The 72,089-nt window shown below is 36.0% G+C and overlaps 3 protein-coding genes, 1 long non-coding RNA gene and 2 pseudogenes across 5 annotated transcripts; 3 read left to right on the plus strand and 3 right to left on the minus strand.

Moving 5' to 3' along the window:
- Positions 1-19,511: 19,511 nt before the first annotated feature.
- On the plus strand, positions 19,512-32,408 carry LOC120208241. Its single transcript, XR_005524294.1, has 3 exons — positions 19,512-19,522; positions 25,720-25,724; positions 32,322-32,408. It is a non-coding gene; the product is annotated as an uncharacterized LOC120208241 (long non-coding RNA).
- LOC120208240 lies at positions 29,218-31,842 on the plus strand. The gene is made up of 3 exons (XM_039207558.1): positions 29,218-29,572; positions 30,273-30,937; positions 31,038-31,842. Exons 2-3 carry the CDS (start codon positions 30,330-30,332, stop codon positions 31,717-31,719), a joined length of 1,290 nt encoding a protein of 429 aa, XP_039063489.1. The 5' UTR covers positions 29,218-29,572; positions 30,273-30,329; the 3' UTR covers positions 31,720-31,842.
- Positions 32,409-32,837: 429 nt separating the features above from the next.
- Positions 32,838-33,978, minus strand: LOC120208230 (annotated as a pseudogene).
- An 8,804-nt stretch (positions 33,979-42,782) lies between these two features.
- Positions 42,783-47,502, minus strand: LOC120208243. The gene is made up of 10 exons (XM_039207561.1): positions 46,116-47,502; positions 45,940-46,016; positions 45,653-45,733; positions 45,402-45,473; positions 45,223-45,325; positions 45,047-45,101; positions 44,735-44,863; positions 44,518-44,635; positions 44,110-44,189; positions 42,783-43,435 (listed from the first exon to the last, which is right to left on the minus strand). Exons 1-10 carry the CDS (start codon positions 47,356-47,358, stop codon positions 43,024-43,026), a joined length of 2,370 nt encoding a protein of 789 aa, XP_039063492.1. The 5' UTR covers positions 47,359-47,502; the 3' UTR covers positions 42,783-43,023.
- On the minus strand, positions 47,501-60,027 carry LOC120208242. Of its 2 annotated transcripts, XM_039207559.1 has the most exons (17): positions 59,633-60,027; positions 58,904-58,984; positions 58,016-58,153; positions 57,299-57,409; positions 57,150-57,200; positions 56,932-57,032; positions 56,712-56,805; positions 54,189-54,320; positions 53,846-54,103; positions 53,657-53,735; positions 53,317-53,408; positions 53,123-53,206; positions 52,577-52,651; positions 52,403-52,450; positions 50,441-50,554; positions 49,955-50,181; positions 47,501-49,596 (listed from the first exon to the last, which is right to left on the minus strand). In XM_039207559.1, exons 1-17 carry the CDS (start codon positions 59,795-59,797, stop codon positions 47,505-47,507), a joined length of 3,942 nt encoding a protein of 1,313 aa, XP_039063490.1. In that variant the 5' UTR covers positions 59,798-60,027; the 3' UTR covers positions 47,501-47,504. The 2 variants fall into 2 exon arrangements, with proteins under 2 accessions (XP_039063490.1, XP_039063491.1); XM_039207560.1 differs by lacking the exons at positions 58,904-58,984; positions 59,633-60,027 and having other exon boundaries at positions 57,150-57,207; positions 58,016-58,033.
- A 10,123-nt stretch (positions 60,028-70,150) lies between these two features.
- The window catches only part of LOC120208231, a 19,196-nt pseudogene continuing 17,257 nt past the window's right edge, over positions 70,151-72,089 (plus strand).

The raw sequence follows: 72,089 nt of genomic DNA on the forward strand, positions 1-72,089 counted from the left end.
CGTGTAGACGTAGCACGTCCTTGTTGTGTGGTGGTGGAACTCCATTGTAGGCTTTTAGACGCTGGCCATTGACCTTGAAGATCGTCCCATTATTTATTCTCTTGATGTCAACAGCTCCATGGGGGTAAACATAATGCACCTCAAATGGCCCTGACCATCGAGATTTGAGCTTCCCATGAAAGAGTTTGAGTCTGGAGTTGTAAAGCAAGACTTGTTGCCCCAGATGAAAATGTCATGGCATCAGGTTCTGGTCATGCCACTTCTTGGTTTTCTCCTTGTAGATCCGAGCATTCTCATATGCTTATGCTCTAAACTCTTCCATTTCATTAAGCTCCAGTAATCTTTGTTCCCCAGCTAGTTGAGTATCAAAATTCAATCACTTGATTGCCCAATATGCCTTATGCTCGAGTTCAACCGAGAGATGACAAGCTTTACCATACACTAGCTTGAATGGTGACATTCCCAAGGGAGTTTTGAACGTTGTTCTGTATGCCCAAAGTGCTTCATCCAACTTTGGCGACCAATCCTTACGCCTTGGGTTCACCACTTTCTCTAAAATCTGCTTGATCTCTCGATTGGATATCTCTGCTTGGCCATTTATCTGTGGATGATATGCCGTGGCAATCTTGTGTTGAACTCCATATCTCTTCAATGCCTTGGAAATCAACTTGTTGTCAAAATGGGTTCCTTCATCACTAATAATAGCATAAGGTACTCCAAAAAGTGTGAAAATATACTTATGCAAAAACTTGAGTACGGTCTTGGAGTCATTCCTTGATGTCGCTATTACTTCCACCCACTTTGACACGTAATCCAGAGCAAGCAGGATATATAATTTTCCTTCAGAAGATGGGAATGGTCCCATGAAATCGATGCCCCACACATCAAACATATCTATCTCCAAGATATTTTCCGAATGATCAGTGTGAACAATGACTTTAGTTCCTATTAGGTAAGATCTAAATTTATCAAAAGCAAATACCACAACAAGTAATTCTTTCTCAGTGGTGGTGTAGTTCAATTGTGCTTCATTTAAACTGCGAATAGAGTAATTAATAATATGAAATATTTTACCTCGGCGTTGCCCCAAAACAGCTCCTACGGCATAATCGCTTGCATTACACATCAGCTTAAATTGTGATGTCTAATCGAGAGGAACTACAATGGGTGCCGAGATCAGTCATTTTTTCAGCTCAATAAATGCACCGAGGCATACCTCGTCAAACACAAAGGGTTGGTTTTGTTGAAGCAATGTGCACAAGGGCTTAGAAATCTTGGAGAAGTCTTTGATAAACCTTCTATAGAATCTAGCATGTCCAAGAAAACTTCTTATCCCCTTGACCGAAGTTGGTGGTGGCAACTTTTCAATCACCTCAATCTTTGCCTTGTCCACCTCAATACCCTTGTGTGAAATTTTGTGGCCTAATACAATGCCTTCAGTCACCATGAAGTGACATTTTGCCCAATTTAAGACCAACTCAGCCTCTTCGCATCTTTTAAGAACTTTTGCTAGATTGTCGAGGCATCATTCAAAATTGTCCCCACAAATAGAAAAGTCATCTATGAAGATCTCCAGAAAATCCTCAACCATGTCTGAAAATATAGCTTGCATACAATGCTGAAATATTGTCGGGGCATTACAGAGTCCAAAAGGCATCCTCCTAAAGTCAAAAATGCCATAAGGAAAAGTGAATGTAGTCTTTTCTTGGTCCTCTGGTACGATGGCAATTTGATTGTACCCCGAGTACCCATCCAAAAAGCAATAAAATGCTTTGTCGGCCAATCGATCCAACATTTGGTCCATGAAAGGTATAGGAAAATGGTCATTCTTCGTAGCTTTGTTGAGCTTTCTATAGTCCATACATATCCTCCATCCGGTAATGGTGCGAGTGGATAATAGCTCATTATCCTCATTAGTAACCACAGTTGTGCCTCCTTTCTTCGAAACACACTGGACAGGGCTCACCCATGAGCTATTGGAGATAGGGTAAATCACTCCAGCATCAAGCCATTTCATAATTTCTTTCATCACCACTTGCTTCATAATAGGGTTGAGTCTTCTTTGTGGTTCGATTGAATTGTCATGGCAATCTTCAAGAAGAATCTTGTGCATACAGATTCGTGGGACTAATTCCTTTCAAGTCGGCCATAGTCCAACCAATGGCTTTCTTATGCTGCATCAAAACACTTAACAAACTTTGCTCTTGATTAGCAGTAAGGTTAGAGGAAATAATCACCGGTAAAGTCTCATTGCTACCTAAGTAAACATATTTAAGATGCCCTGGCAAAGTCTTAAGCTCTAAAGTTGGTGCATGCAATAATAAAGGCTTATGAGGAATAAATTCATCAAAATTCAGAGGTTCAAAATTCAAACCTGATCTAGCTTGTAGTAAGCTAGATTGCTCCTCCAAAATTGGAAAGTCGTTGGACTCCATTAAGCTTTCCTCATCCACCAAATATTCCTCTTCTACTAGCTGAATGAAATTGTTCTGGCAAAGATGTTCAGTTTCATCTTCAATCACTGAGTTTAATTAAGAAATGCCTTGGCATTCTTCATTGTCATCAACATATTTGATCGTTTGAAACACATTGACAGTCACACACTGATCAGCCACTCTCATGGTGAGTTCACCTTTTTCACAGTCTATCAATATACGTCCAGTGGCTAGGAAAGGTCTTCCCAGAATAATCGGTGCATTGGCATCAACTTCGCAATTCAGAATTAAGAAGTCGACTGGAAACACAAACTTATACACCCTCACTATGACATCCTTGACTCTCCTTTCAGGTTTCACATGAGATCTGTCGGCAAGTTGTAAATAACCGATGTGGGTCTTGCATCTCCTATACCAAGCTTCAAGAATATATATTTTGGCATTATGTTGACACTTGAGCCAAGATCACACAGTGTCTTTCCAACGAAATTAGCTCCAATCGAACAAGGAATAATAAAGCTGCCCGGATCATTTTTCTTTGGTGGTAACTTACTCAATGAAGAACAAAATTATGTTGCCGTGGAAACAGTCTCTACTTCCCTCTTCTTGCTACAAATTTCCTTCAGAAATTTGGCATACATCGGCATCTGTTCAATAGCTTCCAACAAAGGTATATTGATATGGAGCTGATCAAGAATGTCCATGAACTTCTTGAACTGAACTTCATCATTATACTTCTTCAATCTTTGCGGGAAGGGTGGGAGAGGTCTATCTTCCTTAACTGCAGTAGTAGGAATTGATTTTGCCGTGGCATCATAATCTGGTGTCTTAACAGAATCCTCCTCCTTGTCCTTCTCAGTACTGCTATCATCATGCAATTCAGCTTCACCTTTTTCATTAATGGGAATAGAGTCATCATGTTGTGCCCCACTAGCTTTGACATGTTGATCGATTTATGTTCCACTCCTAAGAGTTAACACATTGCAATGCTCCTTTCCATGCCCTTTAGTGACTTCAGTATCACTTGGCAATCGTCCTTGCTGACGCTCTTGCAATACCAAAGCAATCTAACCAACTTGACCTTCCAAAGCTCTCAAGGACGAGCTATGGCTTTGAAGTAAGGCGCCTTGACTATGAAGTAAAGCTCCTTGATTCTTAATTGAAGTAGAATGGTCTTGCAGCATTGCCTTCGTAGTAGATATGAACTCTTGAATCGTAGCTTCCAAGGAACTCATGCTTGATGATTGAAGCTCATTTGTTAGTATTATGTCATGGGATAGCATTCTGGTAACCTTGAGGCTCATTGTGATTCTGATGCTGAGTATGTTGATTAGCATTATGGGATCCTTGATTTCCCCATGAGAAATTGGGGTGCTAATGTCATCCAGCATTATAAGTGTTAGAGTAAGGATTGTTGTTGCCTCGATTGTAATTACTCACAAAGTTGATGGACTCATGGTTGATCGGGCATTCGCTCTCATGATGATTACCTTGGCATAACAGACATGCCAAGCTAGTTTTTTTCACTTCCTTCACCTCAGTAGAGCGTTGTAAGTTTTTCAGCATATTGGTGATAGTTGAGAGTTGAGCGGACACTGAATCCTTGGTATCTAAATCAAATTCTCTAGGTGCTCTCCTCCCACTCCTAAGTCTTGAGGAAGGAAACTGATTATCATTGTTAGCAATTCTATCCAAGATAGCAAACGCCTCAGTAGGTGATTTATCCAGCAATGTCCCATTTGCCAAGGCATCAAGTAACATCCTAGTGGGTGCATTGACTCCATTATAGAACATGACTACTTGAGTCCAATCGTGAAAACCATGATTTGAACACTTTCGAAGAAAACTCTTATAATGATCCCAACACTCATACATGGATTCGTCGTTGCCCTGGCGAAAAGATGATATATCATTCCTTAGCTGAGTATTCATGTTTGGTGGGTTGTACCTCAATAATAAACTCTTACAAAGATCAGTCCATGATTCCATCGAACCGACTGAAAACCACTCAACCAAGCTCTTGCTCGGTCATGCAATGAATACGGGAACAACTTTAACTTCAGAAAATCCTCGTGCACTCCCTCTCTTGGATAAAAGAATCACAAACTTCTAGAAAATTACGAATGTGATGCCTGGCATCTTCATTTGGAATACCCCCAAACTGCCCAATAGAATTCAACATGTTGAACATGACTAGTTTCAGCTCGAAATGTGCAGCTTGAATTTCGGGTGCCATAATTCCAGGATTCAGATCATCCAGCATCGGATTTAAGTGATCACGAATAACGCGCGGCCTAACAGCAGGATCAACATTGTCTAATACCGCGGCATTCTGATTTTCGTCATCCTGACCAATGCCTTGGTTTCCAATCTGATACATGTTTCCTCTAACGCGTTGAGCACATCTCCTTTGTATAAAGAGTCTTTCAATCTCAGGTTCTATCGGTTCTAAGGGCTCTTCAGAATTTCTTCTAGGCATACACTAAATAAACCTGGAAAAAAATAAAACAAAAATATAAAGTAAACTATACAAAAATAAAAATACAAAACAAAACAAAATAAAATAAAATGCTCTGGCAAAACTAAATAACTTCAGGTAATGTACGCATATAATGTGCAAGTATACATAATCGCTCAAGTAATACAATGTTGATTGAGTATCGTCTCCACAGGGATTGGGTGAAATTACAAAAGTCTAACCAAAGCTAAGCACTAATCTATCTATGTATAGTTAGTCTTTATATATATACAAATGTCACGGTAAATGAAAATGTGTATGCTAATGGATGTAGATTGATGGTCTGATGGTGTAGCAGATGGAAATCCAGTGGCAAGATAAGATGGTGTAATGTCGAGCAATGGAAGATGGTAAATAAACAGTAAATAAAATTAAAAGAAGATAATCCTCACGTGACAAGCTTCCAAGGGAATGAATGGTAGGGATTGATCTAAGGATGCTAAACTTACCTCTCAGGCATATTTAAGCTATCTACTACTTACTTTCTCGACAGGGCTTTCCTAAAATGTTCTCAAAGGAACCTAACAGAATAGGATGCCAAGGCATCTGCTCTCACTCAACGATGTTGGACAGCCTACCCTATTGATGAAGACACCCTTTTTAATCGTTAAAATCATATCCTAGTCTCTCCTGAGATCTAAGGGATTAGGTTATAATATCCATAGGCTGGTTCAATGCCCCTTGAAAATACTATAAGCCATTGCTTATGAGGATCTTGTCTTGCGGTTCTCTCGAATACTTACAAGCATTTTTAGCTTAGATTTCTCCTGAATACCTAAACTTCATCTAAGAAATGGACATTTCCATGCCTCTTACAAGCCTATATGGTGAAGTATTCATAAGCAAAGCAAATAAAGAACCAAAATAAACTTAAATATACCATTAAAATAAAGTCTAAACATCCATTAAACCAACCACCACCAAATACGTTAGTTCGTGGTGGGTTTCAAAATTTCCAAACACAAAGTCATGCAAATATTTGTTCCAACAACCCACAAATAAATAGAAATATAATAGCAAAAAGGGAAGTGAGAAGTAGCCTTCGACGCGCCACCGGAGGTCTCTTCGGCCACCACGAATCACCTTAGCTCGCTAGCTCCTCTCGGCACCTAGCTCGCCACTCCTTAGAGCTTAACCAATGAAGGAAAATCCAAGGAATAATATGGGAAAAGGAAAATAAAAATGGAATTTTTCTTCTCTATGCTTGTGCCTCTTCTTCCTCCCTTCCTATTGTCTCCCTTGAGGTGTAATATATAATAAAAATATCTAAGGGTAATGATGAGGTTGTTGGGTAAAAAATACCCCTCATACCCCTAGAATCACATTTAGTGCGTGAATCTTATCCTCCAGGTGGCAGTGGTCCCATAGCAGCTCTGGCAGGCGGTTACAGCAATCATTTCACGTGTAGAGCCAGCTGTCCTCATACAGCTGTATCTTTTTGTCGTTTTCTGCACCAGAAATGCCAAGGTATTTCAATCTACTTCAGCAACGTGTGATGCCGCGGCATTACTTTCCATCTAGTCCTTTTTGCTTACTATTCCCTGCACACCACAGATAAACTGCACCTTTCCTTCAAACAGCATCATTAAGAAATAAAATAGCACTACCACCACAAATGCAACTATATGCAACTACATGATCCTAAAATGCCTAAAATGAGCTTTTAAACAAATAATAACTTAAGTTAAAAAGGTCTTAAAAGTAGCCTTTTTAGGAAGTTAACATGAGTCGTTGACGATAGGTGAGCCAGGGGAAGAACAAAATTTTTAGGAACCTATAATGACAAGATTGTATTCCAAACACATTAGGGAGGATTCCAACAAGCTTTAGCAAGCTTAGCGCAGGTGGAGGAGACACTGAAATTATTCTTTACGACCTATTTCCAAGCGCACGTGTCCCTGACATGGAGGTACTTTGGGGGTAAGATGCTGGTAATGGAGGAATAACATCAGGACGAAGAAACGATCACAAATAGGGGAGATCCCAATTTTCATCAGCGATGAGAAGGTCGTTAAAGTTAGTAGAGTCACAAATGCTTTGAGGAGTAGTGGTGACATGATAGAGGGGGTTGATCATGGGGACCTAGGTATCATTGCAAATGAGAGTATGGGATCCATCTCCGGGTAACTAGAGGAGGTTACCGTGAAGAATATTTTAATTATAGGTAAAGGAGTGCCAGAGAGAATAACAAGAAGGATAATCGATGCTGAGGGGAACATATCAAACATTTTGTATTTTTGACACAGGGCTAAGACCCAAAAAAACATTGGGACGAGTAACCAGGCTATAACCAAGTTTGAGGATGAAGGTAGTTTTATAGAGGTGAGTGTGGTGGAGGTCAAGACCCTCTCTCGATAGGGGTTAAAAAAGGGAGTCCTAATTAGCAATAGCAATCTTATTATAAGAAGCAAAACAGTTCCAGATAAATTATCAAATAATTTTATCAATATCAGAGTAGGTATGGTCGAAAGCCGAGAAGTCTACATGAGGTATACAAAAATGGTCAAAATGATAGACTTATAAAGGGTGATACGCCCAACCATGGATAAGAATTGAGCACACCAGCTATTAAACTTGGCTCTAATTTTGTCAAGGATGAAATTATAGTTAGAGCAACGAAACTAAAGATGAATGATTGGGACGTCAAGGTACTTACCTAAGGTTTTGACTTAATAGAACATCATGAGATCGCAAATGGAGTCTTTCAAAGACAGACTATTGTTAGGTGAGAAGTAGATTTGGGTCTTGCAGGCGTTACATTTGTGGCTAGAGAAACGACCATACTCGTCAAGGATAGATAATATAAGATGGGCTTCGTTAAGGTCGATTTTCCCATAGAGGATACGGTCGTCTGCAAAGAATAAGTAAAAAAGTGGTGTACCATTACGAGTAATGAAAAATTGTTATCAAGAGTCTAAGACTACAAAGTTATGAATGTGTTGACTAAGGCACTCTATGGTGAGGACGAAGAGGTAAAGGGAGAGGGCCACTTTGATGGATGCCTCTTCTGGGAGAGGAAGTGTGGGAAAGACTTTCATTCCACTAAACATGCATGGAATAAGTGGAAATGCAGTTCATGATGACTTGGGTTATACTATGAGGGAAACCCACATCATAAATAGTATTGAGAATAACGTCCCAACAGAGCCTATCAAATGCCTTCAAGGTCAACCTTGATAGCCATCTGTCCACGAATTATGACTACTAAATATGGTCATAAAATATGTGCAAGTATACACAATCAAACAAGTAATACAATGATGAGTGAGTATTCATATCCACAAGGATTGGAGCAAATTTATAAGCTTAATTAAAGAAATTGTCTATTTTACCTAAGTATAGCTAGTGATGGTATGTACAAATGAGAATGTATTGGCAAAATGAAATGGATATTGGTGGGAATGGAATGATGGTGTAATGTAATGTGGTAGAAATTAGAGATGTTCTGGCAAAATGGATATAAATGTCTCGGCAAAAGTAAATTAAGTGTAGTGAAATCAATTGAAAATGTAAAGACAAAACGAAATGTAAACACAAGATTTTATTAAAATGACTATAGACTCCTCACATAACAAGCTACTATGGGAATGAATGATAAGGGTCACTTAGGAAACTTAATTCTAATTTCTCATGTTGTTCTTACCTCTATGCCTTACTTACCCAACAGAGTTTAGTAAAGGTGCCCTATGTTATCTCTAGTTAAGGGACTCAACAGGTAGAAGATGCCTTGGCAATACCTCTCAGTGTTAGCAGGTGCAGAATCCTATTGGTTCATATCAACAAATTATGCCATGGCAATACCATTCGATGTTAACATTAGAATTTAACCTCCCTAGTTTATCTTGAACACTAAAGATATGTTACTTAGTCATTCTCTCGAACACTAACCATTCTCCCAAGGAATGGCTACTCTCATAGCTCCTATAACCTTAAGGCATTAAGTATTATAAGCAAAATAAATAACATCAAACAAAAACAACAATCCATTAAAATAAAACTTAAGTATCCATAATGAACTTCCACCAAATAAGACTAGTTCATGGTGGGGTTCGAATATTCCAAGCAACAAGGCATGAAATTAATCTGTTCCATACAACCCAACTAAGATAAATGAAAGCAAACAGCAAAGGTATGGAGGAAAAGTTGTCAACATGAACTGCTTAAGCTCCCCTCGACTACCTCGAACTGTCCTAGCTCGCTAGCTCCTCTCTAACACCTAACTCGCCAATCCCTCTAGCTTGTTAAAGGAGGAATGCCACGGCAAAAATGATTGACGAGAAAAAGAATATACCTTTTCTCTTTTTAAACTAAGCTTAAAACAGTGTGAAAAATAGTCTAATTCTAGTGGCCTCATCTCCTATTTATAGTGGGCAATAAACCTAGGAATTTTTGTTAAAATTCCTAGGATACCCCGAGCTGGTTTCCTTCAAGTGAGAGGGTGCAGTAGAACTGGCAGTGGTCCTCTCCATGGTAGCTGGGTGTGGTCCATTCTGGGAGGCTTGCAGCTATACGTATATGCTGACAGGTTTAGCCGACCCAGGTGGCAGATGTTACCTCCTAGGTGTCTAACAGCTGAAGGCACGAGAAGACAAGGACAACTGGCTCTTGAAAATATCTTCTTTCTTCTTTTTCACTTTCGAAATGACGTTCGAGTTGGCACTTGCATTCTGGTCGTCATTCCCAGCATGTCACGGTAGTTGTCCTTGCTTACCCTTTCTCCCAAATCTTGCACATTATCATACAAAACACCTTCCCCATAACGCAACACCCTTCACAAAATAAAATGCCACAGAAAAATATATTTCCACCACATGTAACTATATGCTTCTAAATGCATATATATGATCATATATGAGCCCTTAAACAGTAAAAAACTTAAGTGAAAAGGTCATAAATATGTTTTTTTTATGGAGTTATCACACCTCCAAACTTAAGCTACTGATTATCCTCAAGCAATGGATAGTAGTAAGCAAAATAAAAATACCATGGAAAGTTTAGGTTCAAGCTAGCCATATGGGATAGAATTTCAGCCCTCAGAATAGTTAGCTTCAACATCATGCTAGACTAGTTTGAGAAATCAAATATTGTTCTCAAGGGCAATATCCTTTGTGTGAGTGTGTATGTACTTGTATCAAGTGCATGCTTAACAAATCTAGAACATTTCTAAGAAAGCTCTCTTGTTTTGACACGACATTTCCAAGTTTACTCGTACACTATTTTCTTCTTCCTCTTTGACACTGTTACGAGGGGAGTCAGCTCATCACACCTACCATTCTAGACTTGACAATGAGGTGGAGCAAACACTCTATTCCCTAGCCTATTGGGCAGAGTCATCTCGTGACTACTTCCATTCACTGATATGTTATCGCTGCCATTTATTTAAGTGCAGTGTCCAGGATATCCCATTGCATAGCAGAGTGTCCCTCTATAGTTATACTGAAGCATTTATTCGCATATGTTTTTTTATTTTCATAATTTTTAAACATGTGGGGTTTTCATCATTCAAGGACATTATCAAAGTTTTATGCCAAGGCATACCAGAGTTCTCTTATAAAAAAAATTCCAAGTTCTTTAAGCATGGAAAACATACAATCGTGTATCAAAAGTTACAAAGAAGCAAGTCCAAGAGTTGGTTCTATCATCCTTAACAGTCATGTACATTCAATTCTAGCCATAAAGAGTTCATCATCATTGGGCATCATTAATTAATTCTAGAAAACTAATATGAACACTTACTAATGTCATGGTATATTCATTATACTAATTCTATCATTCAATGATTTGAGATACCCTACCTCCCCCAAACTTAAGAGAAGAATTGTCCTCAATGTTAAATAAAAACTAAGTGAAAACTAGACTACAAGCTATGCAATGCAATGCAAGGTACCTAGACTATCTAAGGTTGTGGTGATGTCGTGCGACAAGGGCTCTTGCGCAATTATGTTGGACTAGAGTGTTCAAAATCTGATGGTGGTGTAGTAGGGGGTCCCAAGGCCTTTAGAGATCAGGGTGAATTGAGGCTCTTACACTAAGACGCATTTTTCAAACGGTGTCGACTCCTTCACAAAGGGATTTGATGCGGCATTTCTGATTGTGCTAGATCAAGTGGCTTTCTGGATTACAAGTATGCTGGTAAGGTTAATGTTGGAGCTCAGTCTCTTGTCTTTCAGTTGTTAGCACTGAGTGGAGTGGATCAGGATCTGTTGGCTTCTTATCATCACTAGGCTAAAGAGCATCTTCTGATGCCATGGCATCCGTAGAGGGACTCAAGGGTGTATCGGGGAAGACTGGGATATCAAGATTAATGTGTGGGATGATCTTCATGAAAAACATTGACCACATACTTATCCCGGTACTTGACATAGGCAAAGAAAGTCGTCAGATTGATGGTCAGCTAGTCTACGTGATCTTGGGTTCTCTTAGCAACCTCCTCTAGAGCATCTAGTTTTGGTATGGCATCGTGGTTTGCATCAGCACAGAAAGTGATCTCCTCTTCTTCCTTGCCCATGGTTTCCTTGAATCCAAGCAATGTAGGCAGCTTGGCCTTTGTAATACCAGACAACCCAAGCAATATTTTATCAAATTGTTCCTTTGGCACCTTCTTGTTATAACAGAGTGCGGTAATGAGTTTGGGAAATACAAGGGCACTGTGAGTCCCTATGTCAATGGAGTGCCCCACCAAAATAGAGTGCAGCAGAAGCACCCTCTACAGTGAGAATGTGGTGTTATGGCCAGTGAGGAGAAGCTTGTGCTTCATAAAATGATTTGACAACTTAGCCCTCAGTTGTAACCTCTCACGATCCACCAATCGTCGACTGGTTTGTTGCCCATTCCACTTTGTGTTTGAAAAATAGATGTTCTCCAATATGCCATGGTATGTCCCGTTATTAGTCTCCCTTGTAAATGTGGTGTGGCTATCAACAATATCCTATAATTTAAAATAATGATTAATAGCCGAAGGGGTAAAATGAATAGAAATACAACAAACCACCACGACATATTGATTTGGGTCGGATAAGTTGGCATAAAACTCCTTCACAAGAGAGGCATTCACGTTCTCCAGATGCCTAGCAATTTTTTTCCAAGTGTGTTCGTGAACAACGTCCATGATATCGCCTCCAAGGTCGACATATTCACCTTCGGAGAAGATGAAGCCTAACTCAAAGAAACACGACTGTTTTTTAGCCCTTGAAACTGTTATTACGCTGCTTCATCGATTAAATATGTTGTAGATGATGAAGCCATGCTTGAAAGATGTGACCACACCATGGTTTGGTTGAAAAAGAAAAGAAAAGATGGAAAAGCTTGAATTTTTTTCTCTATGTCATGTGGTCTGAAGAAGGGAAGAAGAAGATAATATGAAGATGAAGTAAGAGAGTAAAAAGATAAAAATAAGATAAAAAAGTAAAAGGGGATTATGTAACAGGTGGATGGGGTGTGGGTTAGGGAAAAAGAGGAAAGAATTAAATGAAAAAGTAAACCCTAAAAAATTCTAAAATTCAAAAGTAAAATGTTTCCCATCTCTTTTAGTTTTGGTTTCGCCCACTCCTATATCGTACGGTCATCACATGCTTGTTGTGTGGGTCCCTAAAAAATTTCAAAATATATTAATTTATCAAAAATAACTGAATATAATGTAAAATAAAATAAACATTTATTTATGCACAATAGTAAATCTAAAATTTCATCGCATCTTCAAAATGCTCTGCAGATTCCTGCATCTTGCAAGAAGAGTGTAGATTTGTCACGCGAGGCGGAGCTCCTTGATAAGCCTTCATATGCTGACCGCTAACTTTGAAAATGGTCACATCATCTATATTCTTGATATCAACAGCGCCATAAGGGTAGACATGGTGTACTTCAAAGGATAAGGACCATCGTGACTTTAGTTTGCCGAGAAAGAGCTTCAACCTTTAGTTGAAGAGGAGCACTTGCTGGCTAATGTGAAAATGCATTGGAAAAAGAATTCGATCATGCAACTTCTTGGTTTTTTCCTTGTAAAGCTTGGCATTTTCATATGCTTGTGCTCTAAATTCTTCTATTTTGTTCAGATCGAGTAATTATTGCTCCCCAGCTAGTTACGTATCAAAGTTAAGCTTCTTGATAGCACAATATGCCTTAAACTCTAACCCCACAGGTAGGTGTAATGCTTTCCCAAATACCATCTGGAACGGTGACATTCCCAAAGGTGTTTTGAATGTTGTTCGATAAGCTAGAGCACTTCGTCAAGCTTCGAGGAACATTTCTTCCTTCTAGGATTCACCACTATCTCCAGAATTTGCTTAATCTCTCGGTTAGACACTTCAGCTTGCCCATTGGTTTGAAGGTGATATGTCGTGGCAATTTTGTATCGCATTCCATATCTTTGTAATGCCTTGGCAATTAGCTTGTTATCAAAATAAGATCCTTCGTCACTAATGATGGCTCTAAGTGCTCCAAATCGGGTAAAGATATTCTTGTGAATGAACTTGAGCACGGTCTTAAAGTTAGTCTTCGGTGTTACAATTGCTTAAACCCACTTAGATACATAGTCTATAGTAATAAAGATGTACAAGTCTCCAAAATAATATGGGAATAATCCCATAGAGTCAATGCTCCAAACATCAAAGAGCTCGATCTCCAGAATGTTTTGCAATGGCATTTCATATCGCATGAAAATGTTCCTAGTGTGCTGGCATCTATCACACGCTTTCCAAAACTCATGGGTATCTTTGAACAGTGAAGGCTAATAGAAACCTGATTGGAAGACCTTAGCAGTAGTCCTCGCAACTCCAAAATGGCCTCCATATGGGGCTGTGTGGAAATGGTGTAGAATGTCGCTTTGCTCCTCCTCAGGGACATAACGTAGAATCATTTGATCAGCGCATTATTTGGATAAGTATGGCTCATCCCAGAAGTAGAACTTGGCAGTATGTTTGAACTTCTTCCTTCCCTCACTATTTAATTCATAAGGCAAAATACCACTAAAAATAAAATTGACTAGGTCAGCGTACCACAGAATTACATTGGCATATAAATTTTTCTCATCAGGGAATTCTTCTTGAATATCTAAAATGTAATGGCATTCAAAATTTTCTCTAGCTTAGATAAATGATCTACAACCTGGTTCTCTTTACCTTTTCTAACAATCACCTATAAGTCAAATTCTTGCAATAGTAATATACACCTAATAAGTCTAGGCTTGGCTTCTTTCTTGTTCACTAAGTATTTTATAGTTGAGTGATCAGTGTGAACAATATCTTTGGTTCCTCTCAAGTATGACCTAAACTTGTCAAATACATATACCACGACAAGTAATTCCTTCTCAGTGGTTGTGTAATTCATATGTGCTTCATTCAAGATGAAATAATAACAAGTAAAGTTTCATTACTACCCACGTAAGAATATTTAAGATGATGTGGCAAATTATTCTACTCTAAGTGATCCCTTGTAAATGTATATATACACAATCGATTCAAGTAATATAGGGTAAGTGAGTATCGTCTCCACAGGGATTGATCGAGAAATATATTTTCACCACAACTAGACAAACTAAGTCCTACTAATTTGTCAACTTAAGAACTCATATTAATAAAACAAGGAAGTGATTTAATGAATTCAAGAAAGTTTAGTCGAGGCAAAATAAATATGCAAAATAATAACACAAAACAAGACAAGTGCTACTTTAAATATAATGCAAACAACCTCACATATTCAGACATATCACAGAGCACTGATGCTAAACTTTTTCTTCGACAACAATTATTTCTAAGTTCAGAATGAATTATTATGACTTACTAAGCTGCCCGACAGGATTACTAGGTATTCTTAGACGGTTTCTATGGCAATACTACTCAGCGTTAACTACAACCCTTGGTTTGTCAAATTGTTGTTATAGCAATACTTCTCAGCATAAACTATAGGTGTTGTCTATCCTACACTAGCGTCTATCCCTTTTAGTCGATTGAAACTCACTCATTATCTTTAAGGTAACAAGTTAGAACTTCACCATCCCGGATTCATTCCATTGCTCATGTGGATCTATCTTAATTCTCTCGAATCTAAGAATCACTATCTAGACAAAAGGCTATCTCTCGATGCTCTTACAATGCCAAGACATATTTTAACAATACCCCAGGCGATCATTCGATGCTCTTACAGCGTAAGGTAAAATATTTAAACGATGAGCAAAACATAATTCATCATTTATAAACTTAAAAATTTTGTTCAGGCAAAACAAAGTTTAACATCAATTAAGACAGCCATGATGCTATCAAAGATCATCCAAGATTCAACGTTTAATACAACCCCAAATAGATAAAAATCTAAAAACAAAGGAAGAAGGACTCCCAAAATTGGGGGGCTCTGTCGTGACGATTCTGATCAGCACTACGCCTGCCTTGGTGATCACCCTCTCTCGAGGCCTAATCACCGCTCTGCTAACGTCTGGTTATGGAGGACACCTAGGAAGGTCGGTGGGTAGACGGTAAAGAAGCACTGCAATTTCTTTCACATGCCTTGGGTAAAGCTCTTCTATCTTCTTCTTTTCCTCTTCTATTTGGCAGCTACGGCTTGTTATTTATAAGAAAAAATCTCCTAGGGCTTTGCATGATTTTTTTAGTTACCTTAAATAGTCATTATCAAATTAATGTCCATACTTAAAAAGGAAAGGCGGCTGTCAGAATAATTAAGGCTTGCTTGTACGTGAAGTAGGTCATCATGTTGGCTTGTGAAATAGGCGGTTTCGTCATACCTACTTTAGACTTCTTTAGATAAACCTTGCCTCGACGAGATAAATCTGATCCTCACGTTATCATCTGTTTCATTGGCTTTTGCAAATTTACGTTGTCACGACTGAAATGTTCTTCCTCTGTAGGTTTCCTGCACAAACACAATCCAAACAACCCTTTCTCCTCAGCATCATCAGTCAAATCAAATAAATATTGCCTAAGAAAAATTTATCCACCACAAGCTAATAACCTATATGCAACTAAATGTAACTAAAATGATATGCATACTTTGTTTGACACCTAGGAAGGTCGGTGGGTAGACGGTAAAGAAGCACTGCAATTTCTTTCACATGCCTTGGGTAAAGCTCTTCTATCTTCTTCTTTTCCTCTTCTATTTGGCAGCTACGGCTTGTTATTTATAAGAAAAAATCTCCTAGGGCTTTGCATGATTTTTTTAGTTACCTTAAATAGTCATTATCAAATTAATGGTCATCATGTTGGCTGTGAAATAGGCGGTTTCGTCATACCTACTTTAGACTTCTTTAGATAAACCTTGCCTCGACGAGAAAATCTGATCCTCACGTTATCATCTGTTTCATTGGCTTTTGCAAATTTACGTTGTCACGACTGAAATGTTCTTCCTCTGTAGGTTTCCTGCACAAACACAATCCAAACAACCCTTTCTCCTCAGCATCATCAGTCAAATCAAATAAATATTGCCTAAGAAAAATTTATCCACCACAAGCTAATATAACCTATATGCAACTAAATGTAACTAAAATGATATGCATACTTTGTTTAGACCAGCAATGTACAATAGCTAGAAGAAAATCAAAAATTATCATGGCAAAGCAGTGTTAAGAAAATCATATGGTTTTAGATTTCAGCACTCAGCAAAAAAGGTTTGGCCTCAATATGTTCGACAGTCATATTAGTTAAGTTCCTTCCCTAGTCAAGATTTTTTGCTATAGTGTGTGCATGATTGTAACCAGTCTTTGCATAAAGGTAAATTGAAAACTTAAGTAAGCACTTCTGGTTTGTCAAGGCAACAAATTATTTCTCAGGCTTAGATTATACTCCTAGTTATTTATTAACTTTTTTTCATAGGGGAGTCAGCTCACCACACCCATCGTTCCACACTCTAGGTGAAAAGGAGCATACCTACCACCCCCAAGCTAGTCGGGCAGAGTCATCCTGTGACTACTTTTATTCACTCATATGCCTTGGCTACTCTTAATTTCTTATGGAGTTTTTCTTTTTATGCCTTTGCATAGAGGAATGTCTCTTCTTTTTTTCCTTTATTTTTCAAGTTTCTAAACACTAAAGAGTTTTCACTTTACCCTTAAAATATTTTTGAAGTCTCAGCGAGCAGAAAGTTCTTTTCCAGAAATTTTACATATTACCTGAAACAAAGAAAGCCTACAATCGTGTTTATGAACTTTAAAGAATCAGGCCTAAGGTTGGTTCTCTTCTTTAGACAGTCTTAACAATAATTCTGGCCTAGGCAATCAAATTATGCATTCATCATTGGGCATCCCTAATTCATTCCTAACAATAATCTTAACCTACTTATGTCATGACAATCAAAATTTTCAACCAATTATCATCAACTTCTTTCTAACAAAGTATGGCTGAATATGGTACAATACCTCCCCCAAACTTGAGGGATACATTTTCCTCAATGCATGAAATTAAAACTACATGAATCTATATGCATATGAAAAAAAGAAAACTAAAAATAAAATAGAAACTCACTGTGGTGGGGTGGCTTGGCTGGACACACTTGTTCGGCGTTATTTGGGAGGAGAGGGACTCTCAGATCTCGAGTACACTGTTACTGGCAAGGGAGAGGATTGGAGGATATGGTCTGTCGTTTTCCTATAGCGCTTCTTGCTAGACAAGACGCGTGTTGGAGTTGACTGCTCAGCAGTTGGAGTTGGTTGTACTGGAACTGGTGCTAGACTAGGATCTGCTGCTGGGACTGGTATTCCTTGACTGATAGGGGACAGAATGGAATCTTGCTCGGGTTGCTTTGATGCTGGAGTAAAATCTTTGTCGGTGAAGAAGTGGGGTGGCATATCATCACTTCTCTCGGAGGTGGAAAAGGATGAGGAGTTGATGAACTCTTCAGTGTCGCCTTGGCCTTTCTCTGGTACGGGTGGGACATGGGTTGTTAGAGGTGGTACATCAGTGGGCACTTTTGGGGGAACTTCTGGAGGGGCATGTGATGTCGAGGCATCAAATGTGCTCCCGCCCGTATTGTATTTGAGGATGACATTGGGCAAAGTTGGCAATCTGGTATTAGTGTTAGGGAGCAACTCCTTGAAGAAGGCGTTGAGTTGTATGTCTCTCGCCTTGACATATTCGAAGTAAATTTCCATATGGTCTTCCAGTCGTCTGATCTTTTCACACATTTCTCGAGTGTACGTGACCACAATAGTCATTCTAGTCGCGGCAACCGATTTTGCTCCCTGCTCCAAACCTTCCTACGGGGCGTTATCATTGAAACTCATCAACTCGGGTACATTCTTCTTGGTGATGCCCTCCTTGGATTTAATAAAATCCTCAAAGGGCTCCTCAATAACTTTCTTCTTCTTGCACAGTGCGGTTATCAAGTTTGGAAACATAAGGTTACCCCGGTTCCTCTTGGTGCATTAATGGATCTGCTCAAAGATGAGTTATCCAACGTTGATCTTCCTTCCATATATGATCGAGTGCAAGAGCATCAGTCTTTTCAATATGACAATGGTGTTGTCGAACGTTGGCATCAGCTTGCCTTTGAGAAAGTGATTCCACAACTTCACATGCGGTTTTAGTGGTCGGTGATCTACTTTTTTCCTCGTTGGGGCATTCCCTTCGAATTTAGCCCATATGAAGCATAAATATTGCAATACTCCACTTTACATTTCTTGATCCGCTTCAACCATGAATCACTTGTGTTACTCCTCCACTTCCCCCAACTTAAAGTGTTTGCTGAGTGCTGAGTGGGAAAATCGAAGGAGCTTCCCTCGGACGTACACTGTGTGGTTGGATGGGTCTTCGAGATGTGTGTAGAACTCCCTCACCATCGCTGGTGCTACGGCTTTGGGATGGCGAGCGAACTTCTCCTAGTTGTTTTTCTTTATCATATCCATCACCTCTGGTCCAAACGGTTTCTCATCCACGGTTGGGAAAACGAATCAATCTTCCAAATATACTTGACGTTTCTGAAAGATTTTGAAACGTGCTTCTGCTTCGGTAGTTTGGAATCGTTCAAAAATGTGTGTTGGGACTGGGGCTTTCCTTGTTCTTACCATCATTCTTGGTTGAAATCAGTGGTGGAAATGGGGAGGAATTTTGTTGAGAAATATTTTTCTTGTTCATTAAAGAGAGAACGAGGCACGATGAAGAAGAAGAGGTTGGGTACTTATTTCTTTGGAAAATAATGAGTGGTTTCGGGGTAGTTTTCTAAGTTCAGAATGAATTATTATGACTTACTAAGCTGTCCGACATGATTACTAGGTATTCTTAGACGGTTGCTATGTCAGAACTACTCAGCATTAACTATAACCCTTGGTTTGTCAAACTGTTATTGTAGCAATACCTCTCAACGTTTAATACAACCCCAAATAGATAAAGAGTTAAAAAAAGAAGAATGACTCCCAAAACTGGGGGCTCTATCACGACGATTCTGATCAGCACTATGCCTGCCTTGGTGATCACCCTCTCTCGAGGCTTGATCACTTCTCTGCTAACGTCTGGTTATGGAGGACACCTAGGAAGGTCGGTGGGTAGACGGTGAAGAAGCACTGCAGTTACTTGCTCACGCCTTGAGTAAAGCTCTTCTCTATTATTCCTTGCCTCTTCTCTTTAGCGGCTACGTCTGGTTATTTATAAGGAAAAATTTCCTAGGGTTTGCATGTTTTTTGGAGTTTTCTTAAATATCCGTAAATGTTCAGACTTAAAAAAGAAAGGCAGTTGTCAGAATAATTAAGGCTTGCTTGCACGTGAAGTAGGTCATCCAGCTGGATTGTGACATAGGCGGTTTCATCGCACCTGCTTTAGACTTCTTTAGATAAACCTTGCCTCGGTGAGATAAATATGCTCCTCGCGTTCTCATATGTTCCGTTGACATTTGCAAATTTATGTTGTCACGACTGAAACGTTCTTCCTCTGTAGGTTTCCTGCACAAACACAATCCGAACAACCCTTTCTCCTCAGCAGCATCAGTTAAATCAAATAAATCTTGCCTAAACAAAATTTACCCACCACAAGCTAATATAACCTATATACAACTAAAATGTATGCATACTTTGTTTAGACGAGCAATAACTTAAGTGAAAAGACTATAAATTAAGTCTTTTTACGGAGTTAACACTAAGGTAGGTGTACATTGTAATGAAGGCTTAGGAGGAACAAACTCATCGAAATCAAGAGGTTCAATGCGTGTATATGGGCTAGCTATGAGAAAGATAGTCTGATGCACCTCTAAATAAAAGTCATTGGGTTGCTCGGTACTTTCTTCTTCATTAAGCCTCTCATAATTTTCCAGCTGAATGAAATTGTTATGGCAAAATTGATCAACTTCTTCTTATATCAATGAATCCACTTCGAAAATACTCTGACATTCTTTAGATTCATCCATGTACTTGAGAGTTCGAAAAACATTAACGGTGATACATTGGTTAGCCACTCTCATGGTGAGTTTACCCTTTTCACAATCGATAAGAATATGCCATTAGCTAGGAAGAGTCTCCCCAAGATTATGGGTGTTGTGGCATCAACCTCACAATCCAGTATAAGGAAGTTTACTGAAAACACAAATTTGTCCACCTTACAATGACATCCTCGACTAACCCCTCGGTATGAATATGGGAGTTGTCGACTAATTGCAAGATAACAGAGGTGGGTCTTGCATTTCCTATTCCAAGTTTCATGAAGACTAACTTAGGCATTATGTTCACGATTGAGACAAGGTCACATAGTGCTTTTCCAAGATAATTTTCTCCTATCGAACATGGAATGATAAAGTTGCCTGGATCTTGTCTTTTTGGCGGCAGCTTGCTTAAGGCATAGCAGTATGCTTTTGCTGTAGCAACAATCTCGTATTTCTCAACTTTTCTTTTCTTGGTAACAATCTCTTTGAGGAATTTAGCATATGTCGGCATTTGTTCTATAGCTTCAAAAAACGAACATTGATATGGAGTTGGTTCAGAATGTCGGCAAACTTCTTGGATTGAATGTCATCATTATGCTTCTTCAGTTTTTGTAAGAAATGAGGTGGGGGTTTGACTTCATCTAATGAAGGGATGGGAACATCATTTGTCGTGGCATTTTTGTTTTCTCCCTCAGTTGCTTTACTAGATGAACCCTCATCCTTATCCTCTTCCACTTGTGTCTCTTCTAATACTTCATTCTCAGTCGCCACAGTGATAGGGGTAAATCTTTCATCTTTCTTCTCTCAAACTTGTCTTGCACACTGATTCGGGTGCCACTCCACAGAGTGACTACACTGTATTGCTCTTTGCCATGAGGTGTAATTACTTCAGTGCCACTCGACAGACGACCTGGTTGATGTTCTTGTAATGATGCGGTAATTTGACCAACCTGACTCTCCAACACCCTCAAAGATAAGTTATGGCTTTGAAGCAAAGCTCCTTGGTTTTTTATGAAGGTCGCATGGTCTTGCAGCATGGTCTTCGTGGTTGCTATAAAATCTTGCATTGTGGCATCCGAATAACTCTTGTTGGATGAAGATGGTACTCCCTTGTTTGAATTAAGCCATGGAATATTCGTTTGAAAACCTTAGGAGTCATTGAAATTATGTTGCCTCGCGGGTTGATTAATATTGTTGGTTCCTTGATTTCCCCATAAAAAGGTTTGGATGTTGACACCATCCAAGATTATAGATGTTAGAATAGGGGTTCTTATTGCCTCGATTATAGTTTCCTACATAGTTGATGGATTCCTGATTGGTCAGATACTAGCTCTAATGGTGATTGTCATGGCATAATAAACATGCTGAATTGGCTGCCTTTACTTCCTTCACCTCACTTGGTCTTTGCAAATTCTTCAACATATTGGTGATGGCAACAATTTGGGCGGATATAAAATCATTAGTATCTAACTCTAATACCCCATGTGATTTTCACTCAATTCCAAGCCATGTAGATGGGAATTGATAATCATTGTTGGAAATCCTATCCATAATGTTGAATGCCTCTGCAGGTGATTTACCGAGTAATGTCTCATTTGTCGAGGCATCTAGCATCATCATCCTGGGCGCATTTACTCCATTATAGAACATTACTACTTGAGTCCAATCTTGAAAACCATGATTTGAACATTTACGAAGCAATCCTTTATACTGATCTCAGTATTCATATATTGATTTATCATTAGCTTGATGAAAAGAAATAGTGTAGTTCCTCAGTTGGGTGTTCATGTTGGCGGATTATACTGCATCAAAAAACTTTTGCACATATCAGTCCAAGACTCCATCAAACCCGCTGGAACACCACTCAACCAAGCCCTTGCTCAATCACACAGAGAATATGGAAATAGCTTTAACTATAATACATCTCAGTACACTCCTTGTTGTCACAAAGAATCGCACACCTCTAAGAAGTTACGAATATGTTGCACGGCATCTTCATTTGGCATGCCCCCAAATTTCCCTATAGAATTTAGCATATTGAACATGACAAGTTTTAGCTCAAAATAGGTTGTCTAAATCTCTGGTGCCATAATTCCAAGATTTAAGTCGTTCAAGATAAGATTTAAGTGATCATGAATGGCACGAGGTCTGGTTGCATTCCCAACATTCGGAATTGCCTTGGTATTCTGATCTTCCTCATGATCAATTGCTTGATTTCTAATTGATACATGTTTGAACATTGAGCACGCCTTCTTTGCCTATACAACCTCTCAATCTCAGGTTTAATTGGTTCTAATGGCTCGTCAGAGTGTTGTCTGGTCATACACCAAGAAAAACCTGAAAAAGACAAGGAAAATAACAAGTAAAACTAAAAAAATGAAAAAGTAAAAAAAAATGCTATGACAAAACTAATTAACTTCCAGTTGGCAATCTATGGAAACGGCGCCAAAAACTTGTTCGTGAATTGTGACTACTAAATATGGTCATGAAATATGTACAAGTATACATAATCAAACAAGTAATATAGCAATGAGTGAGTATTGTATCCACATGGATTGGAGGAAACTTATAAGTTCAACCAAAGCAGTTATCTATTTTACCTAAGTATAATTAGTGATGGTATGTACAAATGATAATGTTATGGAAAAATGAAATGGATGTTGGTGGAAATGGACTGATGGTGTAATGTAATGTGGTAGCAAATGGAGATGTTGTGAAAAAATGGATAGAAATGTCTTGGCAAAAGTAAATTGAGTGTAGTGAAATCAATTCAAAATGTAAAAGAAAAACGAAATGTAACACATGATTTGATTAAAATGACTCTAGACTCCTTACACAACAAGCTATTATGGGAATGATTGATAGGAGTCACTTAAGAAGCTTAAGTTTAATTTCTCAGGTTAGTCTTACTTCTATTCCTTACTTTCCCGACAGAGTTTACTAAAAGTTCCCTATACTATCTCTAGTTAAGGGACTCGACAGGTTGAAGATACCTTGGCAATAACTCTCTGCATTAGCAGGTACAAAATCATATTGGTTCAGATCATCAGATTATGTCACGGCAATACCATTCAGCGTTATAACTAGCATCTAACCTCTCGACCAAGCACTACTCCTTTTAGTCGATCAAAATCTTAGCTTTATTTCTAAGGTTGGATTGGCCTATTTACTATCTAGAACCCCTTGCTTATATGAATCCTCCCTGGTTTCTCTCAAACACTAAAGATATGTTACTTAGTCATTATCTCGAACACTAAGCATTCTCCTAAGGAATGGCTACTCTCATAGCTCCTTCAACCTTAAGGAATTAAGCATAATAAGAAAAACAAATAATAGCATACAAAAATAACCATCCATTAAAATAGAACTTAAGAATCCATAATGAAGTCCCACCAAATAAGACAAGTTCATGGTGGGCTTCGAATATTCCAAGCAACAAGGCATGAAATTAATTTGTTCCATACAACCCAACTAAAATAATTGAAAGCAAACAACAAAGGGATGAAGGAAAAGCCTTCGACGTGCACTACCTGAGCTCCCCTCAGCCACCACAAATTTTCCTAGCTCGCTAGCTCCTCTCGGACGCCTAGCTCTCCACTCCCTCTAGCTTGTTAATTGAGGAATACCATGGTAAAAACGATTGATGAGAAAAATGATAGACCTTTTCTCTTTTAAAACTAAGCTCAAAACGGAGTGAAAAGGAGTCTCTAAGTCTGGTGGCTTCCTCTCGTATTTATAGTGGGGAATAAACCTAGGAAATTATGTTAAAATTCCTAGGATACCATGAGTTGGTTTCCTTCACATGAGGGGGTGTAGCAGAGCTGGCAGTGGTCCCCTCCTGGTCAGCTGAGGGTGGTCTATTCTAGTAGATGCTCCCTCCTAAGTGTCTGGAAGCTGAAGGCACGTGAAGACAAGGACAGCTGGCTCTTGAAAATATCTTATTTCATTTTTTTCGCTTCCAAAATGTTGTTCGAGTTGGCATTTGCATTCTGCTCAGTATTCCGAGCATGTCACAACAATTCTCCTTGCTTATCCTTACTCCCAAATCCTGCACATCATCAGACAAAACACCTTCCCCATAACGCAACACCATTCACAAAATAAAATACCACGGCAAAATATATTTCCACCAATGCAACTATATGATCCTAAATGCATCTATATGATCCTATAAAAGCTCTTAGACAATCAATAACTTAAGTGAAAATACCCTAAATATGGCCTTTCTATAGAGTTATCACCATCTATCCTTGTTTCATCCTTTTGTTACGCGTAGAATGCATGATTTCTTGGTTAAGAATGATATTCTCATCGATGGACATGTCAACGAAGAAATTGGTTAGGGCATGGTAGATGAGGAGGGGGCATAATGTTCTTGAGAGGGCACACAATAATTTTGGTGACAAGCTTATACAAGATCAAACAAAATTTGATGTGGTGAAAATTGAGAGATGGGTCAATAAGATTATATTGAAGATTGAATGAAGCATGTCACAAACATCGACACCAACAATGTCCCACTTTTTTTGGAAGAACTCTACGTGATGATCATCAGTCCTAGGAGATTTGAGTATAGCTATGTAAAATGAGTGTCTTTGATTTTGATTTCAGAGGAGGTTTCATCAAGAGAAGCCAGAGAGAGATCAGGAATCTTAGGGAAGTGGCCAAAAAGAGGATAAGTTCTAGTGGAACGGTCAGGGGAGGAATAGGGGCTTTTCAAAAAGTGAATAACCTCATTCTTAAGGGTGTCATTGTCATTGCGCCAATCACCGTTGTGAAGATTGAGGGGAGAGATATTGTTACGATGTGTGTGAGACTTGGCTTTCTGGTGAAATTATTTAGTGTTTCGATCACCAAAAGTAATCCAGTCAGAACGAGGTTTCTACTGCCATAAGATCTATTCCTTATCGAGTACATTCTCAAGTTCAGTTTGGAGCTCAATCTCAAGATTGACAAGGAAACTAGAAGACTGATATTAGAGGGCTATTTGCTCACCTATAAGATGAACCATGATGCCCTTTTTTTGGTGTTAATGTAACCAAAGGTGGAGATATTCCAGGATTTAGTGGCGGCTGTAAAGTTAGAGATGGTCTCAAACATGGAATGAGAGGACTTCCAATAGTCATTCCCCATTATGTTGAAGTCGTCATGGGAGAGCCAACCTGGGAAATAGCAAAATTGTCTCACAAATGAGGATTTGGTTTGGTGGCAAACGCACAGGAGGAGGGGCCTATAATCGGAACTAACAATGAGGAGGTGAGAAACAATAGACTCAGGGAAGAGTTTATCCCAAAGGGAGTTACAAAGAAAATGATAAAGACGGGCATAATTACTGCCACAATTCCAAGTGTAGTCAGAACCATGGTAGCCACTGATCCTAGGCTCGACAAAACCGATAATATTAGGATTATTATTCCTAAGAAATTGTTTAGCGACGATGACAAATTTCATATCACTATCGCCTTGAATATTCCAAGATAGGATTTTAATCATCATTAAAAAAAAGGAAGGGCGGGAGAGCAAAATCACTCAATCATCGAAGAAATTGTGTTATAATCATAGTTATTCTCAGGGTCAACAACAACATATGGTTCATTCTTAACGTCCATAGGAGAGAGATCCTTATAGGGTATACGAGAATTTTGGGGAAGAGTGCCTTCAGCATTTGGGGGCAATATCAGACAACTTGGTAGGGGTCGAGTATTTACCAAATTGGAGGCCGGGTGGGCCATTGGCGTCGTCATTTTCTTGAACAATATTGGCTGCTTGTTTAACAGTATTGAGGATGATGACATGACCAGCAGGGTTTAGGAGTGCAGAGAAGTCAGCATGGGTGGGTGTTTCGGGATGGTCCAGAGGTGGTTTTCGGAGTAGGGGTTTTCATGAGGATCATGAGGAGCTTACGATTTGGGATAGATCCTTGGGAATCGGGAGCACGGTGGGTTTCAAATGTAGCTTTACCTTTGTTGTTATCATGGGATTTGGGGCGAGTAACAGGACATAAAGAGGCAGAGGATTCGAGGGACCTAAGATATAGAGGGCGGTAGTAGAGGTGTGGGGTTCGTCTTTAGGAGTGTCGTATATAGGATTAAATCTATAACCAGATAGCGGAATAGATTTAGGATCAGTGTCGCTACCGAGGGAATTAAGAGTTTGTTTTTGTTGCCTACGTTCTACAAACATCAAGGGACCAAAGGAGTCTGAGCTGGTCCTGGGATAAGGTTTGGGGAAAATCCAGGGAAGAATTTTTCATGATCGTGGGACAAAGATCCTTTGTGGTTGTATTTGCCACATTCAAAACAGATAATGGGAAGGGTTCGTATTCAACAATTTGTATTCTACCATTTATCAAGAGTTTGGAAACGAATGGCTTACCAAGATCGAGATTAACGACCATACGAGTGAAGCGACCACGATAACTACTCTCCGTTTGGTAGTCTATCTTGATCACCTACCCGATGAATTCACCAATTTCAACGATTTTGTTTGTAGAAAGTAAAAAAAAAAAAAAGCCTGGGGAGACGGATCCAGGAAATAACATGGTTGGGAAAAGGTTGTGAAGCAGTGACTTCAGGCAAACAAGATTCGACGATTAAGTAATGGCCAAATATCATCCATGGGCCATCAGAGAGAACCTTCAAGTTATCCAATTTGGTGCAGAAAGGGAATAGGTAATAGTCATTTTCTATGTCCATTATTCGAAGGGGTAGAGAGGGTTTCCTTAGATCGTGAAGTTTGTTCCAAAACACAGTGTAACCAATCCGTCTACCTAAGAGTTTGATGATGATCGTTTGGGTGAGATATTTTTTTGTGAACGATTAAATCTTATCTGAGAAATTGATGTAGCCACGTGATATGATCTCGATTATATGTTTCGATTCATATATGTGAATGCCCGATCGTGATTCTAGTAAGAACTCCACAGTACTTTGAATGTAATCTGAAATTTGCAAACAACGTTGTAAAATAGAAATAGATAAATAAAATATGGAAATGGAAAGAAGAAAAATATGTTGAAATGGATTAGCAGCGTAGGAAGAGTGATGTTGTGATTAAGGAAAATAAAGGATGAAAAGGTTGATGAATATAGTAGGGAGTCGGTGCATAGTATGAAGAATCTCAAGGAAATGGATTGTTACCCTCTAACTATATAAGAGTTAGAAACCAGCAATATATTAAAGGTGGAAACGAAGTGGTAGGATATGAAACGCGACCCACTAGCTATAGATGAGCTAAGAACCAACACTATAACAAAAGGAAATGGATGAAGACTACAAGACTATCTTGAAGCCGATAAAGTTCTACAAGAGAACAAGAATGAAAGCAACCTCTCAAAGATGTTTTATATATTCAAATGTGTCTACAAATGATCCCAAATGTACCTATTTATAGTATTTCTAAGCAGTATATGAAAAGACTCAAAAGATGAAAAACATTCTCATCAATTTAGCAATAAAATGAAGGCAACTTCTTTAAATTTATCATTTCATTTTGTTATACTCGTATTTTATAAATTGTTATTTTGGTCTCTTTATTTTTAATTTCTAATTTGATCTTAAAAATATCAAGAATTTGAAGTTAAGTCACCAGCTATCGAAGGTAATTTTTCAAAGTTGAATTTAACGGCTGATGATTTTCATCCGTAGTGTATAAAAGTCTCTATTTTCTTAATTAAATTGATATAATCTCTAAGGGGATGTTTGTTTACTTCAGAATGATTAAGCGTTGAATGATTCAAATACTGAATGATTCAGAGGCTCTGAATCGTTTAGCTCTGAATGTGACATGTTATTTGATAATTGACTCTGAATGATTCAGAATGTACTTCTGTGCTGAATCATTCAACACTGTTTCGTTGAATCAGTCAGCACTGAATCATTCAGATGTGCGAAACAAATGCGCTGAATGCTGAACGGTTCAACATTCAGCGCTGAATGATTCCATTAAGAGGCAAACAAGCAACTCCTAAATCTCTATTTTTCTTTCCAATATCCATTCTTCCTTAATTGAGTTCAAATGAGCATGGCACTTAATGGTATCAGATAAATATTATAAATATCAAATTAAATATTAATTTTTTGAATACTATAAGATAGTTTTAAGGTAAAGTATATAATGGTACCCAATTATAGTGTATTATTTTATTGATTCTCTTAAATATTAAAAGTTATAAAATTATCCTATAATTACAGGATGTTATTTTTTTAGTCTCTCGACTATTAAAAGTTACAAAATAGTCATCTGACTATTCATATGTTTCAAAATTGTCATTTTCTGTTAAAAGTTAATGATCATCTGAGCTTGACGTTAACCTGCTGACTGAGATATAATAAAATCATAATTCAATGATGTCTACTAGCACCATCGTTGCTTTCAAGCATTGGCTCGACATCATAATGTTTCAAGCAGTAACTCGATGGCATAATGAAAATAGAGACTTGATTCATAAAATACAGCTTAAACGATTCTAAGATCATATTTTATAATATTGCATTCAACATATAAACATTAAACTCAGATGATCATTTAATAACTTTTTATAGTTAGAGAATTTAATAAAATAATAATCTATAATTAAAAGATCATTTTTAACTTTTAATAATTAAATAACTTAACGAACTAACGGTTTATAATTCACATTCTATAATGGAGATACTATGTATATAAAAATATAAGCCTTAAATGAATAAATAAAAGGAGATGTTGAAGTCCGGCACATGTGTCCGAAAACGATTGCAAATCTACCAAGCCCATGCGTTGATTACAGCTGTATTCACGTCCTCTCTCCCTCTCTCTCTTCTATTTTTATTTGATTTTTTTTCCATAAATTAATTTCTCTTGCATTCCGCCATTGGTTGGAAAAAGACAAATTCTTTACTTTATGCCTTTATTTCTTGACGATTATACAGGGGAAAAAATAGGCTTCTTTTAATTATTTAATTCCCATAATTTTTAGAGTAAACAAAGAAGTTCATAAATGGAATAAAAATAAAACAGAAAAAAGAGAAGAGAGCTTCCTCGTGATCTGTGAAAGAGTCTTACGTGAAAACCCAGATTGTCTTCGACCTCTTTAAAAGCCTCTTTGGTTCCATCTCCTTCCTTTTTAACTTTGAACTCTGGTCACTGATTACATTCCAAGAAAATCATTTTTTTGGAGTAAAAAGAACACCCAGAGAGAGGTTTTTATTTTTTGGGAATGATGTTTTGATAAGTTTTTCTTTCTAGGAATTTTGTTTCCTTCGGCTTTTGTAAGAAGAAAAAGCTTCATTCAAAGGTGGGTTCCTTTTTTTTTAAAATTTTAATTGAACTTCTCTTTTTTTTCCTTCTTGTTTTTCTACTTAGCTTTATGTGTATGTGTTATTTAAATGAATTTGAATTTCGTTCAGTTGGTTGGCTGCAGATTTTTAGTTGGGCATTAATGTGTTTTTGTTTGGTTTGCAAGTAACCAACAAATATTAGGTGAAATTCAATATGGATATTCCACTTTTAAGTGAGAATTCTTGGTTGGTTTTCCATTAGAGTTCAAGTTACAAGGCTTTTTCTTGGGTTGGTTGATGGAAAAAGCATGTTAAATGATAAGAAGTTTGAATCCTAAGCTGTATGGTTCTTGTTTGAAAGTTGGGGTTTTATTGAACTATATAGTCTTTCTCATGGAACCTTAATTATGTCAACTTTTGATTTAGGTAAAGGTCAATTGGCTTATAACTTAAGCCAGATTGAATAGCTAAGTATATAGTGAATATTTAGAGAAGAATCTGCTGGGTTTTTCAATTTATGTTATCGGTTTCGTGATGATAGAATGATCAATGGAAATTCAGTTACGAAATTCGATCATAGATGGCTGGCTTCTTTCATTCACTGTTTCTACGCATTTGCTTTTACTTATTGCTGTGTATAACATCAACAAGTTTGCCACAACATGTGACTCAATTTGTTTTTGTGATCTAATCTTCACTTTCCTGCTGAAATGACAGGTTTGAGTTGCCATAACTTAAAGCTTTTTGTACAATGGGGAAATATTTGTGACAATAATGGATCCTCAGGCTTTCATCAGGTTGTCTATTGGCTCTCTGGGTCTGAGGATTCCTGGATCAGCCCTGAATTCTTCAAAGGCTGGAATTCATGCATTCTCTTCCCCGTGTTCATGTGAGATACGACTCCGAGGTTTCCCTGTGCAAACTACATCAATCCCCTTAGTGTCCTCACCTGAGGCCACACTTGATATTCACAACATTGCCTCTAGCTTTTATCTAGAGGACTCTGATGTGAAGGCTTTACTGACCCCTGGCTGTTTCTATAACCCCCATGCTTGTCTGGAGATCACCGTCTTCACAGGGAGGAAGGGGTCACATTGTGGTGTTGGAGTCAAGAGACAGCAGATCGGAACATTTAAGTTGGAGGTGGGTCCAGAATGGAGTCAAGGGAAGCAAGTGATTCTTTTCAATGGATGGATTGGCATTGGCAAAAACAAGCATGAGAGTGGAAAACCAGGGGCTGAACTTCATTTGAGAGTACAACTAGATCCTGATCCGAGATACGTTTTTCAGTTTGAAGATGTAACTATGCTTAGTCCTCAGATAGTACAGCTTCAAGGTTCCATCAAACAACCGATTTTTAGTTGCGAATTTAGTAGAGACAGGTGCTGCAAAACTATTAAGTTGCTTTATATGATTCTTTGTTACTTTCTATTCATTTGTTTACGGTTAATGAAACTCTTAATGGTTTCTTTGAAATGGTAGGGTGTCAAAGGTGGACCCTCTAGGCACTTATTGGACAGGTTCTGCTGAGAGTTCCGACATAGAGACGGAGAGAAGAGAGAGGAAAGGATGGAAGGTGAAGATACACGATCTCTCTGGCTCAGCTGTTGCGGCAGCCTTCATAACCACTCCTTTTGTGCCATCAACAGGTTGTGATTGGGTTGCCAAGTCCAACCCAGGAGCTTGGTTGATTGTTCGTCCCAACGTTTGCAGGCCAGAGAGCTGGATGCCTTGGGGAAAGCTCGAGGCATGGCGCGAGCGTGGCATCAGGGACACTATCTGCTGCCGGTTTCACTTGCTGTCTGAAGCCCAAGATGGAGCAGAGGTTCTCATGTCCGAGATATACATCAGTGCTGAAAAGGGTGGGGAGTTTTTCATCGACACTGACCGACAACTGCGACAGGGACCTACACCGGTACCGAGTCCACAAAGCAGTGGAGACTTTTCTGCATTAAGTCCGATAGCCGGTGGTTTCGTGATGAGCTGCAGAGTCCAAGGGGAAGGGAAGAGTAGCAAGCCACTAGTGCAACTGGCAATGCGGCATGTAACATGTGTGGAAGATGCGGCCATATTCATGGCGCTTGCAGCAGCAGTTGACCTCAGCATCGAGGCGTGCAAGCCTTTCAGGAGAAAGATAAGGATAGGGTCCCGCCATTCTTTTTGAAAAAGGAAGAAAGATTTAAGTCCATGAAAGCAATGAATGGTTCTATATTTGTGTTTTTTTCTGTAACATTTGGAACTGTGTAAACATCTTGTGGTTAATAAATTAGCTTTTAGACGCCTATCCAAACGCCTTCGCTGTCACCGGTGCCATGTGTTTTTTCTCATTTGGCTAAATTATATCACTTAATTATAGGGATTTAAATTTAATCATTCATCTTTTAATCACTTAAGAGACAAAATACGTAACCATTGAGGGCAGGGAAGAGACGGTAGTTCCATTGATTGTTCATGCAAAGTACTATCACACAACATATAGTTTTTGTTCTGATACCATTTCGTATCGTTATCGGAGCCATTCCGTGCATTATTTCAATATCTACCAATACTTTTAATATATTATAATATGGTCACCATAAACCTAACAAATATTTAAGAATTCCAAATTTTGTCCAAATATTTCTTTTCCTACATGTGAAAAACAAAGTAACTGGTGGGGATTATATATGCATAATTCCTTTCAGTACACACAACAGGCAAGATACGGACCACGGAAATCATCTTAGCTGCATTTCATTCGCCCCACTTGAGTAGCAATAGAATCAGTACAACGACCATATCTCAAACATTTCGATTAAGAGCCGTTTACAGAAGCTGCCACTAAGCCTCTGTTGTCTGAAACAACTTCTCAACTTCCGTTTCCTTCTTCCAGTTCAGCCTGGAATTAAATATGTAACTCATCAAACTTATTTGTTTACTTGATCATCCAGTTGATAAATATGGGTATCTATATAGGAAACTAGGAAATCCCAAAGCAACTGAGTACGACAACGATTATAACCCCAAAAAATCCCATAATAAAGTAACGCTTCAATCTCTTTTTCAATTTAGTGCAAAAGTATCTGGGAGTCGGTCATGAATCAACAAGAAGACTTGAGCTCTGATTACCTTACTAGTACGAAAAATATATCAAAGTTAAGCTATACAAATAGGGGTTAACTTCCTCAACTAAAATCACGATCAATTTGTTATCACTTAGAATGCATCTTTCTATGGGAGCAGAAGGTTTAGGGAAAACCGTAACGAACAGCAATGGGGACATATCTTAGTAAGAACCGAAAGCTATTTCAACAATGGAGTAGAAAAGCATGTTTCATTCCCCAGACCATCCAGCCTTTGGTGCAAAAACAAGCTCCAATACTGAAACATAACAAATGAAACTGGGAATTGAATACCATTCTCCAACCTCAATTTTATCCCAAAATCAGTCAGGACAAAATTGATATTGAATTAAGCAAGCACAATAACTTCAAAAATTGTTATTGAATTAAGCAAGAGAGATAATCAAAATAATAGTACTTAATTAATAATTAATGAACGATACCAAAATCCCTTTAAGGTCAGCCAGTGAAGCCTCTAGCCGCTAACGGCAATCGGGGATCATCATCCTAGATTCAGCCAGAACATTTTCCTGTCCAAGCAGGTAAGAATTTATATAATAGAAATGGACTTATTTTCTAAAAGAAGAAAGCTTTCCTGTTGTTTGTATAAATTCATCATAGAACATTCCCCATTGTTGGACTGTTTTCACAAAATCTGCATTGGTATAAAAAAATGACTGATCCAAACTTACACTTGGGGATCAATCTTTTTAGCTAAGCTATTTTTTTAAAAAAGAAGAAGTCTAAATCTTTCTTCATTAACCAAACAAATTTTATACCAAACAAACATTTTGCCACTAAACAAATAGACACAAGGTGAAATAACCCAACTAATGAAAAATAAAATGAGTTATAAAAAAATGGTGTAATAATACCTGTTGCTTGAGGTCGTAAGGATCAGCTCCTTTCTCTTTCATGTCATCTGTTTTTGCAGCTTCTCGATCAACCTCTTTCTCATAAGAGTGAAGCTCTTTGACAATTCGTTTGCAACTTGATGTCTTGATTTTCAGATTTCTAACTGTTGCCATGGCCAGACCTGTAAAAAAAAGATCATATTCCTCAGGTTCAATAAATAGTATACTAATTAACCAGCAGCCCACATTTGTATTATCATTTTCCTTGCGGAATTCAAACAGATTTTTTGTGATTTTCCGGGGAAAATCATTTGAGGAAGCGGGAAATTGTAATTAATTAGTTTAAAGTTTGTAGAGCTGGGTTTGAGATAAATGAAGAGAAACATACCTTTGGAAGTGAGACGGATCTGAATGCGAGGGGACTGAGGATTTAGGAGGTGAAATGAAGCTTCAAAATTTAAAACAAGCCTCCCACCCACCCCAACCCAACAACCCCAAAAAGGGGAAAAAAAGGAAAAAGAAATAATACTTTGGAAAAACTGCACTGTTAGTCACCAATCTATTGTGCTTTCCTATTTTGATCACTAAACAATTGTTTTGGCAAAATCATCACTTTTGTTTCGGGTGACCAAAATGAAATTAAAACATAACATTAGGTATGATTTTGAAATAAAAATTAATTAAGTGAACAAAAATGAAAAAAATTTGATAATTTAGATACTAAACATGTGATTTATCCTTAATTTTATTCGGATAATATAGCCTCAAAATCATTTTCATTTATGCTATCTGATTTTTAAGTATTGAAGTTATAAGGGCTCTAACATGTGTTATATTTGCATTACCATCACTCTACGTAGCGCAAACAACATGAATCATACTAATGGAACTGTCCAATCAATTCATATCATTATAAATTTCATAAATTCTCTATGGTGGCGTTTGATTCGCTGGATTGTTTCTTAGAGAATTGGAATGAAGGAATTGAAATCTGTAGGAATTAGAATCTGAAAGCTGTTTGGTTGGCAGGAAATTGAATTGGAATCCAATTTCATATTCTGTTTGGTTCGCAGACATATCAGATGAATTTGATTTCAGTAATGTAAAATGACAGAATTGTCCTTATTGTTTTTTTGCTTAATTTTAATTTGTTTTATAACTTACATGTAGCAATATATTATAAAAATTTTAAAAATATATTAAATTTTCATTTTATTGATTGATTATTCATTTCAATAAATTATAAAAATCATACTAATAAACATCATAAGTTAAAATCATCCCAATTAGGGATGGTCATGGGTCGGGTTTTTGGTCCACCCGACCCGACCCGAGAACAAGGGAACCTCCACCTGAGACCCAACCCAACTAAAATAAAGTTTCTCCAGACCCGACCCGAATATATGAATTAGAAACCCGACCCGAAATAATAAAAAAATATTTTTATTCAATAAAAATAGTGACTTAATTGAAAAAAAATTATATATAGAGGGGTATTATTGTAATTATTCCTAAATATATAAGGTAAAATTATTTTTTTTTCAGGTTGGGTCGGGTATTTTTCACCCTAAACCCGAACCCGACCCGAATATCACACTTAAAAAACCCGACTCGACCCGAATATCAAACTTAGAAAACCCGACCCGACCCAAACCCGAAATTTAAAAAAAATCTGACTCGATCCTGAATTTTTTTAAAAAAATCTGACCTGAATATCAAAAGATTGATGAGGGTAGTATGGTCAAATTTCACATTCCCTCCTCCAAAGGATTTTAATTCTATCATTTTATAGATGTTATTTACTTTCTCTCCCTTGATGGAATTAGATTTCAATTCTCCCTTTGAAAACTTGAACCAAACATGAGAAAGTGGTGGAATTAGATTCCAATTCCCCCTAATTCCAAGGGAATCCAGCGAACCAAACGCCACCTAGGGATTTTGTTATGAACCTTAGGTGGCGTTTGGTTCGCTAGAATGTTTATGAGGGAATTGGAATCTGTGAATGAATTGGAATCTGTGAATGAATTGGAATCTGTCAGGAATTGGAATCTAATTTCATATTCTGTTTGGTTGGCAGGAAATGGAATTGGAATCCAATTCCATATTTTGTTTGGTTCGCAGACATGTCAGATGAATTTGATTTCAATAATGTAAAATGACATAATTGCCCTTCTTGTTTTTTTGCTTTATTTTAGTTTGTTTTAACACTTACATGTAGTAATATATTATAAAAATTAAAAAAATATTACATTTTCATTTTATTGATTGATTATTCATTTCAATAAATTATAAAAATCATGCTAATAAACATCATAAGTTACGCAATCAAAATATGTTAATAAGTTACCAAAAGATATAGCAATATTTCGATACATTCCAATCGGAGTATGTTAATTAGTTACCAAAAACTATTTTTATTCAATATATAAATTAGAAACCCGACCCGACATGACATGAAATAATAAAAAAAATTATTCAATAAAAACATTGACTTAATTGAAAAAATTATATATAGAGGGGTATTATTGTAATATTCTTAAATATATAAGGTAAAATTATATATTTTTTTCAGGTCGGGTCCGATTTTTTCACCCTAAACCCAACCCGACCCGAATATCACACTTAAAAAAACCTGACCCGACTCGACCTGAATATCACACTTAAAAAACCCGACCCGACCCGAACAAAATAAAGTTTCACCCGACCCGAATATATGAATTAGAAATCCGACCCGAAATAATAAAAAAATTATTTTTATTCAATAAAAACAGTGACTTAATTGAAAAAAAATTATATATAGAGGGGTATTATTGTAATTATTCCTAAATATATAAGGTAAAATTATATATATTTTCGGGTCGGGTATTTTTCACCCTAAACCCGAACTCGACCCAACCCGAATATCACACTTAAAAAAACCGACCCGACCCGACCAAAATAAAATTAGAAACCCGTCCCGACCCGAAATAATAAAAAATATTTTTATTCAATATATGAATAAGTTACCAAAAGATTGATGAGGGTAGTATGTTCAAATTTCAATTCCCCCCAACTAGGGAATTGAATTCCATCCATTCTTGGATGGAATTCACTTTCCCTCGTTTGATGGAAAGTTGAAGCCATGAGGAATTCCAATTCCCTTGGAAAACTTGAACCAAACATGGGAAAGTGGTAGAATTAGATTCCAATTCCCACTAATTCCAAGGGATTCATGCCAACCAAACGCCACCTTAGAGAATTCAAGAAAGAAATTAGGGATTTAGAGAAATTTAGAAGAATAGATTTAAGAGAAAATATGATATTTCATTAAAATTGCCAGAATAGAATGTTTCTATTACATATTATCCTTATATTCTTCAGTACAATTCTAATAAACTTATTCTGTATAGCTGGCATTCATAACTAATTGTGGCTCACGTGTTGGGCTCCTCCTCATCAAATCAAAATTGGTGGGTCACTTCTTGTTGGGCCACTCTTCCTCATTTCCAGCCCATCCTTTGTTGGTATCACTACGCGGGTCCTCTGCTCCAAATAGCCATTCGGTTCTTCTGCTCCAAGTAATATTTCATTTCCCCCAAATTTGCCACGATCAATCCCTAGCTTCTCAACAGAAATCCCTAACAATTTCCCTTTTTTCTTCACACACATAACATTTCCCTCCCCTTCACCTGATCCTTGTCCTCAAGGATCAAAATCTGGAAACTGGAATTTCAACACAGCATAATCCTCCCAAGTGGCGTTTTCTTCTCCCAAATTCGACCACTGGATCAGTAGTTGTGTGATTGCCTTGTTCTGTCTCTTCATTATCCTTTTGTTAAGCACGATGGCCGGATAAACCTTCATCTACCCATCCTCACTAAGTTCAGGAGGATTCTTAGAGGTAATTGTTCCTTCACCCACTTTCTTCTTCAGTAAACTCACATGAAAAACTGGGTGGATTTTTGAATGTGTTGGCAATTCCAGTTGATACGCTACTGACCCAATTCTTTTCTGGATTTTGTAGGGTCCATAAAATTTTGCTACAAGTTTCTTCTAACAGCTACGGATGATTGCTTGTAGGGCTGCAATTTAAGGTAAACCTTATCTCCTTCCTGAAATTCCCGATCACTTATGTGTTTATCTGCATTTTGCTTCATTCGATGTTGAGCCTTAGCTAAGTTCTCCTTAAGTAGTCTGTGTAACTGTTCTCTTTCCCCATTATCTCCTGTATTGCATTGGCACTGGTATCAGTTTGCCAGTTAATCATATGAGGCTTGTATCCATACAAGGCTTCAAAAGGTGTAACTCCTAGGGTTGTATGATAATTAGTATTATACCACCATTAAGCCAGTGGTAAATATTTTGCCCAATTATCAGGTTTAAGGAAACACATACTTCTCAAGTATTGTTCCAAACACTGGTTTAACCTTTCAGTCTGCCCATCTGTCTCTGGATGGTAGGATGTACTGAAAAGGTTATAGTTCCAAGCTGTTTCATTAATTATTTCCATAATAAGCTTGTAAATGTTTTGTCTCTGTCTGATATAGCTATCTTTGGTGGTCCATGGAATTTATATACTTGCTCCAAATAGGTCCTAGATATCTCAGCACTGTATAGGGATGAGATATGGCTAAAAAATGGCCATATTTAGAGTACTTATCCACTATTACCAAGATGCAATTGAATTTCATTGACTGTGGCAGTCCTTTAATGAAATCCATAGTAATAACTTCTCATGTCTAATTAGGAATAGCAATAGGTTGTAACAAACCTGGAATTGCCACATTCTCCCCTTTTGTTCTTTGGCATACTTCACACTCCTTCACATAAGACTTAACTTGACTTTTCAAGCCTTTCCAATAGAAATAAAGTTTAATTTTGTGGTATGTTGCTTGTACTCCAGAATGTCCTCCTTGAGGGGAATCATGCAAACACTCCATGATTTTCTTCCTTAAATTTCCATGTTCCCCAATGTAAAACCTTGTTCTTATACCTTAGCACTCCTTTAACCAACTTCCAATCATAATACTCTATATTAGAGTTAATGGTTAAGCCTGTAATAAATTTATGAGCTAAGATATCTCCCTTATAATTGTCCTCAATTTCTTTTACCCACTCAGGAATCAGTATAGTGGTAGTCATCTACATACACTCTCCTGTTTCTTCAACCTTTTTAACCTCCTTCTTTCTTCAAATCTTCTTGACAAAGCATCTGCCACTACATTCAATATGCCCTTCCTATAATGTATAACATAATCCAAACCCAGCAATTTAGATAATCCTTTTTTTCTGAATTGTATTGGTCAATTTCTGCTTTAGTAAATGTTTTAAAGGTTCATGGTCTATTTTGATTATATAAAGACCATTTCTTAGGTAGTGTCTCCATTTAGATAAAACCATGAGTATGGTTATATATTCCTTCTTATAAATAGACAGTTCCATATGCCTTGGTCCCAAAGCCTTACTCAAATAAGCTAATGGTCTGCCTTCCTGTGTCAAAACAGCCCCTATTCCTTGTTGACTTGCATCAGTCTCCAAACATAATTTCTTATTGAAATTTGGAAGAGCCAATACAAGAGCTTCACACATAGACTACTTCAATTTCTTAAAAGTTGCTTCTGCTTCATCATTCCAATTAAAAACTCCATTTTTTAGTAAAATTGTCAATGGTTTACTGAGTTCTCCATACCCCTTAATAAACTTCCTATAATATCCTGTAAGTCCTAGGAAGCCTTTCAAAGACTTAAGATTCTTTGGAAATGGCCATTTTTGCATTGCTTCCACCTTGATAGGATCAGTGGAAATTCCTTCTGCTGTTATTACATACCCCAAATACTCCACTTTGTTCTATCCAAATAAACACTTATTTCTTTTTGCATGCAATTGATTTTTCCTCAAGATCTCCAAGACCACCTTCAAGTGTTGTTTATGATCATAGAGATTAGGACTGTACACCAAACTATCATCAAAAAAATACTAACACAAACTTCCTCAAATATGGACCAAATAAGTAATTCATTAGTGCTTGAAAAGTGGTAGGTGCTTTGGTTAAACCAAAGTTCATTACCTTGAACTCATAATGTCCATGATGTGTTCTGAATGCTATTTTGGGAATGTCCTCTTCTTTAACTCTTATCTGCCAATGTCCTGATCTCAGATCTATTTTAAAAAAATAGGAAGCCTCTGCCAATTCATCCAACAAGTCTTCTACTACTGGAATTGGAAATTTGTTCTTAACTGTCATAGCATTTAGTTGTCTATAGTCCACACACATTCTCCATATTCTATCATTCTTCTTTACCAATAAACAAAGTGAAGCAAAAAGACTCTTTCTGGTTTGAATAATTGAAGCAAACAACATCTCTTTAATCTGTTTTTCAATTTCTACCTTCTGTGGGTGTGGAAATCTGTATGGTCTAAGATTTAATGGTTGAGTTCATTCCTTAAGAATCACTGCATGATCATGAATTCTAATAGGGGGAATTTTCTTAGGTTCTTCAAAAACATCTTGATACTCCTCTAGTAAGGGTTGTAATTCTTCTGGAAATTTGGATTCAACTACCTCCATACTCAAAAAATAGGCTTCTCCTATCACTTCTGGTTCTTTAACAATAATCTATTTCAGCTTAGACTCTGAAATCCATTTCATGTAAGAACCTTTTTGTTTTCCTTCCAATTTAATCTCCCTTTCTCCCACTTTAAAAACCATAGTCATCTCTTTAAAATCCATAATAATTGGACTATATTGACTCATCAATCCACTCCTAACACCATATCACTTCACCACATATTCAGAACTCTAAAATCATACTCAAATGAATTTCCTTGTATTTTCCAACTCAGCTTGTTACTCTTGGCAGTGCTGAATAATTTCTCTCCATTAGCAACTGTAATAGCTAGAGGATGAGTTTGTTCCATTTCCACTCATTCCTTTGCCCATCTAGGCTTGATGAAACTGTGTGTGCTTCCACTATCCACCAAAATATTCAGTGATTTTCCTTTAATAACTCCCTGAAGTCTTAGAGTATTATGTCCCACACTGCCAGTAAGAGCATTAATAGAAATCTCCAAAGCCCCTTATTCCTTATCATCTGTTTCTTCCTCTCTGGCTCCTTCCTCATCTCCCTCTATATTTTCTTCCTCCTCCATCATATTAAGCTGTTTAAGTTTACATTGATGACCAGGAGTGAATTTTTCTCCATACTTAAAACACAAATTATGTGCTCTTCTATACTCTATCAAAGTCTGTTTATTTGGAGAATTGATTGTTGAATTCTTCTGAATATTTGATGCACCTACAAACTTTTGTGATTGAGGATGTGTTCCCTGATAATTATTCTTGAGCACTGACATCTTCTTTTTCCCTTCAATTTCCAATGCCAATTCACACAATCTGGCCTTCCTGTAAGCTTCATCCAGACTTTTAGGTTCATGCATCCTCACTCTATGCTTAATTTCCTCCTTCAATCCACTCAAAAACATAGATACAAAATATTCTTCTCCCATATGAGAATTGTGCTGTAGCATAATTGGCTTGAGCTCCTCAAACTTCTCTTGATAAGTCTCCACTATGGATTTCTGCAAAAGCTTACTAAATTCCTTAATCACATTAATGTAGTTCTTGTCACAGAACCTGCTACATACATCCTCCATAAATTCCTGCCAACTTACTTGACCTTTCTACATAATATACCCATCATACCAATTTTCAGCCTTACATGTTAGATACATTGCTGCTATTTCCATTTTCTGTTCATCAGGAATTGCAAAAATGATAAAATACTTTTGGCATTTTTTGACCCAACTCCTTGGGTTATCACCATCAAACATTGTAATTCTATCTTAGTTCTTAGGGTAAAAGACTGATTTGGTACACTTTTCTCATACAAATAGGGATCTTTAGAGAGTGAAGTACTTCCAGATTGATGATTATTTCCTCCTAAGTTCAATTTTTGGTTTTGTGTTAGGGAAATAGATGATTTGTAGCCTTCTGGTTTAAGAGCTAATACTCCAGGACCCTCAGGATAAAAGGAATATTTCTCATGCTCATTTATCACTGTCACTTGCGTAGGCTTTTTTCCTTCAAATTTAGGTAAAGATGTATCAATTACCTGGTCATCCCTTTCAGGAGTATTCTGCTCAGGTTCTTCACTTACTTTAGACACACAACTCAATATCTTCTGCAAATATCCTTAGGTCTCATCCATCCTGCTCTCCAGCATCTTCATTCTGTTTTCCCATTCTTCTTTTTGTTCTTCCCACCCTTAGGAACCCGAACTTCATTCTTAGTCTCCTCATTACTGCTTGTTTTGGTTGTTGATTCCACTTTATCACCCACCTTATCACCCATCTGTGGGATTTTCTTCTGCTTACTTAGCTTGACGATGGATCTTTGCTAAGCTCTGATTACCAATTGTTATGAACCTTAGAGAATTCAAGAAAGAATTTAGGGATTTAGTGAAATTTAAAAGAATAGATTTAAGAGAAATGATGATATTTCATTACAATTGCCAGAATATAATGTTTATATTACATATTCTCCTTATATTCTTCAGTACAATTCTAACAAACTTATTTTGTACAACTGACATTCATAACTAATTGTGGTTCACTTGATGAGCTCCTCCTCATCAGATCAGAATTGGTGGGTCACTTCTTGTTGGGCCACTCTTCCTCATTTCCAGCCCATCCTCTGTTGGTATCACTACGCGGGTCCTCTGCTCCAAATAGCCATTCGGTTCTTCTGCTCGAGGTAATATTTCATTTCCCCCAAATTTGCCACGATCAATCCCTAGCTTCTCAACATAAATCCCTAACAATTCTCTTTTTTTTCTCCACGCACATAACAGATTTTATCAAAAAAAAATTATCCAACTTCTAGATTCTATTAAAATAATTGCATTCCAAATCAAAACTGATTTCACGTACCTTAATCTTTCAGTTGGGAAACCAAAATCTTATTAGAGTTTGACTTCAAAATTTTCGGTCACTATTTAGGGAATTAATTTCAAAACTGACAGGGACTTCAAAAGCAATTAAACCATAAATTTGGAGACCAAAGATTCTGATCAACCTTTTTTTTAAATTGCTAAGGACTTGACATGTAATTGAACCAAACAAAGCTGAGGAACACACCGTCCCACACACTACATGGAATTTAACCTAAAATAAAAGTCTACAAGATTTTCACCAGGCAATTTTCTATCAAACTTGAGATTTAATAGACATTCGAGGATGATTTGAACTTAGTAAAGCTAAATAAATCATTGAAAATTCCAGAAATATTCAGATACAAAAAAAGTTGCATATTTTAATAATGCCCCTATCTATGAAATGTTCAATACCATTTCATCAATAACAAATTATATATGGTCAATTGGGGCAGAAGCTACAACAATATTTTACATATTTTCAACATTGACAAGCACAAGTACAACATGAACCAGAATCACCTCAGGATTCAATAATGGCCGCCGGTAAATCTCCTTTTATGTAATGCTCATAATAAGCCTTGCCATTTCCCTGGCAAGTGGGTCAATAATAATGTTTTCTCTCCCACTTGCTCTCGCGTCGACCATCCCTCTCTTGCCTCTCTAATACCTGCCTGGACTTGATCCCTCTAGATCCGTGCCTTTGGGATGACCCAAAACCACCAGATTGCCCTCCATCAAATGAAGATGCCAACTCTAGGTCACCGATGCTGGCTGCATCTCCCGAGTCCTTGCTTCCGTCGAAATTTTCTTCATAACCGCTGCTACAGTCATCTGCACGGTCACGTGACTGTAAAATGGTGGGAGGCTGGCCAGAAAATTGTCGTGATCCAGACAGGACCGTTGGCATAGCAGCCATTGATGTGGTTTCGGATTGCAGACCGCTACTAGTTCGTGTGCTTCCTTCATTACTTGATCTTCCATTTTCCCTCTCTCGGTACCTATCCCGTGGCCTACTGTAGATGAAAAATGTTACATAACCGATGAGGCATTAGCAATGACACAAGTAGCATGCAGTGTCAATAATGTTGTATTAAAGCATATGTTAATAATGTTAAAGGAGAAAATAGAAGGTAGCAGTTCCTTAATAAACATCATAATCACAGAAATCAAATCAAGCAGACGCATAAAACATAAAATCTCTTATTCTTAAATTAGCAGATAAATACTAGCTGCCAACTTTTTTTAAATCCGATATGAAAATGCTTAACCCATCTCATAAGTTTTATTTTTGCAGTTTTTCCATATATATGGAGGATCTTTGAAATGTCATTTCCCATGTCCGAATATGTATCGGACATGGGTTCTTCAAGAAAAGAAAAAAAACTCCAAAATAATGTAGGTCTCATCTGCAATTCAAAGAAGACAAAATCAAGCAGGCTGCACCTAGAAAGACGTGTTCTACTTGAATCGAGCAAACAATTATGATGTCACAGAAAAAGTTTGCCAAATTGTTCAAGCCAAATAACCGTAGCTTAAGAATAGAAAATAATGCAAGTATTCTTGATAGCAAATTATGGTTAATAGGTTATTTTGCAAAAAAGGGAATGCTCTATGAATTAAGACTTTGCCTGCAGGGGGGAAAGCCCAGAATTAAGGATCAGTCTGAAAAAGATGAAAATAGCCATACCTACTATGAGATGAAGGGAAGTCACGCCTTGATGATCTTAGTCCAGATTCGGCCTGCTCCAATTCTCGTTGAAGTTCTCTCTGCATTTGACAAGCCAAAAAGATGAACTGATTCTCCTGTACTTCAGTTTTAGTCGCATGATAATCTGAATCATGCAAAAGTATAAAAGAATAGGAGGACCGGAAGGGTAGAATATCCATCACATAGTGAGAACACGTGATATGCAAAGGCATCCATGGAACATGACAGTGGTTCTTTGAAATTTAACGGAAAGGAAACTGACTGTTTTTGAGAGATAATAAAGGCATTTTCAGCAGAGGAACACTAATAAGTTGCAAGGCACAAAACAGATATGCTCAATAAACTTTGTATAAAGTTAGTATAATTATAACATAAATCGTGCCATGCCTGTGTTTGCCTCTCCTTTTCCATATCCAGATTGTGTCGTAGTTCCCTTGTTTTACCACGTTCAAGTTCCAGCAAACGCTGTCTTTCAATCTCTTTTTCAGCTTCAGCTGTCCTTTCCCTGGCATACAAATGGCAAAGTTGTTGACAGTTGTTGACATGTTTACTCACTCTAAAATTATATAATTTCAACATCTGGAAAGAGCAACACAAGCAAAACCTATCAAGTTCTTGCAAAAGCTCAGCTTCTCGCGAAGCTGCCTCTTCCAGATACTTTTGACGAGCATGTCTCATTCGAAGTTTCTGTTGCCTGCGAGCTACTATATCTTCTTGAATTTTGTTCTTTTCTCTGACAGAATCAAATCAAAATTAAGATTACAAAATATCTGGCAACTTAAGTGAGCAAAGTCACTGAGCAGTGCATGTGAAATGAAGTTTGAATTGTAAAGTCGAGAAAAGAAATAAAATGAATCTAGATTAGCAAGTGAAAATGAAGCAAAAAAAATCACCATCTTTATTGTATTTTACTTACAAGGAATGAATGCACTCCTTGATCTGTTGAAGCCGGTTTTCATCTCTCACAGGAGCTGGGAGAAAAAGATAAAATTGCGTGATAAATAACAGCATCAGGGGCCTATATTATGATTATGTTACTTGTAAAAGGGGAGAAAGGAATGGCGAAGAACATATTAAGAACAGAAATATTACTGGCATGAAGTGGAAGCTGGTTGCCCTTAGAATCTTCCAATGATTCTTGCAGTGCAGATTCTTTTTGAATAATATCCAATTCCATTTCAGCCTCCTCTAGTTCCTGTAGCATATGAAATTAAATAATGGTATCTGGGGACGAGATGGGTGGGAAAGAGCAAAATGGTTATCCAGCTTACCATAGCCTCTTCGTCCATTTTCTTTTCGAATATATCAAAGTATGACTTAACAGAAGTTAGATTAGCAAGGACCTGTCATAAATAAATGATAATAGTTATAGATAAGGCTATGAAGAGGAAAAAGGATAAGACAGAAACAATTTAATTTCTACATAACTGGAATATCTTTTCTCTACCCCCCAACCCCTTTTTCCCCTTACAATGAAAGCATTTAATCTAGAAATAATCATCAGGATCAGAATCACGGTTACCTGAAGAATTGATTCTCGGGTGCTTCCAAATTCAGGGTCAAGTTGTTTTGTGCAACTTGAGGAGAGCACTTCTTTCAGGACCTTCACAGATAGAGTAAGTCAGTTTATTATAATGAATGTTACAAGTAAATAAGCATATATTTTGTGGACCAATATATAAAGAAGATTTCATTTAGAAAAACAAGCATATGTTGGTACAAGTATTAGCATATAAAAAATATTTTTCTTGCTAGCAGCCAAATACCATATCATGTCCTATATCTCTTTGCAATTGTACTAAAACATACCTCTTTATCGTCAACTCCATTTCTCAATCTACACAAGACTCGGCATGCCTGCTTTTCAAGATCTGGAAGCCTGTATTCTGTAGAAGGGACACCAGTAAGAAAATGATTATGATGAACTAAACAGTTCCTTGTTGTTTAAGCTAGATTTATACAAACAAAATGACTTGAGTACATACCAGCTTTGGAAAAACCTAAAGTCTCAATATTTTCCCAAACCTTTTGAGGAATCAAAGAAATATCATCAGCTGGAGAGCATAGACAAGCACTAATAATAAGTGCCAATGAAAGTTTAAGTAATTGTCCCTCACAAATAGGATAAACGAGCCGGCCTAAGCCATATAAAAGATTATCTGCTGCTGCAAGGAAGGATTGTAACTGGGGCCTATCAACAAATGGAATAAAACCCACAAGAAGTGCCATTGCACAAGCCCTCAAGGATAATGATGCATTCGATGACGCCAGAACAGCTACCTGACCCCATGTACTAGAGACCAAAAGTGACAGTATCTTTTCAGGAATAGAATGAATTGAACCTGGCGAAACTATCTGATTATAAAAATTAGAAGAGTGCAGCATTTTCCCACCATCTACATCTTGTCCTATCAATCTACCCAAGTGCTGAAGCGCTATGAACTGTTGCTCAGGTTCAGGGTGACCCAGCATTGTAACATAGAGATTAACTAGAGAAGGAATATCACTTTCATGAAGATTATGGATGCCTCTTAAGGATAATATTGACAACCATTTATCAGTTTGCAAACGCCAAGATATCTTTGGTGCCTTGCAACAGAAGTTTTTTAGCGCAATACAAATAGGATGGATAACATCATCAAGTGGAAAACTAAGGGGCACACCAAGAAGGCAATCAAGCATCACAGCCGCAACTTGCCAGCAAGCATTTTCTTGGAGCATCAAAATCATTCCAGCAAGACCTTCAATACCTGTTTTCCACTGAGCTGGCAACCTGTCAACTACTTTAGAAGGCAAAGGATTTTCATTGTTATCCCCTTTAGCTTTATGAATTGTTGGAGCAATTGAAGACGAGCATCTGGAGTATATAAAACACTGTGCCAATGTAATAGTCAACTTCTTTGCAAGCTGAAGATGAAGAGACCAACATTTCTCAATAGTTAGATAAAGCTTAGGAATAAGACCCTCTAAGTCTTTTGTGAACTCCTTTATTTCCTCTCCAGACAGATGGTACTCTTTTTCATTTGAGACAACAGCATCAGTGTTGTTACTTTCCAGCTTCTCTGAAGTTTCATTTGGAGTGGAACAAAGTAATGCATCATTAAGAAACCACAAGAAAGATTCTGAGCCACTTTCGCTAAGTGTCCTGGAGTTTGTGTCAGGCAACTGAAGAGGAATAAAATTAGAGACCTTTAAATTTTGAAGTAAGAAAACTTTGCAGCTTCCCATGATACTGTTAAAAGCACAGAGGTAGTCATGAAAAGTAGTAGTTGGCTCAAAAGCAGTAAAATCAGCCCACAATGTTAATGACTGCAATATTTCTCTTCTACGTTGGAAGGATAAGTCTGGAAACACAGAAGCCAGTATGAAAATTGTCAGTGCCCTGTTGAATACTTTTGCAACAAACTGTCATCATTCTCATTTCTTTGTCTGATGTTACTAAAAAGCTCATCAAAGCATAAAGACTCGAAATTGTGACAAGAATCGCCAACCAATAGTTGCTCCTCATCCGACACCCTATGCAACGAATACGTGATAATTGGCTTTAACAGATGTAATACAGAATCAAGGAAAGACACATCACAATACGAGGCTTTACAAAGGGATACCAGAACTTGCACCACTCTTGGTATCTCAGGCACCAGAGCTTCCATGTGCTCCACAGCAATGGCTTCTAGTATGTAGAGAATTATTGCTTTGGCATTCTTTGCAACATAGCCCTTCAAATGATGAGAACTCTGTGCAGTAGCTTGGTCCTCTTGAAAAAATGGGCATGAACACAAATCAGAAAACCAGCACAAAATATCAGGCACAACAGCAGTAGGTAGTGATTTAAGCTGCAATCCAACGGCTTCCAAAATGATTTCCCCAAATTCTTCAAATTGCTTTTTCATATTTGGAAAGAATTTACAGAGATCAGGGTACATGACACGAAAAGATTGATCTCCATGCCGCCCATCAGTAACCTCAAAGCTATTGGAGGTTGGAGAAACTTGTTTACCACCACATTGTTCAATCTTTCGATCTTCATAATTAGGATAAACACATTTATCTATAAATGCAAGCTCATCCGCGAATATATATAGTAAATATGTCAGTTCTGACATGTCTGAAGTTAGGAAAAGGCGCTCCTCTATGAATTGTTTTGCATTTCGAGATACTGCCATCCAGCCAAGGAAGCGAACAAGAGGGGAAGTAGAATGAGAAAATGTGGATATTTTCTGCATCCAGGCTGAAGGAGGAATCAAATTCCCATGGCGGAAACCATTATTGATATTGACAGAAAAATCTGATGCAACACCGGCACCACTTGAAGCAATTACCAATCTCTGCAGCAGTATCCAGCGACGTTGCATTCCATGTACCTTTTCATGATTCAATTGGCACTTTCCTTCTTTGAGCTGACAGTACTGGGATGTTAACATCCCATTAAGGTAGTAACCTGATTTCAATATAATATCAATCACATCTTCTGGGGCACAATATAGCTTAGTGGCCGAGTGCAACAGGAACACAAGACAATGCAAGAGAATTTCATGCAAAGAATGCTGTTCTCCCTGCAATCTCTTAATCAGGAAATTGCACAATAAGGCTTGATTTTGTCTAACCAAGGTGACAGCATCCATTGCCTGTATATCAAAGGGAGACATTTCAATGAGTTGCTCATCAGATTCTGCAGAGTAGCTTTGACAATCATCCCCATACAACTTCAGATGATATTTCCTGTCTAATTCAGCAGCTTCAAGAAGTATCTTAAGGACAACCTTGTCTCTATTCTTCTCAAGATGAGCTATTGTTTGCAAATTACTGTTATTCTTAGTACAAAACCTTCTAAGATCTGAAATTTCAAAAGCTTTTGGAATTTTAACCCCACTAAGGCTCATCTGATTCATGATATTGGAACTGGCTTTAAGAGAGATTACAAAGGAAGGATTGACATAGCATTCTGCAGCCAAGAGCAAAGCATCTATAGCGGCATCATGGCTTTCAATGGAAACCTCATGCTGTGAGTGTAAATCCAAAGCCAACCGCTCAAATTCAGATGCCTTAAGTTCACAGTCCCTCAAGTTCATGAGCTGAAAATAGTCTGCTTGCAAATTGTAATATTCTGCACTGAAACCAGAATCTAAAACTAAACTGTTTAGAAATTGATTGGAATATCTCTTCTCAATGTCTTTCTGTTCCAACTCTGATTGGTTTAATTCAAGGATGTTTTCTTTAGGACCGCTACTAACATTAGTCAGATTGATACTCCGAAGTTCTGAAGGAGCAAAAAGAAGACTAGCATCTTCTAAAACATCCATTTTGCTGAATGTATCAGGCACTTCTGTCTTGCCATCAGAGTCAGAATGTTGGACACAAGAAACATTCGAGGATTCATACTCATCATCTTTAGAAATGGGAGATTTGCACATGTCAATATCTGGAGGTAATTGTATGCGGGGCTCCAATATTGAGAGGAGGACACTGCATTGACAATTGAAAATACCCATCACTATGTAAATAGTCAAACTAACATACATCCTGAATTCAGCTATATCTTGGTTGAAAGACATACAGAGAAGTTATTCAATTTTCAAGGAAATATAGGAAAAATCATGTTTTCCGAGCAGCAATGATCTGAACATTTCCATGCACTCGCAATTGCTGATACTATAAAAGATGCAAATTATCAATCTCTAGTATATATCATAGGTCATTTTTCCAAATTATTTCCTGATGCAATGCTAACAACTTACAGAAGTTCAAACCTCAAGATAACCTTTCCCGCCAAATACTTTAAGAACAAATAATTGCATACAAATAAAATGACAGTATGAGATACCTTGGGGCCACTGATTGACGCATCCATTCAGATTCCAAAGAAGGAAGAACAGCTGGTTTCCGAGTCGCTGTATGGATGATGTTGAGGGCAATAAGACAAGCTTGTTCTTGCTTCTCCGGAAAGGCAAATATATTGCCAAAGGCGATTTTGCTTGTTGAAGTATATATGGCAGGATCAAGAAAAGGCTCTAGCATTTCCACAAGAAAGAGAATTCCGTGCTTCACTTCCTGAAATATGAATAAAAACACAGTTAACATGAGTTATGACAATAAAATCAATTATTCTGTGCTTTACTTCCTGAAAATGCTCCACCATTTCCACTACAGAATATTGTATTAGATGGTAAACCAGAATGAATCGATTATTTTCTCCTAGAGGTATTATTCGATGGTGGTAAGTATGTTCCTTGCATACAGAAATTGGGCAGTTTCCACAAATAAAATAACATATATACATATGAACAGAAAGAAAAGGATGATCTAATACCTTAAACTTCCCTAGTATATCATCCATGTGACCAGACAGACCTAGCACTATGTACTTAAGTGCAGCACGAGCACGAGCACGAGCACGAGCATGAGCTGATGAGTTACGGGCTCCCTGGAAAGAGATTTTAAAGAGAAATAAAACAACTGCATTACATAAGAGAAATAAACAAAAAGATTTCTGCGCCCAAAAAATTCATTGCATAGTATATGCACAAAAAGAAACATAGCTGAGTCAAACTACTTTACACTCCCCTTTATCAATAGTCCCGGTCATAACTAAAACTAATGAACCACCACTTTGATTACAAGAAAAGAACAACAAACAAGAAACAAATACCATAAAATTCCAGGTAACACTATGTTAAGCGTACATTGAAGACCAAATGATCAAACGGTTGGAGATGCCAGTCTATGATATAAGGCCTCTCATATAAATCGCAATTAGTAAGATTTCTAGGCATCTTATATTCATGAGAGGATTCTCCCAGAGATGCCAGATATGATGGATGCCTTAGCTATGGGTTAATCCAACTAATTCATATTTTGGTTGAGGAAGAGTTTTATCTTTCAATATTTGGCCATCAAATTGGGGCACCGGTCTTATGGGATTGCACCAGTTGCAAATATCACATATCCCCTTCCAAAATACGCATAAAAACAACTTCATATGTTAAACTTGGCATATCACAACCCAGATATTGCTTGATGCCATAACTGTTTAGCATTTAAGCCGGATGAACCAATCTGCGTTCTTTCCAGGTGTGGTCCTTTGGTCGTTATGGAAACATAGGAATTCAATTGTTTTTGAGAATAAGGTATTGGATAGGTCGTCCCTATTCTTCATTGTCAGGTTCAGATTAGCCAAGTGGTTTTTAGCCAAGTTTCATCAAGTGTCGATCTCGGTAGACTCGTTAATGGCTGATCCGTCTTTAGCAGATGGGATAAAGTGTTCAAAGTTTCCGAATGAGGCTGTAATTAAATGGCTCCCTCCACCTGTTGATTTTTATAAGTTTAATGTTGATGGTGCTGTTAGAAGAGATGGGATGGCTGGTGGCATAGGGAGCATTCTTAGAAATTCAAATGGCTTCGCTCTAGCATCGTTTTCAGAGAGTGTTGAACCTGGTCCTCCCCCATTAGCAAAGTTGGAGGCCATTAGAAATGCTACTGAATTTTTTTATTCCTCAGTCTAGTCTAATAAAGGCAGGTTGATTCTGGAAAGTGACTGCAAAACAGCCGTGGAATGGATCCAGTTGCCATGTCTTGCCCCTGAATTCTTTAGTAAATTAATTAAGGAGATTGAGTCTTATGTATTGTCTAGGGCATTGTTAGTGAAGTTAATTCCTAGGGGTTGTAATTGGGAGGCTGATAAGTTAGCTAAAGAAGGGATCGGATAATTGTTAGCTGTTATATAGGCTGTTCCTGCATCTTTTGAGGACAGCCTTTCTGATGTTATGTAAAGGTTTTCTGATATAATTATGAAATATCAATAAAATGAGATACTCTTTTCCTCCTTCCGCTAGTTGTCCCTTTCCTTTTGGTAAGGGTTAACTCTGAAGGGGGTTTTTAATGAGACCACCTACTTCTATAAAAAAAAAAACCATTCTGCATTCTGAGATCGGTAAAAAATTTGAAGCAAAATACTACTAACATTCTGAGGAATGAAATGTGTTTTTCTTAAAAAAAAATTGTTTCAAAACTACTATGTATTGGATATCTTCAAAAATTTTAAACACAAAGATCTTTATGAATTTTACAGTTGATTTAATTCTCAACCACAGGAATGGCGTGTAAGTACACCAGCAATTAACTGCATAACATGCATAGTTATAAACTGTAAAGATCTTTCATATAATTCTCCTTGGCCTAAATTTTATTCTCATACAAACACCTGCATAAATATCTCATTACCTATCTTTGAATTCCATGTTTCACTTCTGTTTTCAAATATTAGTAATAATACCTGGATTATGCCCAAAAGGTCCTCCATGAGTTCTACAGTTAAATCAACCTGCATCATTAAGTTCCAAAACACAAAAAATAAAATTTTTATCAAGAGAACAATATAAACTGACATGGCAATCAGTGATGCATCACCAACCATAGTTTATACTAGGAAGACATGCTTCAGACCAACCTTTGCAATGACCTGAGGCATCCAAGGGGCTAGCGTGCCACAACATAGATCAATAAGAACACATGCAGACGTAGCCTGTAGAAGAAGTTGAGGTCAAAAAGATTTTTTTTAGTACAAAAATATTATGAAACATAAGTTTTGAGATAAAGGGATGTTTTTACTTGCATAGGGAGAAAACAAATCAAAGGGGAATAACTCCTACAAGATACTATAAATAGATCACTTTTTGATCAGCAACACGTGCATAGTTGGTTCCCGAGTCAACATATTTACCACAAAAATGTGCTTGGCATGTGAAATTCTAACTTGAAAGGTAAGCTGTCAGGATTTCTTTCTTATGGTTACATTTATTGTTACACAGTATTTGTAGTGCATTCAACCCATTTTCTATATTGCACGAGTTAGTGCAAGTTTTGTGTGTCAGAGGAAAAGAGAGATCATGATAATGTGAATACTTAAGTCAAGATAAAGAAAAATTATGAATTATAGACGCAAATAGGAGAATGGCTGCTACTAGAATAATTAAACGAACACAAATTTACATACATGAGATGGTGAGTATGAAGATAAGTAGCCGGCACAGGCTTGAAGAAGTGGATGGTACAATGAAGAAGATGCTGTCACAACAATCTGCAATCAGAAAGCATAGAAATAGAAACCAATCAGACCACCATCAACACGCTATTTTCATTTTTCCTTTTGGCTTCCAGAAACAGATTTAAATAAAGAGCAACAGCAACCTGTGAGAGAGCTTGTTGAACAAAAGGCTGTTTCCACTGAGAAAAAGTATCATCAACATGATCAGAATGACTGCTTACAACAGGACGAAGTGCTGCAATATCGCAAAGAATCAATGCCAAACAGAGAGGGAAAAAAGCAAATGCATTCAATATAACAGGTTCTCGAAATTCAATCCAAGATGGTCATTACCATCTTAAAAATGTTTGATGACATACTTTTGCTGCAAATAGAAGTAATTACCAATTTTTATGAAGATGCAATATTGGCTCATTAGCCAAATTCATTATCCAATTAAAGTTATGACCTCCTTAAAAGCTGATACGGATTTAGTCAGTCTACCTGGAAGCAATGCTTGTACAAGTGGTAACACAGACCAAAAGTCAGAAGTACTGTCTGCTAATTTTCTGCAGAGCTGAGGCTGTAATACATACAGAGTGAAAATATATATTCATAGATCCAGATGAGAAAAATTAACATAGCAAGTAAAATAATCCTTGAAACATATCATATCCTGAAACTGTAATTGACCTGTGATGCACAAGCATAGAGAACATGTAAAATCCCTTCTTCCACAGCTCCCATATCCAAGACATTAAGAATTCTAGTGTCCCAGTGATCATCCATCAACCGGAATTCTTCCCCAAATAATTTTGAGTAATCATTAATGTGAGGATTATGTAACTCTGATTTTGAGGACTCATCCAAAACTGGTGTAACTTCAGTCAAAGGGTTTGATTCATCCGTTGTTGTAACAGGTTCTATAAGCTTCTGAAGCATTCTACAAGCCTGCAGACATAAGTACCTTTAATTAAGCATATCATTATTGAGCTGAAACATCATTACCAAGTTAAAAAGCAAGTGGGTGCATTACCATTCTGCAAACACTTCCTAGATTATCATCTTTATATGCTTTTCTCAACAGCAAAAAAATTGCATCTGGACGAAACACGACAGAACTGGAAGTTGATAACACAAAAGATGATGTGTTGCGAGATCTCCGTGGCTTCCCATGCAAAGAAGAAAAAGAGACATTAGTTTTCTGTTACTCATATCTATGAGAAAGGAGAAATGTATGCATTATTGCATTATTGTACAAAAGGACATCTTTAACTTGGATAATGCTAGATATAGAAGTTGTAAGGCTGGTAAATTCAGAATTACACATAGAAATATCAGAATCATGCACAAGTACCTCCAGAAAATATAATTTAAGGAAATGGGAAATATCAAGAGTTCAAAACTTAAAATGAGCTGATATGAAATATAACAACAATTATGTTACAGATGCATCCGTGGGCTGCACCTCTGAGCGACATCCACGAGATTTGAGTGCAAGATAAGTTTAAAGGTGTCAATTTTTATTTTGTTTAAATCAGTTTATTATTATTATTAGAAGTTTGTTATTATTAGAAAATCCTATTTATTAGTAATTTATATTCTAAGAAGCCTTTCCTTAATAGGATTGCTTTCTTAGTAAGACTTTTATTCAAACAAGGAATGTAACCTCTATTTAAAGAGGCTCATTAGCATCAATAAAATTTAAGTCAGATTTTATTTAAAATTTGTAAGGTCTAAGATTCTCTCTAAACAAGTCTAAGGTCTAAAATTCCCATTGACGAGTTCCGTTTGTTAATCATAGGTCATAATTGTGGAAGAAGTAAAAATCATGGAAAGAACCCAATGACACATCGCTCGGTGACTCGATCCATTAGTCGGGACCGTAACAAATTCACAATCTCAAAATAGTAGGACTTTATTAAATGGCTCCCCTCAAACCAATTTAAAGCTATATGAACTCTTTAAGATAATTATTAAAAATAGATAAACATCAACTTATCACTTACAGTAATTGGTCTACACACAACCCACCATACTAAATTCATTGGTTTGTTTTAATCATTCCTTTATCACATTGGATCCTTAGGGCTATGATGCATGTCACCGAACCATCTATGTTAAAACTCTTATATAATCAGAAATTGGAGCGATCCTTGGTTTTAAAATGCGCAACACGCATCGATGCGGAAAGTGTCCCTGGAGCCTAGGCGCAAGGCGAAGGCGCGTGCCTTTCGTAGGAGAACGCATGCGCCTTTTGTAGGCAAGGCACACTTTTTTTACTAGATATTTTATAAATCAATTCTGGAACATATCCACGTCTATTATGCACTGATTCACTCCTAAAGCACTTAATCTCCTCTCCACACTATGTTCCTTCACCATTGATTGTTTCCAAAACACTTTAGCACAGAATTAGGGTTACACTATAATAAATTAATGATTGTATGTTTAAGTATGAAGAATTTAATGTATAAAATAATGTTAGATGTGTATTTTGATTTCTGAATTAAATTAATTATTTTACAATATGTGAATATAATAATTAATTATAATTATAACCTTAAAGTAAAATTCTGAAATCTCTTATTATGTTATTTAAAAAAATATACAATTTTTTATTTAGTTAATATTTTATATTGAATTAATGATGATGTTTTTAAGTAGATATAAGAATATGAGTATATTAATAAAAATTTAGATGAAAATATTAATTATGTAAATAAATTTTATTAATATTATAATTATATCTTATCAAAAAAAATATTATAATTATAAAAAGTAATTATAATTATAAAAATTATTATTAAATAATTATAAAAATAGTTATATATTCTTATTTATCTATTTATTAAATGCTTTTTTTCTATAAAGAAGGGTGAGGGGCATAGGCGGCAGTATAATGTTTATTATATTAATTTATTATATTAGATCTTATCTTTACTCTATAAAGAAAGAACAGAAAAGGTGGGGGGGGGGCATAAAAGCGGTTAAAGCAATGCGCTTGGCGCCTCCCCTGAAAGCTTTAAAAGCAAGTGCCTTGGGGTGCTTCCTGTATCTTGCTTCGCCTCTAACTTTAGAGGCGTTTTTTTATGCACACATAAGCGCTTTGCACCTTTGGCTCACTTTTTAAAACTAAGAAGCCACCTTCACTCATTTGCTGATAAACCCTTGGTATATATTATTTCAGTCAGCACCATATAGCAGCACCCAAGAAGCACTACACAACTCAGGTTGGAAGGTAACTTTGCACTTCTAGTCATTATTCTTCATTTCACAAAGCCATATATAATCCCATGTGTTGTCTCCTGCAAGCTCTCTTTCCATTTAAAATTTGTATATTTCTTTTAAGAAAAATAGAAACCAAAACCCTTACGGAAATTTATAGAAACAGTTTTAGAAGTATAAAGAATATTTAAGTCATTCCATCAAACAAATAAAAATGAAAATTAAAGCAACTTCCATGAGCGATAATCAGTCATAATCATGCTTAGTGAATCAAAGGTAAACCACTGCAATGAAAAATAAAGATGATACACAACAATTGAAAATGAGATACCTCAAAATTAGAGGAAATAGTCAATGATGACAATGACTGAGCATTTCTAGGAACTTCAGAATCAGTAATAATGCATGTAGATCTGGCAGTATCTCTGCAGCATAATTAGACCATGGAGCATAAACTTAAATAAATATGCCACCAGATAGTCTAAACCATAGTAAAATAAATTATTGAAGAAGCTTCCAATTTCCAAGCAAAAAAGGAAGGATAAATCTACCTTTCATTCACTATGTTAAGTATTGGATAAAAAGGACCAGCAAGCATTGCCAGAAAACGTAAATTGGAATCAGCACCATCTGAAAAACAGGCGAATTCTGCCTGCAAAACAAAAAATATGCTCAGAATGCAAAAGCAAGGGCAGAGGAGTTACCAAAAAACCAACACGAACAAAAACAAAGAAAGGTGAGATACAGATCATTTAAGAGGAAAATGTACCTCAAGATGGGGAAGGAATACATGTAATCGATTCGTCATGTCTTGAAGCAACTACAAACTAACGAGCATCAGAAGCAGTGAAGAAAGAAACATGACAATCAAGGCAGCAAACTGTGGAGCATTACAGGCAATAGTTTTAAGATGCTCACCTGAAGATACATATCATGAGCATCTTGTTTGTTTGACATAATGTACGGTAATAGGTGATTAACAACTGGTTGAAATTCTGGCTCAAGACCAGTCACTGGTATCCCAATCAACTGCAGGGAAAGATACAATAAGATTTAAATAATAAGTACTTCTACATTTATCAAAATCATCAATTAAAAAATGTAAATTTGATTGTGAAGGAAAATAGAAGGAATTAGTATTTCTGTGACCACCAAACAGTACTTGTACAGGAACCTATTATTCGAATAAGAATGTCATTTTTGCTCATTTTCACAATTTCTCTCTAGCTACAATGCCAGGCTGCATAGTTTTAAGCATTTTTTACTGGAACCTTGGTCCTCTAAATCCATATATCCAGGTTCTCTAAGCATGTTCTTTTAGTAGAATCACACCTGTTACCCTATGCTCAATTTTGTTAGTTTTCATAATAGGAGGATCTTGGCCCAGTATCTATGTCCAAATATGTGGCGTCGTACTTCGGATACACCAATTTCTACAACTCGTGTTCATAGGATCCAACAAAAAGATTAGAATGGAAAAATGGTTTTGTTGTGTAAATAATAATTTATCAGGCCATTGCTCAACATGAAACAGTTGGGGAACACACCCATTAATTTGTCTTTTCCCCTAGAAAGGAAAGACTACAAAATTATTGATGTTCAACATAGTTATTGAAAGAACTATATAGCTGTTACCTGAATAAAAAAAATTGCAATTGGGTTTCCTCGTAAACAAGATATTCGTACATAGCGGCATGGAGTGTAGTTCATAGGATACATCATATCACGGCGAGGTGCTTCGCAGCGTGGTCGAACTTTTACAAATGTCTCAGGCTGTAAAGAAAACCCGGCAATACAATAAAATTACTAGACATAAATTGCAGTTTAGAATCACCGGTCCCAAGAAAAATAACCCATGTTAAGAGAAATAACAAATAAAGGTGCAAGAATGCAAGTCATTGCTATGCATAATTAGATTATTTAGGGTAAAACAAGATGTATTTAAAATTAGGATTAGTTATATTCAATTTTATTCAACAACTAAGAAGTATTTTAATATTTTGCATTCTAGTCTAGCTCTTATTTGAAGTTTACTCCTATGATTATAGTCATTTTTCAAGATCAGTTGTGTGGGATTTGGATTATACATTTATACTGTATGTTGGTTCCATTCATTTGTGCTCTTGCCGAGATAAATCACCTTTTAAAAGGTCATAGAAAATGAATACTTCTATGATCCTTTAAAGGCTTTTTAGAGTCTTTAGAATACTTCCAAAATCATGGATCAAAAATGCACTTAGCCTAAAACATTTCAATATTTTGTTCCCCCACCATACTGATGAACAAGAAAATCTATGCAAGATGCTTAGCGTAAAACTAAAACTTAGCATATCCAAACATCAAAGTAATAAGTAACCAGTTGGCAAAATTTATAGACATTTAAAATAACCTTCACATTTTGCTGAATAAAAAAGTTGCAAACAGTTAAAAAAATAAAGTGGCTCTTTAGATAAATTTTCAACTTAATAATCAAATTAGACCAAAGGAAGTCAAGCATAAATGGCAATTAGTTGAAGACCTAACCTTATATCGTAAGCCAACAGATATCTCCCATTCAAGCACAGATTTGTTATAGATCCGTATATGTGACAATAGGCAAGGTTCCTGTGAAGAAAGAGAGGGAAAAAAATCTTTCAGACAATACTAGAAAATCTGAACAATATATGCTAATAAACCAGAGGAAAACAAGAATCTATCAAGAAACTCAATAGGAAAAAGTTTACACACAGTAGTAATTGGTAAATATCTCATCTTCATCACGTAAATGGAGCTCAGAACTCCAATTAGGAGGAAACAAAGAGAAACAAAAGCATAAATGAGCTTATATTAAGTTATCACAGTTTAGCTCCTGGAAGGATACACGCAAGTATATTCATGGTGCCCTAATTTCACAATTTTATCAGAAACAGAATTCTACACAATATTTGGTAGAACTTCGTGCTTTCTCCTTCAATCATTCATCCGGTTAAAAAACTAATGTTCAAAACAGACACGTTTGTTAAACTAACAAGCTTCATATTTATGTTCAAAACAAGGGGAAATTATGCAAAAATTCATTCAATTGCCAAAACAAAACAATAAACAGACATACCCCAAAAAAAGAAATCAAACCTTAACAAAATAGGATAAATAACCAAAATTAAGCAAAAGAACCCAAAAATGAACGTAAATGGATAGAAAAACAAAACCCAGAGATATTTTCCACATGTTAATATAAAAAAGGAAGGCAAAAATATATAAAATGTTACTTACATCAAGCTCAAGCAAGATCCATTCCTTAGTATTGGTAGTAGTGGACCAATGAGTCCTGAGGTCGGTGTCGAGTACGTGAGAGGCTTTCTGAGAAGGTGACTCTCGAGATGTTGCTTTCAATTTGTAACTCAATGGCTTCACCCTCGGCTCCAATTCTATCTCCATTTTTCTTACAAATTTCTTCTTAAGCTCCCAAAACCACCCTTTCTTTCCCTCTTCTTCCCTGCTAGAGCTTCCTGGGTTTTCAATTTGAGAAAGATGACTGTTTTTCCTCCAGACACGCAGAAATCGTATCTTCTGCTTAATTAGAAAAACGAGAGAGAGAGATGAGTGTTTTTTATGGGAGAAACAATACAATTGGGACCTTTTCGATTTCTTCAGTCAAATTTGCCTCTTGAACTTTCTGGTCATTTTGGGCTTACCAATTAATGTATATAATTCTTCAGCTTTATGCCTCTACGGCTTTATCTATGTATTAGTTTTGGGCTTAGCCTTTGAAATTTGGTATTTAGGTTCAGGGCAAATTGAGAGAATTAGAGTTGAGCTTTATGATTTTGGCTTTACATATAGCTTTGAGCTTCATGTATGCTTTATTGTGTTTGGTGCCTTTGTTCCATCGGTTTGACATAATGTTAAGATTAGCCTCCAAAATTTTGGCTTTGGCATATTTTGGCCTCAACATTTTATTTTAGTATAAAAAATTTCTAAAATTTAAATGAATAATCACTTTGATCTTTATTCTTTTATGGAGTATTTTGGTCCCCTAACATTTCATTTTAGGGTAAAAAAAGTCTTTATAATGAAGCGTTAATCATTTGTTAACTAACGATTTTCATACACAAATGAATCTTTTTGCCCCAAAATGAAACATCAGTGACCAAAATAATCATTTTGATAATATTAGAAGCTAAGTCTAACATTATATCCATAAGTTTAACATTATGTCCATTAGTTTTAAGTAATTTGTAGCTTTGAATATATTTGAGGTTCCTATTCTTTAAAATTTAAAATTTAACTAGCTTCTTTTATGAGATTAACAATATATAGGATAGGTATGGACCGGTTCGGGTCAGATTTTCAGTTCACCTGAGCTGACTCGAAAATTATAAATTCTCCACTCGGCCCAAAATAATATATTTATTAAAAAATATTATTTTTATTCAATAAAAATATGGATTTAATTGAAAGAAAATAATATATAGAGGGGTACTATTACAATTATCCCTAAATATATAAGATAAAATTATAATTTTTTGGGGTTGGGTCGGGTATTTTTCACCTGAACCCAACCCGACCTGAACATAACCTTTAAAAACCCGGACCTGAACCTGAATTTTTTAAAGAAATATAACTTTATTTTCTTTACATTTTTAAAGAAACCTGACCTTCGTGTTCGGGTCTCATGCCCATCCCTAAATATATATTGTCTATTTATTACCTTTTTTTCTTCCTTGGCTTTATTTTCATTGGGTAAACTATCTATTTGGTCACCCACCAATTACATAGTTTTTATTTTGGTCATCCAAGTATTTTTTTTCAAAATCATATTTAACATTATATTTTTGTTCTATTTTGATCACTCGTTAAAAATTTAATGGTGACATCGACGTGTCATTGATAAGATGCATATTAGCCATATATTATATGATATTTTCCTCATATTTGAATAACTAAAATTGCTTAAATCATGGATTTCAATTATATTTCGTATTTTGTGGATTAGGTTGAAGATTTGGATTAAACAAGTTCAAAATCCAATGAATGGCACGATCTTCATGAAATCCCCAAATTAAGGAAGAAAAATAGGAATTCAAGAAGTTGGCAAGACCAGAAGAGGTTTCCGCATAAGGCGTGGGCACAACTTATTCATCCTGAGCAATCGTAGAAGAAGTCTGCAGTTAAGGCGTGGGCACGCCTTACCAGTCCGTATAACCCTAAATTAGGGTTACAAATTTACAAGGGGAAAAGAGTTTAATGACGGCTGAAAGACTATATTGAATCATTCTTATCTTTAGAAAAGGATGAGGGTATTTAAAAAACCCTATTTTGGCAAGATTTACTTTGGGGAAACTTCCTTATGTATAATAGGACAATCCTTATAAAAGGGGAGTTAGGGTTTTCATAGTTTTACAAGTTTTTTCTAGGATTACTTTTCAACTTCATCTTTATTTTCTTTTGGTTGTTCTTTCAATTATGAGTAGTTAAATACTTTTGTTCCAACTAAAGGATAATTGAAGTTTTGGTTCTTCAAGGATTGTGAGATCTAAATAATTTTCATTGTTCTTTTACTTCTTCGCTGTTTATATATCTTCTATTTTTATTAAGAATTATTATCTTGGTTGATTGTTGTAAAGGGCCCATTGTTCAATTATCAAGTTGATAAATTGCCATTTTGAACTTTAAATCTATAATTGTTTAAACGTTCTAATAGTAGTGGTAAAGTAACATAGTTAATTTTTGATTATGTTATGAAGGTATATAATCTAGTCTAAATGAATGAGTTTGTGTATTTGTTGGCTAGAATTGGTGGTCTCTCTAGTGATTAATGTTGTTGGTGGATTAAATCTTAAGCGTTTGTCTAGGGTTGTTCATTAACAAGGGAAATAATCAAAGAGCTTCTCTTGATTATCAAGAAACTAAGGAGAGACATGTTGTCAGAGCTTGTCAATAACCATAACCAATTTAGTGAAAAGTAGAAGATTTTATCATTGCATCTATGATCAATTCTCTGAACCAATTCTGAAATTATACCTTTAGTTGGATATTTGCTTGATATTAATTTCTCTAAATTCTTAGTTGATTATAATTGCTTTTTCTTTTTCTCAATTTCAAAACTCATTTCCTTTTCTTTAAATATGTATATCCAATCTCTATGGATTCGACCTTGTTTATCTCTACTACAATTTATATTTCTAAAAGCAAGTATTATTATTTGTTGGATTCGACACTCATCAGTCATCATAAGATAATGTCATGTCATTTTTAATGGCAAAAAACCTAAAAAAAACCTATAACGTTCAGGGACGTAACTATATAGAGAGTGTGGGCTCTTGCTTCTCTCAATATTTTTGGTTTAATAGCATTTTAGATCCTTATTAGTTTAAATTTAAGTAAAAATAAACTTTTGCCCCTCCCCAGATTTTTAGATTAAATACATAATGAATCCTTATTATTTTGAACTTATATACCTTGCCCCTCCCAGTATTTGATAATGTCTCTGTCCTCAGTAACGTTCTATGTGATTTTGAAAAAAAAAATAATAGTTGAGTGACAAAAAAAATTAAAGAATAAGTGAGTGAATAAATAAGTACTTGTTCGAGCTCTCCGCTCTCTTCTCATCAGTAAAAATGGTAGAAGGGATATAGGAAGGTTTTATTCACTGTTGCAATTAGGGGTGAGCAAAACTCGACTCAATTTGAAAAAAAAAAAAATTCAGTTTCGAGTTATTCGAGTTATTCGAGTCAACTTGAATTATAAATTCAATTTTTGAGTTCGAGTCGAGTTGAAATTTTGAATTTTCAAGTTACTCAAAAAATCGAAAAATTTGACTAACTATTTTGACAGTTTTACGATTTAGTCACTGATTTCATTATTTCTTCAATTCATCCTTCATTTTAAATCCATTTTTACCAAATTTGAACTACATGCTCCTAAACCATAGTAGAATACATGTGTACTTTCAATCCATATTTTTGATAACAAAATTTTCATTTTAGTCCTTCAATTTTTCATAATCTCCTTATTTATTTAATTTGACATTTATTTTATGTCCTTTTTTTTACCAAATTTGAGCCACATTACTTCTAAACCATAGTAGAATATATGTATACTTTCAATTCCTCTTTTTGATTATAATTTTTCAATTTAGTCCTTTAATTTTTCATAATCTCCTTATTCCTTCAATTTGTGATTTATTTTAAGTTCATTTTTATCAAATTTGAACCACATGCTCATATACCACAATAGAATACCTATGTAACTTCAATTGTTATTTTTTTTACTAAAGATGTACTCTCTTTTTTATTTAGTACATTAAATGTGCATTTTACTCAATTTGGTCTTTTGACTACAATTGTTTGCAAATTCTTTCTTCTAATCAATTCATTGACTCATTTATACACCGATCAATATTTTACCCTCAAAATACTTTCTTTAAAATGTAATATTATGAATATATTTCATAATTTTAGCTTGTATTTGATATATTAAATAATATTATAATATGAAAGAATAATATATATATATTATGGTTAGTTAAAGTTAAAAAATTTGAAAAAATCATTGTCATAATACTATAAATAATTGTAATAAAATTAGTATAAAAACTCGAGTAACTCGACACAAATTTATTAAACTCGACTCAACTTAAAAAAAGTTCAAGTTAAGTTCGAGTTGTAAAATACGACTCGTCAACTCAAATAACTCAATTTTTTTTTACTCGACTCGATCGAATGCTCACCCCTAATTGCTATTGAACTTTCTATATTCAAAATTTTGGAATAAAATAGTAAGTCCTTAGGAGATTTTTGACAATTTAAGTCATTCGTGCCATCAAAACTAAAGTGCTCAACGGTAATTGGTGATGGCTAACAATGATTTGTCACATTTGACATTAGTGCTACTAGATTCCGATTTTGACATCAATTAGACAATGACTGAAGTATTTATATTGATCTTTCTACTACGTTTATGCTCGTTTTATTCTAGCATTTAGCGTGAAAGCGTGTTCTGATATATGTCTTGTATATTTCTTAAAAAGTTTGTATGTTTCTCAAATGTATGATGCCATGATTTTTAAACATTGATAATTTTTAGAAATTATTTTTAGGATAAACTACATTAGATACCACCAAACTTTATGCGTTGTATCATTTACACCATCAAACTTTCAATTTTACCAATTCTAGCATTAAACTTTGATTTTCATTTCAATTATATCACTAGGTCGTTAAACCCTTAATAGTGGATCAAAATGACATCATTTAAATGAGGTGTCTATGTTGTCAGTCACATCAATAGCCGTCAGTCACGTCATCGTGTCATTAACGATTTAACAGTTCAATGGTATAATTGAAACGAAAATCAAAGTTCAATACTATAATTGATAAAATTGAAAGTTCAATAGTATAAACGATACAACGCCTAAAATTCAATGATATCTACTATCGTGTACCCTTATTTTTAAAACCTTTGAATTTTGTTAGAGTGAGTTTCTAAAATTAATATATTTGAAATTATTAATCGTTTAACTTAATGTTGTATACTTAATAATTAAGTTGTCAAAACTCAATCTGTCACACCCCAATATGGGTTAGATTTATTTTAGTTTAAAATATGTGAAAGGATATAAAATATGATTAGTAAATAATTGTTTTAGCATATTATTATTTTATTAATCAAATTGAGGGCCACTCAATATGTGATATATAATTTTTTAGGTAAGGATAATGGTATTGCAGACAAGGTTGGAATCCATTACTTTCCAGCTTAGAAGATATATTATATCATTTCATGCTTGTTGATTGTCAGTTGGATTTGTTGACAAAAAAAATAAAATAATGGAAATGATGTGAAGTTGATTATTATTATTATTACTTTTATAATATGGAAAATAGAGAACCACAAGTGGAAACTAGCTAGCTATAATGCAGACCCATAAATTAAACACAAGCAAAACCAGACTGTCGGCCATTCAAACTCCTTGCACCAGAGAAGAACCATGAAACGAACAACAGCGAGGAGCAAAACAAAAACCAGAACCTGCACGAGCACCAGAACAAACGCTTCCAACAATTATCTAGGCGGGTCGAGCCATCGATAATCCTTCGACGCTTGATCTTCTATTCTTGGAGGAGCTTCTTCCAACCATCGAATCAACCAACGACTCAGCGACTAGAAAGTGAGCCGTCATATTTGCAGTACGGGGAACCACTCTAAACGAGCATGCTTGAAAAGATTAAACCCGACGCTTCAATTTCCAGCTCTGCAGCAATGATAACAGCATCAACGACCGATCTACCTTCCGCCATATACACTGAGGAACATAACGAGTATCGAAGTTGGCCTTTACAAACGACTGAAATGGGGTCTGCCACCGCATGAGAATAAGCACTGGTCGAAGAGTGCTTTAAAAAAAAGTTACTTGGAATATATTATGGCTAAGGATCACGTGGGTTTAGTTGATAAAGTAAAAAGGGGGAAATTGCAAGGTAAGACATCCAAGTGTTAACAGCTCAACCTTGTCTCTTAGCTTTCATATTGTTATGATTATGACATTATAGTTTTATTAAGATCGATTTAGTCCCTAATTTTAGTAATTAAAAATTATGTTGACTCCTAAAGTTTATAGTTTTAACAATTGGATCCTTAAATTATTAATTAGATCCTAACAAGTTATTTTTATGGCGAGGAAAATTACTGAAGTCGTATTTGTACGATAGATTATCCGTGTTCGTTAGAAAAAGATTGGAAGCTAGAAATCAAGTTGGTGAGCTGGAATTCAAGTGTAATATTTTGGGTTTTGTTGACGTCCTAAGTCCGATTCTGAAATCCGTTTCGCCAAATTCGAACCCGGTAAGTTGGTTTTAACTGATTAATCACCCGATTCGACCTGTTTTTCGGAATTAAGTCCCGTTTTTGATGAAATTTATATTGTTATGTATTTGAGAAATTATGGGAAGTTGAATTAAGGATCGAGGGCGTTCGAATGGAATTTTTATGGTCGATCAGTATTGCACGAAAATCGAGGTAATACTTTACTACATCTTTATGCTTTATGGAACATGTTGATATTGGTAAATGCATGAATAAGATAACGTTGGTCACTTTTGTGGAGTTGAATAATTTATTCACTCGATATGAATGTGGTAGAAATTCTGTAACTGAATACGGATCGAATGACTAATATAAGAAATTGAGGAATTGTTAGAATTAAATTACAAGTTTGTGATAAGTGATAAAGAAATCAGCCCTGGATTTGTAACTTATATTTTATATCATCAAAGGTTAAATGTTAAAGGTACTTATATGAGAAATTATGAGAATATTTCGATTAGGTAAAATTACGAAATTACCCTTATGTTGGAAAATGATAAGAATTGTCCCTGGAAGTTGATTAGTAAATCTGAAAAGACATGTTGATCTGATAAAACTACTTATGTGCATTAGAAATGCTAGTTTTGTATAGGAAATGTGAATAACCGGTTTTTAAAACCAAGAAGGTTTGTGCAAGATATTAGAATTCTATTAAGGAATTATTTCAAGATAAGAGAATGTTCGGGAAAGCAATTGATCATAGGATCTCTAAATTATAATTATTTTCGTTAAGAGCTAATATTGAAATTATCTGGTTAAGAAATTACGAAAATGCCCTTGAGAGATAAAATAGTCTGAATTGACCCTGAATGAGAGAGTACTTTGAGGATTTGTACTTAACTCGATTAAGTACGAATTTAATTGTTAAGATCCTATCTTTGTACAAAAAAATTTATAATATTCCGTTTGTAAAATATGAGAAGACACTTGACCCGAAAATATTCGAATAAGGAGTAAATACTTGAAGAGTAATTTATCGGAGGTATTCTGCTGACAGAATTGTTCGAAAGGACTGAAGTAAATAATAAGATTGAATTAAATAATAAGACCGGATGGAAGGAAATGATTGAAATATTCTAGAATTATAAAATGACCAAATTACCCCTGGAATGGAAATGACTCAAGAATGTCACCAAGCTCAGGAATGAATGGATATACTCAAGCTTTAAAATGAATAGAAAAATGTTAAGCACCAAAATAACAAAATGCCCTTATGACCTAGAATAAGTAAATGTCTTGGATTAATTAAGAAATTAAAAGTTGTGGAACGCAACTTAAGTGATCAACCAACGTTAGTACTATATCATTACCTGAATGATATAAGTATCACTTGAATGTTTGTTCATCTTCTCAAATTTGGATCGATGATAATTCTGGAAGTACTTGGCTCAGCTCAACTCTAGAGCGCATACAGTACTAATAAGTGGGTATTCGTTAGTCAAATCAACCACGAATACCAGAATGACTTTATTATATGAATAAATTGAAATGAAATGAAGTACGACGTGTATTTGAAATTCAGAAATGTCTGAATTATTCTGGAAAACTTTAAAGTAATCGGGATAGACTTGCTTACCAAACGAACTAAGTAACATCAATGACTAAGGATTAAATAGGTGATTTGATGAGTTTGGAAACACTGTTGAACTTACATGATGAATTGTCATTATGGGTTATGAGCCATGGATCAAGTACGTCAGTATTTCCTGCTATTGTTAAAACGTGGAAATGAAATAAAGACTGTTGGAAGATTTATTCAGTGATGATTATGGGGATGATCTATGGATCTGCATTATGGTATTAAAGAGTGAATACACTGGAAGGATAATGAATTGACTTGTTGACATGCATCAGTTTGAGAGTTGTGTAACTCGAGTTGTTGGATAATATGACCGATAGTCGTAGATTGCAAATGACTTGAATCTTCGATTCTATATTTCATCTAAAATCACTTCGGTCATGTTTGAAAAAAAACAAGTAACGCAGATGGAAAAGATTCTGAATATCTCATTTGGTTCAATTGGGCTGAAATCCTATGAATTTAAAGTATATTCCTGAATACCCCTGATTATTTGGGAAATAAAATCACTCGCAGTAAATATGAATTTAGAATTATTATGTATAAAGGTTCCTGAATGTTTTCCTAAAGCACACGAAAATATAGTGGGATTCTAATGTATCAACCTTAAATGTCTGGCTAGATCGGTTAGTAATTGATTCTCCTCAATAGGACCTTGTTCCTGGAATTCGATCAAATTTCATAAGTTTCATGTTATCCAAAATGATAACTACAATGGCCTCTGAAAATACTTGGATTCTCTAGTATGTTCCCTAATTATTACTGAAATGTTTTATTGGTTTTAGTATGAGGTACACTGAGTTCTTTGGTTACTGTTTTATTGATGCACCAATTTAATGTGATGATTTATGGAATTTGTGTCACGGTGCAATTGAACTTTTGGATTGAATTACAATAGTATAGCTCTGATCAAGCTAATAAACAGAATGGGCCTAATGTGACTCTTGGGGCCCCAAGATACATTAGGTTGGCTTCCCTTGCTGTGTGCTTAGGGTAAGCTATATGGACTTGGACTTACGGGCTTAAGGATACAAGCTATAAAGCTTATCCTTAGGTTGGCTTTCTTTTTGCTGTGTGCTTAGAGTAAGATATATGGAAAATAGTTTTGGAAATTACTGATGGTGTACAAGAAAAGAGTTTAAACTATGATTTTCAAAAGTTAAATTTCATTATGATTTTATGAGATTTACTGAACTATCATTTGATAAGTGTACCTATTATGATTTTATTATACTGTTGGAACACACTAGACATCCTATTCGATTTCCTGAAAATGTCATACTTTGAAAGGTTTCTTATGAACTGAGATTCATGGCTTCTACTCGATGAACTTCTAAGGGAACCCCAAATTATTCTGCAAACTGGTATACGTATGATTCAATAAGGAAATTATATGGCTTTCCATTTATCTACATGTCATGTAGCATCATCTGGTAGTTCTGTATTACTGAGCTTTCCAAAGCTCACTCTATTACTCACCTTTTCAGGTTAAAAGAATTGTACCAGTGCATCTATCGACTTCAGTAAGGGAGTTCGTCCGATGTTGTTGAAGAGTATGGTACATGTGATTAGGGGGCATGTAATTGTATTTTGTTTTATATATGAGTCTGGAAACCTGTTTTATTTCCGAATACTGATAAATGATTTTATAAGTTACATGTTTAATAAAAGTTTTAAATTTTCCGTTATTTTTACAGTGGGTCGCTCTGATGGCCCTAATGTGACACTCCAGATCGGATCGGGTTACCCGCATCGGTCTGAGGGGGTTACACAATCTAACATGTTAAATATTTGATAATTTTTATTTTTTATTCTATAAATTAAAAAGAAGTCATGGCGGGGGAATTTTATATGTTTCATTCATGATTTTTATTTTTAATTATTTTTCTTAAATTTTTTAAAGTTATTTACAACTGTACGAACCGAGAAATCTCAGTATTAAATGAATTATTGTTATTACTCGAGGTTTCAGGTTCGAGCATTAGGAATGTCAGGGTGTGAACGTTTAATGTTAAATGGTTGAAAGTTACCTTTAAATAAATATTGTCTTGTACTTACATCATATTAAAAGATTAAAGTTATTTACGACTTTGGCAAAACATAATAATAAAAAAAAATAGATGGCATGTTTTGGAGCAGGGGCAAGAACGGTACAGAGGTATTATGTTCCTAAATATCCACCAAAACATTTTGCCAAAATTAAAATGGACAGTTGCTATTAATTAGCCTCCCCTATCCAAAAACCAAACCCTCCCATTTGGGAAAAGCAATCCAAGTTTCTAGTCTTTTGTACATCTCTCCTTCTCCTTCTGCTAGAACTGAAGAAGTTTTGCGGGGAAACAACAATGGTGGGACAATCAAGAAAATGGATGATACTTATTGCAACCACATGGATACAAGCTTTTACAGGCACCAACTTTAACTTCTCCTCCTACTCTTCCACATTGAAGTCGGTTATCGGGATATCACAGGTTCAGTTGAATTATCTGTCTGTTGCTTCCGACATGGGAACGCTTTCAGTTGGTGTTGCGGTGTGTCTTTGATATGCTTGCCACTCTGGCTTGTTTTGTTCATCTCTTCTTTCTTCAAGGTTTTCGGATATGGTCTTCAATGGCTCCTAATTAAACAACTCATTGCCTTACCTTATTTCCTCATAAGTTTTTTCATTTTTTTTACTTAATAAACCAGTGAACCTCAGTACTCCAGATCATAACATGCATAACCACCAAGTTCATGACTTTCTTTTTATTAATGTATGTTGGCCGAGTCAGCAACCTTTCATTCTAACCTACCTTTCTTGCAGTGGGGGCAAGTAACAACTAATCTCCATTACTTGATATTAACATTTGATATCTATCTGGTAATTGTTTAGCCTGCTCAGTTGTGTAAATATGAATTTGTGGCAGGTGTTTCTTCTGTGTTTGGTAGCTGGTTGTAGCATCTGTTGGTTCAACACGATTTACTATGTTTTATGCATAAGAAATTTCCTATCAACAGGGAACTAGCGTTGTTCCTCGCCATCAGTTTCAATGGCCTAAGTGTTGCACTTTATACTCTGATAACCAATGCGATAAACCCCGACGATGACACCCTCTATCTCATCTTAAACGCACTCGTACCTCTTCTTGCTTTCAAGCCTAGCCGTTGTTAGAGTATGCCAAAAGACCAATCATATGATGATTGTAATAATATATTTATTTACCTATTTTATTGAATAAAGGCATTGTCACTATTATTTTCAGTTATATATTTATGTTTAACGTAAACTGAATGATAATAAAATCCGTATAATAACATTATTAAAAGATCCATAGTCAATTATTATTATGGGCATAGACAATAATAATACGCTTAAGACTAACATGTTATTGATTGATGACAACGAGTTGTCTTTGACATAGAGATGTCAGAATTGATACATGATTATATTGTTAGAGAAGAATGTATTGGATTGACCCATCATGAGCATATGTCTTGGATTATTATGTAACGGTCACAACATTGCTCATGGTGATGACTATATGTATGATCCTTAGACTTGAGATCAATGTCATCCCAACATATATTGTTGTATGTTTTGATACAGTTAAACATGCTCCGTAATTGGTTGCACTATAAAGACTGTTATTGAATATATCTCGATATATGTAGTGGGTGTGTATGATTAAGATAGGATTTGTCCTTCCTACATAATAGGAAGTATATCACAAACCACTTGATTGAGTGAGACTAGAAATGCATGGCCATGCTCGAATAAGTTGATATAAGATATCACAAATTATTCGTTAATTATAGTATACTCTAGATATCAAGAAACAATAGATGGGCTATACAAGTGTGACTATTCCAAGACTTGTGCCTATTCTAGATATAAAGGACAAAAGGATGTAATACATAAAAGAGTTAATCACGAAGATGATATGTCGAATCATAATTTCTTGTAACTTAGGTGACAATGATATATTGCTAGATGTCACTCATTGTGTGTAATATTATAATTGTTCTAATAATTACCACTAACGTTACAAGAACCTACAGGGTCACACCTTAGGATTAAAATGAACAAAGATGTACAATTTGTTGTATGTTACTAAAATATATCTAGAGTTAATATATGTATATTTGATATACATATGATTTTAATTATCCGAATATAGTAAGTAAACATTAAAAGAATGTAATTTTGATTACAACTCTTTTAGTTGATATTTAATTCAGAATAATTAAATAAGATTTTAAATAAACATTAAAGATTGTAATTCTTATTATAAGTCTTTAATGTAT

Source organism: Hibiscus syriacus, unplaced genomic scaffold (genome assembly GCF_006381635.1).
Source record: "Hibiscus syriacus cultivar Baekdansim isolate YM2019G1 unplaced genomic scaffold, ASM638163v2 tig00016066_pilon, whole genome shotgun sequence".
NCBI lineage: Eukaryota > Viridiplantae > Streptophyta > Magnoliopsida > Malvales > Malvaceae > Hibiscus > Hibiscus syriacus.

Excerpts from the sequence above, each read along its gene's own strand:
- LOC120208240 (XM_039207558.1), top strand. The coding sequence starts at position 30,330 with ATGGATCCTCAGGCTTTCATCAGGTTGTCTATTGGCTCTCTGGGTCTG. Across the intron at positions 30,938-31,037 it reads TGCGAATTTAGTAGAGACAG|GGTGTCAAAGGTGGACCCTC; the intron begins GTGCTGCAAAAC and ends TTGAAATGGTAG.
- LOC120208243 (XM_039207561.1), bottom strand. The coding sequence starts at position 47,358 with ATGGGAAGCTGCAAAGTTTTCTTACTTCAAAATTTAAAGGTCTCTAAT. Across the intron at positions 45,734-45,939 it reads ATGGAGTTGACGATAAAGAG|GTCCTGAAAGAAGTGCTCTC; the intron begins GTATGTTTTAGT and ends CTATCTGTGAAG. Across the intron at positions 45,326-45,401 it reads AAATGGACGAAGAGGCTATG|GAACTAGAGGAGGCTGAAAT; the intron begins GTAAGCTGGATA and ends CATATGCTACAG.
- LOC120208242 (XM_039207559.1), bottom strand. The coding sequence starts at position 59,797 with ATGGAGATAGAATTGGAGCCGAGGGTGAAGCCATTGAGTTACAAATTG. Across the intron at positions 53,409-53,656 it reads TGTACAAGCATTGCTTCCAG|CACTTCGTCCTGTTGTAAGC; the intron begins GTAGACTGACTA and ends GCGATATTGCAG. Across the intron at positions 50,182-50,440 it reads ATATACTAGGGAAGTTTAAG|GAAGTGAAGCACGGAATTCT; the intron begins GTATTAGATCAT and ends TTCATATTTCAG.